The sequence below is a fragment of the Mytilus californianus genome, unplaced genomic scaffold (genome assembly GCF_021869535.1).
Source record: "Mytilus californianus isolate M0D057914Y unplaced genomic scaffold, xbMytCali1.0.p SCAF_4, whole genome shotgun sequence".
In the NCBI taxonomy this organism is placed as follows: Eukaryota; Metazoa; Mollusca; class Bivalvia; order Mytilida; family Mytilidae; genus Mytilus; species Mytilus californianus.
The window spans coordinates 118,125,708-118,197,796 of record NW_026262690.1 but is presented as its reverse complement, the minus strand read 5'-3'; the positions used below and the strand labels follow the sequence as shown (position 1 = coordinate 118,197,796).

At 31.9% G+C, this 72,089-nt stretch overlaps 1 protein-coding gene across 1 annotated transcript; it reads left to right on the top strand.

The window, feature by feature from the left end:
- Positions 1–31,351: 31,351 nt before the first annotated feature.
- LOC127739257 (homeobox protein six1-like) lies at positions 31,352–67,587 on the top strand. Its single transcript, XM_052250879.1, has 3 exons — positions 31,352–32,358; positions 62,134–62,809; positions 66,044–67,587. Exons 1-3 carry the CDS (start codon positions 32,319–32,321, stop codon positions 66,300–66,302), a joined length of 975 nt encoding a protein of 324 aa, XP_052106839.1. The 5' UTR covers positions 31,352–32,318; the 3' UTR covers positions 66,303–67,587.
- Positions 67,588–72,089: the final 4,502 nt, after the last annotated feature.

Here is a 72,089-nt window from a genome sequence, read left to right as displayed (position 1 = left end):
ACTGTTCCATAATCTGATGCATTCTGGTTAATGTTTTCAAAAGCATTCATCAAACGTCGTGATTGGTTAGCAACGTCATAAGCTATATATATCTAACCAATGACTATATGTTATTTCATTATGATGTACAAATAGTTACATTATCTAACAATCCTTCAGATTCTGAAAAAGCGAATAAAAAATAACATTCTTACATTACACCACAGGCGCTTAAATAAGAGTAAATATATTGATATTTTTAAGAAAACTAAAACACATTAAGAAAAAACAGGGGTCCATATCCCAAGCGGCAATGTATATATAAACTACAAGGAAGGAAACTGATCAAATTATATGGAGAAACATGGCAGATTTATCACCAAATCGACTTATGCAGTAGGAATTTTATAAGGATAAAATGAGACAATAATCAACACTGTAAAATACTACAAGGAAGATAAGAATGTTATTAGGGTCAAAGAGTGAAAGCACGGTATGTCGGGATTCCAAAGTGTTGATGGGTATGGAAATATGGCATCCCTATACTTCTCCTGTCCAACAGTAAAACCCGTAAGTTGCTAAATTAGGGCGTCCGTGTGGCTCTGCGGGAAGTATGAATACACAATCAGAGTAGGGCGTTCATGTGGCTGTGCGAGATGTATAAATATGCAATCGCGTCTAGTCAGAATACTGAGGGACATTACATTCCACATGAAGCGTGATGTTATGCTCTTTACACGTTGTAGATGGCAAAATTTCTGCCACTACCCAACATTTTTAGTTTACAATTTCTCCCTTTCAATTAAAGTTTCAAGATAATGAGCAAACATACTTGAATTTTTCAAAAATAGTCATTTACGGGTCATTAATTTTTAAGGAGTCGATCAAATGGTTTCGGTCATTTTGAAATTAAGGTTCCTGATCATGTTTGCCTGTAGCAGTTTCTACCTATTTTATATAGTTTTTGAGATAGTAGTCAAAAACATAAAAAAGCCAAAAATCATCATAAGGGAAAAGCTAATTAAGGAGTCATCTGATGATTTTATGTGAAATTTAGAAATAAGTGTAGATTTTGACTTTTTGAACATTTTTGCCCTGTCAGATTTTCTCTATCTATTATGGTTTTCAGGTTTCAAGATATAAGACATTAATGCATTTAAACCGAATGTTCTATTTTTAACAAAGGCGGCCATGTTTGTTGACCGACCGAGAAAACATATTTTTTTTACAAAATACCATAACTTAAAGGATTAATTTATTCACCAAAACTTTGAAACTGGTTCAGTAGTTTCAGAGGCGAAACAGTAATGACCAGATGAGCTAAAACGTCAATGAGGCAGCTTCCTGAAGACACAATAAAAATATAGACGTCTAAAAGTCAACATACGGAACAGACAGTTGTGGTGTTAATATACAATAATCTTAATCGCCCGAGTATATACTCATATGATTTATGGTGGTACCAAACACCCTGACTAAAACTAATTTGGCTCGTTTAATTTTCATAAAATTTTGACAAAATATTTACTTTGACCCTTTCACAAAAATATAAAAATTTCAAAAAACTTGAACCACACAGTTTATCGAAAAAAATTTCATTGGATATATAGCAGTTTGACAAATACTAATTTTGATCATTGAGAAGCTTAATATTTCCTTAACAATAGAACGTGATTAAAACGTTCAGCTGATTTTACAGAGTTATCTCCCTGTAGTGTTATGTACCACCTTATGAGACTATCAAAGATCTGTCATCAACATTAATTACACAAAATACACAAAATACAAAATCATTTAGACACACAATAAAACAAATCCAAGTTCCTATTGATGAAATGAGTAACACAAATCGGTGTTAGGGGTGGACTATTTGATATTATGGTTGCGGGGAGGGGGGAGGAAGATGTGTTGCGGATTGACTATTCACTTTCATCTGTTGCTATGCATGCTTATTTCACTTTTGTATACAATTTTTTCCTGCATTTTGTGTTGCAGAATATTCAGTTTCATCTTGTCTTATGCAAGGTTATTTATTTTCAGCTTTTACCAGGCCAGGATATTCATTTGGGAAAAAAACAAAATGACAAAATTGAACAATGGCCTCTTCCTGTGACGTAATTGGTAGAACCTTTCCGGGTTTTCCTTCTCTTTTCCGGATATTTGCAAGGTTACTGCACCGGATGCACATTTCGACAAAAAAATGTCTCTTCAGTGATGCTCGAGGTCGAAATTTTTGAATTTCGAGAAATTATTTAAAAATGAAGAGTTTATAAACAAAAAAGGACAAAATGTATAGCAAAAGACTTAAAATATCAATAAGTAGAATACGATATCCCGCAAATTGTATCTGAGGAGCATACGTTTTCTGCAAATATGTTTGTCTAATATCCAAAAAGTATCTATTTGGAGCTCACCAGCTAGCATCAGTCTCATTTTTCATATGATGAAGACATAATCTTTCAATCAGTTTAATTAAGCTCTGGAGCTGGCATGTCAGTAACTGCTAGTAGTCCTTTGTTAATTTATGTATTATTGTCATTTTGCTTAGTTTCTTTTGTTACCTATTCTGACATCGGACTCGGACTTCTTTTAAATTGAGTTTTACTGTGCGTATTGCTGTGTGTTTGTTTTTTCTACATTGGCTAGAGGTATAGGGGGAGGGTTGAGATCTCACAAAAAATGTTTAACCCCTCCGCATTTTTGCGCCTGTCCCAAGTCAGGAGATTCTGGCCTTTGTTAGTCTTGTATGATTTTTTAATTTTAGTTCATTTATATATTTTGGAGTTTAGTATGACGTCCATTATCACTGAACTAGTACACATTTTTGTTTAGGGGCCAGCTGAAGCACGCCTCCGGGTGCGGGATTTTCTCGCTGTATTGAAGACCCATTGTGGCCTTCGGCTGTTTTCTGCTCTTTGGTCGGGTTGTTGTTTCTTTGACATTCTCCATTTCCATTCTCAATTTTAACATTGGAAATATATGGAAGGTTGCACGAATGTGAAAGTCGTCTAATGATCACTTATTCCACTTTTGTCCATCTGATATGCTAACCGGTTTCATCATATTCCTGGCTTACACATTTACTTTACTGGATATGTTTTTGGAATCTTCTGTCAGATGTTTAATGACAAGAGGAGATGCCTACCCTGACGACGCTACTTGGGTCATGTTTGCCTGTTTTATTTCCTGGCTTATGTTGCAAATGATGTCATTTAATGTTTGTAGTTTATTTATCATGGACATATTAAATGTACATTTCCTGTACGGAATGGAATTTGTTTTGACTGGCAGTTGATTCTAATAAAGCGTGTCTTTTTTCAGATTGATTTTACTTGTTCAACTTGTTTATTGAATAGGTTCATTTTAATTAGCATTCTTCATGTTTTCCTTAAGAACATAAAATGTAAATTAGCAAGGCTTTAAACTTATCTATTTTGTGCTTAATTAGATCGATCAGGTTACTTAAAAAGTTGTTTAATTTTTGACACTTCTATTTAAACATTGTTTGAAGATTTTGGTATTATCTATTCCTTTTCTTTAATGCATATAGGGTTGGCCTTGCAAAGGAACAGAACGACTTTTACAGTGCTATCATTGTCTTCCATCTGAAATGAAATGTTTGTTTAATGAAGTTTGTCAGATTAAATCAGAATCTGTTCAGCGATAATAACAAACTAAGGAATTGGTTATTCTTTATAAACCTTTAGAAAGCGCATTGTTTTTTGTTCTAAACCAATTGACTTGTTAACATTTCGTTATTTGACCAGGAATGTATTTCTTTTATTGTATTGTTTTCCAAATTCATTTCCATCAAAGAGATCTTTTTTGTAAGATGAAAAAAACTCATATTATTGTTTGGACAATATACGTAGAAGCGATACCATCACTAAATTCGCGTCTCATTGCTTTATTACAAAGTAGGCCATTTCTCTATTGACATGACGTCATATAACAAACGATTAGTTCTGATAGCGGGTGACACAGGTGCCGGGCTTTCATTGCGCTCGTGGACGCCCAAACAATACATGAATAGAGTACTGTTAACACTAAGAGATTTATCTACGTAATCTATACCCCCAAATGAAACCCGAGTGGCATAATCTACAGTCACTCAATTGAATAAATATATCGACCTGTCGTACTGTTTGAATACTAAGTAGCCACCAGATGGCGTATTTATTTGAAAGTTTATAAAACTCGACTGTTTTGCCTTTGAAATGTATCTCCTACACAAATTTAAACCCGATATCCATCCATGATAGAGAGATGTGTAACTTAATCGGTAATGGCGGGCACATTCGTATGTCCTTGGTCCTTATTGGTGTATGTCGGCGGTTTCTTAATACTATAGTCAGAAACTGGATACCAACAATTTAACGTTAATTGCCTTACTTGTACTCAGTCATTTATTTTGTGTAATTGACAGTAACTATTTATGTCAAAAAGTTGTTTTTGTCTGTATATCATAACCAACATCGATCACGACTATTGATTCTTCGATCCATTCTGAAAAACTATCCAGCAATAATTCTTAAACTGACAACAAAACAAAGAGGTAATAATTTAAGATACATTCAATATCCTTGATCCAAGACTTCCATCATTAAAAATTTAAACTGTTTGAAACGGCAACAAAAATAAATTATTCTTATTCCAAACACGTCATCGTTTGTTTTTGGTAGTCGGCAAATGTTTTCTAAATATAGCATTCAGAAAACAAAAGAAGTTTTATTAACGCGATTGAATATCAAATTGTGGTTCATTATTTATTTATATTTATATGCATAGCAGTAAATGAATACGTATGGATATTTATTTTTTAGGAAAGACACGTTTTGGTTATTTATAACACTAAAGTAAAGAATTTGACGTTTTTTTCGGGAAAACGCGTGGCTCAAACTGAAAGAAAAATTGTTTTGATTGTACAGGTTGTCCTTGCATTTTATAGGCAAAAACTTTCTTCAAGTCCATGCATTTTGTGTATGCACTTTAGAATGCGAATTTCTTACTCTGGAAATTTGTGACTTGGTACTAAAGTTCAAAGTCGTACCCAGCTATGTATGAAATTGAGTGTATAAGTAAAAAATACTTTAATATTATAAAAAAACTGCTTTGTTCTGCTTTTATTAAATGTCATTTCGTCCCAATTCGCGCACGTACATGCATGGTTTAGTGTCAACATCCAAACTGGTACTTGCAGAATGTCAACTGAGAACTCATTGTCACAATGAAGATAGAGCGAGGATTGTTAAAGGAATTAGAATATTTTCATTTGCATTTGTTCCAAAACAGCCTCTTATTGAGTTGAGTAAAATGACTTGCTTTCGAACATCATGAATTGACCAACCTTGACTTTTAATTACAGTCCAAGCAACGGCAATATGTGGTAACATTCAAAATTTACCAATACCTATATCTGAATGCGCAGTTGTAGAATCTGAATCATTGTGAAGAATGATAACCCAATAATCTAAATAGACAACAAAGATAATTCAGTATAATTAAAGCTAGCTCAGATAAGAAACCGTTTCATAGGTATAATGATCTTTAGTTGTCATCTTGATATCTTCCTTTTCTTTTTCTTTTTTTTTCTTTTTTTTTTTGTATCTTACTGCCACTTTAGTCATTAATGTATATGGTCAACTTCAACTGAACTCAGTTATTTCAGGTACATTTCCTTGCAATGAAAAACAAATCATTTGCAAATATCAATGTCAAGGCTTTCACTACAACTATATTCTGTAAATTCAAAGTTCCTTTTATATGATTCTATCAAATCCGGGTAACTCTCTAGTTGTTACATGTATAACATTAATGGCCTCTCATGATTTACTATAAACGTATGGTACTGGTTTCTTAGTTTTAGAACAGCTGCATAGTTTATAAACTGAGAACTTAAAATAAAAAAAAGTACCGATTAAATAATTTCGGTTGCAGGGTCTTCTGGTGCTCTCGGTTTCTTGCATGTATTTACCGTAGAAATGTTTGCCTGAAGAAGTTCCATACAGAGCAATGCCTCACGCGCAGCATAATAATGCATGTTATTGTTTATCAATGTAATCTACAATTCGATTTATGATAAAATAAAATATATATTATATTATTGCTTCCTTTATCGCTCATCAGTTTCAGTTCTTAATTTAACAATAAATTTCAAAAGACAGTCCATTCTACATAATTTTCAAAAGCATCCAGGAAAAAAACCGAGAAAGTGGATAAGGGTTCTATTATTTAAAACCTTTTCTTCCAAAATCATTGTTACCATAACAAAATATTATTCGAACCATGAAAATGTACGGTGATGGCAATTTTTTAACCTATATGAGCCGTTTAAAAAATTTGGAAAACCATATAACCTAAATTCGGATTTGTTCCAATTAGAATCTAGAGAAGCATTTAAGATTTTCACCAATTGTCTACAAGGAAAGATTTCTCTAGTTATAAAAATTAAAAGATGTGGTATGATAACCAATGAGACGACTATCCACCAAAGACTAAATGACGAAGATGTAAGCAACAATATGTCATCGTACAGCGTTCAACAATGAGCGAAAACCGATACCATATAGTAAACTATAAAAGGTCCCAGTACGACAAAATGTATAAAATAGAGGTTAAAGATACCAAAGTGATATTCAAACTCATACGTAGAAAATAAACTGACAACGCCATGGCAAAAAAGAAAAAAACCAAAAGACATACAACAGCATAGAAAACACAACATAGAAAACCAAAGACTGAGCAACACAAAACCCACCAAAAACCGGGGGTGATATCATGTGCTCCGGGAGGGTAAGTAGATCTTGCTCCACATGTGGCACCCGTCATGTTTCTCATGAAAGTATAAACGCAGCGATAAGTCTAATTCGGTAAGTCATATTCGGAGAAAAATAGGAGAATGGGATATATCCGTCGTCATCTGTGAAACAGATATTCCAGAACGGTCAACACACTCGTGATGGTGTCCGTCAAATTTTCGAAGGGATGATTTCAACCTCACCACTTGGAACTCTTGGTTTAATAGCTTCCTTGTGAGCAGCAACACTCTATCAAGGAAATCATTATAGGAAACGCAAGCCCTGGAATATCGTATCAACTGGGATATATAATCGCCAATGGCAGTCAGCAGGGTTTAAGAACATTTGTTGTTCGACCTGTTAGTCAAATGCGTTTTTTTAAAATATACTTTTTCACTTTTTTGGTCTTTTGGAAAATGTTGTTTGTGCTGTATTTAGACCCCTCTAACAAGAAATTTGTTTTGCATGCACACGTACAAAAATTGCGGTTTTTATCCAATACAATCATAGGTTTGAACGTTGTTTTCAATTTAGACTTGTATATATATATATATATATATATATATATACTCCATATGCAGGCGCTGCTGGAATTGCTAGATATAAATGGAATGTTCACAATTGGGAGGCTTAAATCATCTCTTTTGCCGTATTACATGTTAAACGAAAAAACCAATGAACTGATTGTTTACAAAACAATAATTGAAAAACAAATAGGGTAAACAGCAACCAAAGACAACAACTGAATTGCATGAACCTGGCTTGGGACAGGCTTATATTGAATGTGGGGCGGGGTGAAATATGTTTCCGAGCGCTAAAGTTAGTTCAATTACTCTAACATTCGTGATGAAAATAGAAAAACAAATGAAATACTGATTCCCCATACAGCTGTTTGTGTAGTTTTCGAGTACACATCTGTATGTTACATCATCACAAAATAGAGCATAATCTAGCATATTGTATAATGTAAAAGTCATTAGCCGGTGAAGATAGTATCCTTCTATTCAACAATGTTGAGTGTTTTATTGGTAAAACCGCTATTTCATTCCCCTTTTCTTCCTATGCTTAATTCTGCATGCAATACCAAGCTGTCTTTTCATATTGAGTTCAACTCAAATCTAAGTTATATTCACTTTGAAAACTGCATCCTTGCTTAACTGTAACTTTAACTATTGAAATCCCTGTAAAAATGGTTCATATTTGAAGCCTTTGAAGCAGACAGGGTTTTTCCATGGGAATAATGTTTCCGTCATGACATATTTTCCTACTCTTCAGTGCAGTTTTCTCGATTTGTTTATGATTTAAATTTTTATTATTGGGGTCTCCATTAGTCCCACTCTTTTTAATATTTTCAAATATCTTCTGTTCTGAAGACTCCATGCCACTAAAACTAGTAGACTCGACCCTTGGAACACTATATTTTGCAGAAGATCTACTTTTGATATCAGAGAGTAAAGAAGGTCTACAGAACAGTATAAATAAATTCAGTAGTTTCTGTGAAAATTGGAAACTTTCTCTAAATATAAATAAAACTAAATCCATGATTTTACAGCCACAAAGTGCCAAAAGTGTAGTTTCATTTCTTAACGACAATGGTAATATGATAAAAAAATGTATTAGAATATAAATTCCCTGGAACTCTTATAAAGAGCAATGGTATCCTTATTTCAAGTTTAGAAGACCTAGCGAAAAAAGCCAGAAAAGTCATGTAAAGCCAAGGTATCTTCATTGGGAAATCTCCCAATAGTAATTTCTAGTCATCTTTTTGACAAATTAGTTCAACCAGTTTTAACTTATAACTCAGAGATATCCTCTATGGATATTATTTAACACGATACAGAGCTAAGATAAGAGCTGATGGAAATAATAAAAACTTTGATAAATTTCATTTATTGATAAAACACCATTCGATAAGGTTCACATTAACTTTTGTAAATTTTTGCTGGGCACCAGAAAAACCGCGTCAAATATAGCAGTCTGAGCAGAACAAGGAAGACCCCGCCCGCCCCTTGAACATTTTATTTTTTCACAGTCTCTATCTTATCTAGCAAGACTGAATTCCGAAAATATAAATCCTTTACTTAAAGAAACATTTATATTGTCAAAACTGCTGGACTCGCATGGTACTTATTCTTGGTATAGTTATTCAAAGAATATTTCACCCAACCCAGACCTTTTAGATAAAGTTAATAGTTGTAGGGACTTGAATGAAACAAAGTCTTTAAAGCCCTTGATTATAAAAATGAATTTAATGAAAAATATGAAAATATTTTGAAAATAAAACAAATATTTATGATGAAAATAGTAAACTGTTACTTTATAAAATTTTGAACTTATCTTGGATAGGGAATTTTATTTAGCTTCCAATGACTTTTCTGTATAAGAAAATGCTTCACTAAGTTGAGAATTAGTGACCATAATTTAGAAAAAGTAAAGGGTCGCTATTATAAAATTCCTAGAAAGGATAAAATATGTAAACCGTCGTGTGCCACTTGCTGGAGGATGAAAAACACTTTCTCCTTGAATGTAAAATTAACAAAAAACTAAGGGATTATCTATTTGAAAAATGCTTACCTTTTCATAATTTATGTCTCTTACCCAAGAACAAAAAGGAAAAGAAATGCTTAACCCCTCTATCATGGAACATGTTAAAAATATTGGCGTCTTTATAAAACAGTCATTAGAACTGAGGGCAGAAGTCTCATAATTTTTTTCCATGTGTTCATTTCTTTTAAAATTGTTGCTTCTTTGCTATATTATGTTTGTTTTTGTTTTTTGTCGCAAACTAATTATGTTTATATGACAATAAAGATATATATTTTTTTTGTTTACATGAAATCATGAATATGTTTGAAATATTTGCAACAGGGCATTAAACAAACAACAATCGATCGATTTAATCAAGCAATTCAAAATGTCCTTATAAAAAACTGTGAGTTTTTAAACTTAATTTAGTCATATATAGCAGCAAAACAACAGCAAAGATTCCCAAAGACTATTCTGATGATTTTTTTGCTACTGGTTAATTACATCTGCACAAGGATTCTAATGGCCCAGGGTTTAAATCACTATCACCACTAATCCTAAGAATGGTGGAGATTCTATGATGCTCCTTTTAAGATAAATAAGAATGGATAATGGAATTAATATAATTACATGTAGTACATATTTATTAACTATGAACATAATAAATATCAAACAAAAATCCACATGAACTAAAATGTTAAAATTACAAAAGAACAATATTAGTATGACTAAAACTAACACTTCCAGAAAAATAAACAAGTCAATTAGACCGTTGGTTTTCCCGTTTGAATGGTTTTACACTAGTAATTTTTGGGGCCCTTTATAGCTTGCTGTTCGATGTGAGCCAAGGCTCCGTGTTGAAGACCGTACTTAGACCTATAATGGTTTACTTTTATAAATTTTGACTTGGATGGAGAGTTGTCTCATTGGCACTCATACCACATCTTCTTATATCTAAGTCATGCTTCATTTTTACACCTGTCATTGTACCCACAGAAAAGTTATAAATAAACGAATGATGGACAGGGTGAAAAAAATACTGATTTTGAAAAATACTTTTTATTTTATTCCGTGCAGTTAATTCCTTCTTTATGAGTTGTAAAGACGAATATTGAAAATACACCGCGTTTAAAGTTACCCTCAAAATATCATAATCTGATTAAATACCAACATAATTATATTGTATTCGGTTTGACAAAAACTTAAAAAGAACACGCGTTGTCCGTAATCATACATAGAACTTTTTATTGTATTTTCAATCGCATAGTCAGCGGATTTTTTTTTAATTTAATCACTTGACCTAAAATTAGTAATAAATAAATTTAGACATTCAAAGAATTTTTCTAATCGAGGCAAACTGCATCTAAATGTTGTTGTTTTTTTAAATATCATAATATTTGTTCAGACGGTACAAAAAAATTAAGTATTACAATGTACGGACGTACGGGCGACCGACCGAATGGACATGTAGGTTCTTAAATACTCCTTCGGGATGGTGTATCAAAATAAGTTATTTTATTGACAAAATGACATTAAGTTTCCTTTTTAAAACGGAAACAAACTGTACGAGAAAACACACCCTGTCTGTCTGATGGTTTCCTAATAAATCAGATTTCTGACAACAGTTTATTATCTGTTATCAATTTATGACAAATTATGGCAGATCAGTATTATTTTTGTCCATGTGATGTAGAATCCTTCCGTAATTTGCGAGCGCAATAGATATCTGTATCTGATTCTCTTGCTTAATTTATTTTTATCGTGGAAATTAATGGGGTGTATTTGGTGAAAATAAATCATTCAATAGCTATAGTAAATTCTAAGAGGAAAAACAAAATCTGTTAATATTTTGACGATAAGTGAACTCGGGAGTTTTTATTTCCATATTTTAGTTCTATTTGTTAGAAGATACATGCCGATTTATACAAAGTCAATTTTGGTAGAACGAAAGATTTGCGATCCAATGTTTTTGTTGCCAAAATCATACTCTTTCATACGCTTATCAGACAGGTGCACGACTATATAGAAAGCAGATAAATCAAACGTCTGGTTGATTACAGGACACCACTTCCCTGGTCATATTTCTACTGGTTTCGTCTCGGTATCAATAATTTATTAAAATTTCTCTTTTTTCTTTGTGCTTTACATCGCATCTCCCCCGGCAGATTTGAATATGTTTAGATGCATGTTTCTTCAGTAGTTGACTCGGATAACAGACACGACAAGATTACTACAAAGCATCATATCATCAGAATATGCCTCTGTTATTGCTTGAAAAGAATATCTTATCTGTAAATTGTTACGATTTCAGTAGGTTTACTAAGTATATTACTACAATATCGTAACCTCCAATGAAATACCTAAGATAAATTAAAGTATTAAGATTTTTTTAGATAACAATTCCATTACCATCATATAAGCATACATATACTTATTACAAAATTTTATACAAATTATAAACAACAACAAAATTAAACGAAAAATATTAGGTTTCCTAAGAATTACTGCAACAGTGTACCTCTAATCAGATATCCAAGATAAGTTTCAGTATTAACATTTTTGAATAGAAAGAAGCTTCATCGTCATATAAGCAATACTTGTGACAAAATTTTATACAAATTATAAACAACAAAAAACCTCGGTGGTCTCTTGCTCGCCTTATGTGCGGGAGATCGTTGGTTCTAAGACTTGAACGTTGTTATTTAACATTGTTATTTGCTGCTATTGCGGTAAGCATGTGGCATTTAGGACTGATCGTAGGTTTTATATTCATATAACATTAGCATGTTCTAGTCCTGAATATGCATTTTATTTGCCACTGGACATTACATAATTCCGTTGTAATAATAAAAGTTGACGTTAATATTCCTGTTTTGCATCTGGAAACCCATTTGTAGCACAAATTTGTGACAAATGTTAAATTCACGAAAACTAATTGGTGTTTTCGTTGGAAATTGTGTGATATGCCAAGGCTTAAGGTGTTACAGTAATATTTATAATTTGACATCTATTTATGATTCTATGTAGAATACAACATCGATGTTAAATATTTCTGTTACACTTTATATAAGTATCCTAAATTTTGATTGGTTTATATAATTAATGATTGACCCGGCGATACGATGTGTCAGTGTCTCAACCCACTAGCGACATGTTTTCGCGGTCTTAGATCTTTAGACACAAGTATAGTCGTCCGGTCTGTAAATGATCGACCCGGCGATACGATGTGTCAGTGTCTCAACCCACTAGCGACATGTTTTCGCGGTCTTAGATCTTTAGACACCAGTAGAGTCGTCCGGTCTGTAGCAGATTGTGTCCTTTCCCCGATTGTGATATTTTGACTGATTGTGAATGCGCATGGCGGATGATACATGCATAGCAGGAGACGCTTACCCTTTCGAAGCACCCGGCCTCGCTCTTTTTGGAGTTCATGCGATTCCCTCATTTTTTGTTTGTTACACTGATTTGTCTCTTTCTAATCGATTTGCAAGATTTGAACATCAGTACACTACAACCGCCTTACTTTATGGACATAGCTATAGTGTTTTTACTTCATTTTCTCATATAAGAAGACAACTGTTTTTATTTAATCACCATATGGATAATTAAACAAAGATTTCTCTGGTAGTTGCCTTTTTACCCTTTACGGAGAACCGGTTTATTTGATCGCTTTATTGATTTGTCTGTGTTTTCATTTATCGTCACGGTTTGATAATCATGTACGTGTATGCTAGACAAGAGAATAAATGAATTCAATTTCAAATGCTATTGAAGTGCAAACCACACCTATTAATATTCAGTTTAATTAAACATATATATCATGCTCAGGAGAGAAGTATTTGCGAAAAATACCAGTCTTGTTAGGAAATTTATTTCGCATATAATTTACGGCTAACTATATTTTACTTTCCTCAACTGATGTTTTTTTTCCGCAAATATTCTTCCTGAACTGGTTGATATAGTTTACCTTGAACCAAGTCGTTCGATGTTATATATGTGTATATACTTTATCACTCAACAGAGTATGTATGACGACTGACTCTTCAAAATTATATGGCCATAAGCTAATCCTAACACAACCATCTCTTTTATACTCATTTATATATAAAGTAGGGTATAAATTGATTATTTTGAAGAGCGATTAGTTTTTACTGTGCCTCCTGCGACTTTTTGTACCCTTGTGAAGTAGTAACTTACGGAACTGTATCAAAGTAAGGCATGGCGTCTATAGGATTATAATTCACAACTAATGTCTCAACAGTTTACTTTATAAATGATATTTTCCTTTTAGAAAAAACCTTTTTTGTCACGTTCATTCACCTAGATCTTTAATCAGTCAGTGACATTATTTATTTTAAATAATTGGAGGTATTTTCTCACCTGTAGTGTCAATCAAAGGACTATAAAACACAGCAAATGTAATTGAAGTAGGGTGAACCACAATGCCATCGTATTTAAGGACATTTGTAATCATTGTGAGTCACTATTAAACTTCTATTAAATATTAAACAGTGGTCGTTTTGAATGCAAATTTCCTCCTGGAATGCAAATTTAGAGAATAGCGTCGTTTTCTAAAGAAAGGCTTAATTTCTGTCAGAAATGTGATTCAAAATTTATAGCATTGAGATAAAGTTAACATTAGACGATTTTTGATGTTCTGTTTAGTCCTTTTGGTTTTCAAACTTTAACAGATTAGCTTTCCAAATATTTGATATTGAGCATAATTCATTTATGTTTTCAAAAAAGACTTACGATACCAAAGAGGCAATCAAAATCATAAGTCGGAAGAAAACCGACAACACAATGGCAAAATAAGAAAAAGACAAAAGGTAAAAACCGTCTGCAAAACACTGTATTGAAAACTAAAGAAATAAATTAAAACTGAAATCATGCGTGATCTAAGGTCCTCCGGCAGGTAACGCACGTGTCGTGGTGCAAATAGAAATCAGTATTATTGGATTTCATGTCATTAGATGCATGACGAAAAAGGACAATAAATTAAAATCGGCTACTAAGGACGCTATTATATTAGTCAAATCCGTCTGAGGTCAACTGTATTTGAAAGAGTTGAAATTTTATTTTGTTATGCAAAAATGACGATATTAATGAAAATTATGTAAATCAATGATGATCAGTGCCGATGGGTTGATCGCTTTTTCCTCGACATCCAGCAGCAGATATTTCATGCATATTCAGGACGAAACAAAAGCCGAATGTATCATTTACTATTTTTGCAAACAATATCCCCAAGCACAATCGTCTGTGTTGACCATGTGGGAAAACAACTTGAAGAATGGCGGATTCGCTGCCGGAGGTGCATTTTCTGGATTAAACTTCATCATCGAAAAAGCACAGAGCCAAACATTTTGAAGGCAATATAAGAATGGTATAGACGCTTCCCTATACTGCTGAATATATGAATAAGATGTGGCATGAGTGCCAATGAGACAACTCTCCATCCAAGTCACAATGAATAAAAAGTTAACAATTATAGGTCAAAGTAAGGCCTTCAACACGCAGCCTTGGCTCACACCGAACAACAAGCTATAAAGGGCCCAAAAATGACTAGTGTAAAACAATTCAAACAGGAAAACCAACGGTCTAATCTATATAACTAGAGGCTCTAAAGAGCATGTGTCGCTCACCTTGGTCTATATGCATATCAAACAAAGGACACTCTCAAACATTGTAGACGAGAAAAGACTTCATGACAAAAATCTCTATTCTGTTGATCTTGTATTACTAATCTTTTAGTCTGTTTAGTTTCTCTCTATATTCTTTAGTTTTTGCTCAAAACACAAAAGAGGGTAAAAAAATCCTCATTTAAGGGCAATCACTCCTTTAAGAATTTGTCTAACAGTTTTGACGTAAATGGACAATTGGTTGAGCTCATTATTCTGAACATTTTTGCTCCTTTCAGATTTTTTCTATCTATAACGGTTCAAAATATAATAGACAAAACTTACATTTTACCCCTATGTTCTATTTTTAGCCATGTCGGCCATGTTGGTTGGCAGGCGGGGTCATCGGACACATTTTTAAAACTAGATACCCTAATGATGATTGTGGCCAAGTTTGGTTAAATTTGTCTCAGTAGTTTCAGAGGATAAGATTTTTGTAAAAGATTACAGAAATTTACAAAAAATTGGTAAAAAATTGCTATAAAGGGCAATAACTCCTTAAGGGATCAATTGACTATTTTGGTCATGTTGACTTATTTGTAGATCTTACTTTGCTGTACATTATTGCTATTTACAGTTTATCTCTATCTATAATAATATTGAAGATAATAACCAAAAACTGCAAAATTTTCTTAAAATTACCAATTCATGGGCAGCAACCCAACAATTGGTTGTCTGATTTGTCTGAAAATTTCAGGGCAGATATATCTTGACCTGATGAACAATTTTACCCGGTCAGATTTGCTCTAAATGCTTTGGTTTCAGAGATATAAGCCAAAATCTACATTTTACCCTATGTTCTATTTTAGCCATGGCGGCCATCTTGGTTAACGGGCCAGGTCATCGGACACATTTTTTAAACTAAGACGAGAAGATTTTTGTAAAACTTAACGACGACGACGGACGCCAAGTGATGAGAAAAGCTCACTTGGCCTTTTAGGCCAGGTGATCTAAAAAACTAGAAAAGAGAAACACTTATGAACCACACCAACAAACTAAAACTACTGAACAACAGGAAGACTGTTTTCTTGCCTCTATGTGTCTTTTATGTTTTCATGTCGTTGGTTTCCTTTCTTATTTGCGATCACCCCTCATTTATGCACGTGTAAATGCGTTGGATATCGATTAAGGAGATGTGGTATGATTGCCAATGAGACAACAATGTTTACTGCTGTACCCTAATTTTTGACGTTTTTACCTATTATGTCTGTTTGTTTTGCTCACACATTGTTGTCAATATAATGGAATTCTATGCGTCATAGTGAGAGGTTTAGCTAGCTATAAAACCAGGTTGAATCCACCATTTTCTATATGCCTGTACCAAGTCAGGAATATGACAGTTGTTTTCCATTCCTTGGATGTGTTTGAGCTTTTGATTTTGCCATTTTATAAAGGACTTTCCGTTTTGAATTTCCCTTGGAATTCAGTATTTTTGTTATTTTACTTTTTATCCAACAGAGTTTAAATGAAGCAGATTTATGCAACTATAAGCCACCATGTCTTTAATTTATAGCAAACTATAAAAAGCCCCGACATGACAAAATAGGAAACAATTCAAACAAGCAAACCAACAAATATGACAGACACCACCCAATGACAACCTACTGACTAGGGACTGGCACATAAAGAGTAAACCATTTGATCGTCTATATTGCATAAAAACACATTTTATTAGCGTAGTGTTGGATATTTCTTAATCAGAAACATATATAAATGTCCCTACATCTGTTACATCCAAAACATTATGTATTGTTTACTAAAGTTTCTGACACTGAAAATTGATGCCAATTTCTTTAGTCACGTGATGTGATAATTTGTGGTTTCGGTCACTTTAGACAGATGCTGTATATTTATTTCTCCATAAAAATGAATTTAGAACTTTTTGAATTTAGATTTAAACGATTTATTAAATTGTTTAGTGAAAAGACGTGTATAATTAAATGACAATACTAACTACTTTTATTGTGTGCAATATAAATATCTCTAGTTTAACTAGATCACCAAGTCAGGGATATTTATTTGTGAGTCAATTCTAAAACTGTTTTTTGTGAGAAAGTTTTCCTTTGACTAAAAGAAAAAGTAGCAGAATTTGCAAAGTATTTACGAATGGTATAACAATATATTTATTCAGGCACAATAAATACCAGACCCGATTTGTCGTGTTGTCATTAGCTTCACAAAATATTATATATAATCAAAAGATTTGAATAATTTGCAGATAACACACATTACGCACGGGTAAATTTCCTCTTTTTGCTTGCTCTTAATCAGCATTGCAAATTAGTCTCTTCAAAGGGAAATAACTCGTACTACACTGGCATGCGCACAAACTCGATTGGAATTATTTCCTTTTTGAAATGTTTCTAAATATTTATATCAATGTACTTATATCAATGACTTTATTTTTATGACAATTATAACATGATATGAAATTTTTGTTTTAAACCCAAGGAACAGGTTGCAATTATTAACATAAATAATGTCAAATCCTTTCATATATTATATATGTGTGTGTATTTTGCAACAAAGACTGAGATCATTCTTTAACAAAATAGAAAACACAACTATTCGGTGATTTGGAACATGAAATACGTATCAGTGATTTGTTTTAATCAAGTCGCATAAAAACTAATTATCAAAATAGAATGTATTTCTTCATTTAATTATTTTTTTACGTATCATTCCTGAGAAAAAGTACACGAATGCTTAATGTTATTTTGATCTGAAATTGATTTACGGAGGAAAATATCTTCATTACGAATCTGATCAACACACATGATAAATATTTGCTTCTCTTCAAAGCTTTCCCACTTAAAAACTAAAAAGTGATGATGTTAATTTAACTTTGATGGTCTTAGTTTGTGTCTAGTTTAATTAAATCCCTTAATCGACAAGTTAACAAGATCAGATGAGGCAGAAGACGTAAAGTTGTCACAAACCAGCATCTTGAAACACACCAGACAGGGCTCAAACAACAAACAAATCTATTCATCTCAAAGACTAGGGAATTGCTCACTTTTAATTGTATATAATTATTATAGATCCTCCCTCGATGAACCTGGGCGTGTATCTACTGATCGATGAAACACGCATAATTTACTGCATTTATCGAATTCCATACTTTTTTCGTGATGTTATCAGTAACCCCTTTGGTGTCTTCTGCTTTTTGAAGATATCAGACAATGCAAGCTTTACTTTGCTATTATATGTTTTCATAATCAAATCTTTGGTGTTTCTGTACACATGTAAATATGAATGCAAAAAAACAAATAAACGTCAACAAGACCATTAAAAAATGGAGACGGGAATGTTCCTGCTCCTGTAATCCTGAACTTTATTTTATGAAAATCCCCAAATCCCGAGGTTAAAAGATGTTGAATCCCGTACTCTGATACTTTATATAAACAACAGGAGTCCATTTTAAGCGTACATATAAATGCTGAAATACAAAACATCGAAACCCTATATATAAGCTTTCTGGTCTTGCTATGTCGGATAAACTAGCAGAGCAGTCGTAACACAAAGAAAAAGAAAGAGAACAATAATTTTACCTCCAATTAAAAAGTTTCTCGAAATATAAAATTCCCAGTCGCACCGTAATATAATCCCTGAATTCCAGCGTATATTTTGGTGAAGTACCGGATTTCTGAACTTAAAAATGACCGATCCGGTTGTCCGAAAAAAATCCTTAGTGTATGTTATGTAAAGATCACGTCTTGTTGAAATGCCAACCTTATGACACGGGTTATGTTCTTCTCATATATGTTATGATGGTATGATACTAAACCCCTAACGGGAAGGATTGTGCCTGATATTCATATGATGAAGACATAATCTTTCAATCAGTTTAATTGAAGTCTGGAGCTGGCATGTCAGTTAACTGCTAGTAGTCTGTTGTTATTTATGTATTATTGTCATTTTGTTTATTTTCTTTGGTTACATCTCCTGACATCAGACTCGGATTTCTCTTGAACTGAATTTTAACGTGCGTATTGTTATGCGTTTACTTTTCTACATTGGCTAGATGTATAGGGGGAGGGTTGAGATCTCATAAACATGTTTAACCCCGCCGCATTTTTGCGCCTGTCCCAAGTCAGGAGCCTCTAGCCTTTGTTAGTCTTGTATTATTTTTAATTTTAGTTTCTTGTGTACAGTTTGGAGTTTGGTGTGGCGTTCATTATCACTGAACTAGTATATATATTTGTTTAGGGGCCGGCTGAGGGACGCCTCCGGGTGCGGGAATTTCTCGCTGCATTGAAGACCTGTTGGTGACCTTCTGCTGTTGTCTGTTCTATGGTCGGGTTGTTGTCTCTTTGACACATTCCCCATTTCCGTTCTCAATTTTATTTAATCCAATGCATCGTGTAGGGATAATGTCACGTTCAATAGATATAAGAAGACGTGGTATGAGTGCCATTGAGACAACTCTCCATCCAAGTCAAAATTTATAAAAGTAAACCAATATAGGTCAAAGTACTGTCTTCAATACGGAGCCTTGGCTCACATCGAACAGCAAGATATAAAGGGCCCCAAAAATTACTAGTGTAAAACCATTCAAAAGGGAAAACCAACGGTCTAATCATATAAAAAACGAGAAACGAGAAACACTTATGAACCACATCAACAAACGACAACTACTGAACATCCGATTCCTGACTTAGGACAGGTGCAAACAATTGCAGCGGGTTTAAATGCATGTTAAAACTTGTAACAACTCTTTGAGGGGTCCTTTTGTGACATTTACAAGGCAAACGCTAACCCTTTTACAGCATACTTTTTTTCCTGTAGCAGTCTTAATTCTCTATCTTTCATTCTGATTGACCCGGTTTGCGGTATATACCTGGATCTATTGTTTGTTTGTTCCGCCGACTAGAATATGCATGAAATATTTGCACCTGGACATTTAGCAAACAACAATTAAGCTTGACTTTTATTGTTGTTGATTTTTTTATGAAGAAGGATCAAATGACAGCAATACAAGTTATAAAAGTTTAGTGACAAATAAATTGTTTTCTTACTTATATTTTGTACTTATACACCCTTGGTTTTCAATTTTTGGGGTTTGAGCGTTTCCTGAGAAGGTAAATCCAGAAAAGCGATTTGGACACATCTACTGTAAAAGGTGTTATTTTCGTTTGTTGTTCTTAAATTTGCCTCTCATTTAAATAAATGTATAAATAAAGGCAACAGTAGTATACCGCTGTTCAATAGTCATAATTCGGTTAAGCAAAAACAAATCCGGGTAGCAAACTAAAACCGAGGGAAACACTTCAACTATAAGAGGTAAACAACGGAACAACAGGAACACTGAACTACAACTAAAGCAAACACCAACATACATAGAAACGGACTGTCTGATAACAACTGCCATATTCCTGACTTGGTACAGGACATTTTAAGAAAAAAATAATTGTGGGTTGAACCTGGTTTTACGTCTAGCCAAACCTCAAATATCAGTAATATTTTATTTCCTTATATTAAAGTACTGTTTCAATATCAGTTGGGTATCTGTATACAGATAAAACTTTATTATACAATATATTTGTTGTCTTTAAGATTTTGCCTGATGCATGTAATTGTCCTTGGGTTGGAGTTATGCATAATACATGATGGCGTGTTGACCAGTAGTTTGGCGATTTTGATTTTCAGATTCAGACATTGATATCTCTCCGATTTATTTCATCATACAAATTATTTCTTATGTGTTAAGACGTCAGATTAATCAGACTTTGATTTTAAATATTAACCACTCTCGTCTTGATGTGAAATAGAATCGGCATTCCCTCCTAAAATCATTATTTATTAGCAACCAAAAGCGTTTATTCGTCTGTAGGGAGAATTTCATGATTCTTGGGTACCTCTTTGTTTAGACTTTTATCACGGCTTTGCTATAAATCCGTACAAGTCTTTAGAAATGTATGAGAAAACGTAATCAAAATTGATCAAAACTGGAATCGTTCACAATTAATTGAAGGAAATGATCGCAATGCTTATTAGACAATATTTTTCGAGAAAAAAACCCTAAACCAACATTGGAATTTGCAATTAATGCTAACATTTATATGTGTATTCCTTTAAAACCCACAACATTTTTAACAAATAGTCCAACCATAATCTCTACAAGTTTGCAGTAATATCAAAACTTTTCTTAACTTTTCCGCACTTTTTCTACACGAATATACTTTCAGTATTCTTGCTCAATTGAAAATTCGACTAAATCGTCTCATAAAACAGAGCTTTTCATAAATAAACAAAATGGAATCATAGATATCAATTCCTTGTTTTATGTCATGAAAAACCCTACTTTGTGCAGAACCACACTGATTCAAACAACAATACACCGATGGTGAGTGATGGCTTTTCATTTATCCCAGTGAACTTGGCATTAAAGATATTAGCGAAATTAAAAGGTCTGCTTCATATGTTGGTATCTTCCTCGATATTGACACAGATCAACGACTTCAAATTGGTATTCATGACAAACCTGATGATTTAAACTTTCCAATAGTAAAGTTCCCATTTCTCAGCAGTACTATATCTTCTACCTCGTGGAATGGCATATTCATATCTCAGGCAATTAACGCGTTTCTCTTGTGCATGGGCACACTGTACGGACTTCATTAGCAAGGGCGTGCTCCTGACACAAAAACTGTTCCAACAGAGTTATGATGAAAAGGGATTAAATAAAGGCAACAGTAGTATACCGGTGTTCAAAAGTCATAAATCAATTGAGAGAAAACAAATCCGGGTTACAAACTAAAACCGGGAAACACATCAACTATAAGAGGAAAACAAAGGAACAACAGGAACACTGAAGTGCAACAAAAACAAACGCCAACATACATAGAAACGAACTATTTGATAACAACTGCCATATTCTTTGGTACAGGACATTTTAAGAAAAAATGGTGGGTTGAACCTGGTTTTATGGCTAGCCAAACCTCCCGCTTATATGACAATGTTAAAAAATATCACTAAAATGATAACACTACGTGTCCGAAATACAGCCTAAACACACACAAGAACTCTCATCACAGAGAAACGCACAAACAAATAATATACTGTGAAAGTACTTTTATTCGTGGGGTACCAATTTTCGTGGTTTTCGTGGTTGGCTGTATCCACGAATTTAAGTGTCCAACGAAATATAACATGGGGTTGACTACATGGATACGGACATATAATCTAGAGAATACATCGAATATCAGTCAACGCAATATGAACTAAATATACATCTTCAGACTAGATTCTACCCATTTAATCTTTTAAAAACATAAGCTGTACGACTATTAACTTTTTAATTCTCATGAAAAATAAGTTTTGATTGATAAAAATCAGATGTCCGGTTTTGATATGCGGTGATGAAGTGTTCATTTAATTAGTCCCCTACCGACGAAGTCGAAGGGGACTTTAGGTCTGTCTGTCTGTCTGTCTGTCTGTCCATCCGTCAGTCTGGCAAATCAGTTTTCCACACTTTTTTTCTTCGTGCTTGAAGATATTGATTTGATATTTGGTTGTATTGTTTTATCATGACAAGTTACAGATCAAGTTAAAATTTTGTTCTGGTCTGATGATTTTGTACAGAGTTATGGTCCTTGGACTTAGAAAATTCACTCAAATCATCAGTTTTCCTCTTTTTTTTTGTCATGCTTGAAGATATTGATTTGATAATTGGTATATAGTTTTATCTTGACAAGTAACAGATCAAGTTCGAATTTTGTTCTGGTCTGATGATTTGTGCAGAGTAATGGTCCTTGGACTTAGAAAATTTACTCAAATAATCAATGTTTCACTATTTTTTTTCGTCATGCTTGAAGATATTGACTTGATGTTTGTTATATAGTTTACACCATGATAGATCAAGTTAGCATTTTGTTCCAGTACAATGAATGTTTAACCGGTAGTGGACTATGTATGTTTTTTTCATAATTCTCATCCGAAAAAAAAAAATTCATTTTGGGCTTGCTTTTTTAATTCATAAGAATTTATTCTACAATTCAAAGTACATTTGTTGCATTTTCTTATGTAACCGTTTTCGTTAAGTGACAATAATTATGGCCCAATTAACACCTTTGATGATCATTAATCTGTTGATCATTCGATTTTGTGTTAATTAGTGTAATCACTTTTGATTACACGTGTGCAACAATTAAAATGTTTACTTTGCAATTTCCTTCAATTGAGATAATTTGTAAGCATAGATGAATCAGCTAAATTCCGAAAGCAATTTTTTTATTAAAATGTTGTTAGTAATGATAGACGAACAAGTGAGTGAAAATGAACACTTTATTTTGCCATGTCCAACAAATCGTTATAAAACATATGACTAATTTCACGAATATTCGTTTCTGAAGTCTTCAAATTCTTGACTCGATTTTTTTTCTCAGAAAACTCAAATCCACGAATTTAAAAACCCACGAACACGTTACTTTTGCTCAAACCACGAAAATTGATACCCACGAATAAAAGTGCTTTCATAGTATTACAACATGCAAACCGCAGAACACCAACGAACATCTTCCATCAACGACAGACACCACAGGACATCACAAACAGTGACGCACTTACGTAACGAACATGCAATCTCGAACTTTATACAATTATTTTCACAATATCAGTCCAAACAATTTTCATGACAATGATGGTATTGAAAGGCAATTTTATAATTATTTGGACTACAAACGATAAGACATAACGCATCATCCAACCGAAACCATAACAGAAACATCCAAAATAAATATATGAATGTTGGATGTACAAAATACCGAGACACTTCTTATAGCAATGCAAATTCACACTCGGTATAACAGTCATATTTGGGAATAGGTCACGTTCGGTACTTAGCAGACAGACGACATAGATGTTAAACCACAATCTAAGACGTGGTAAAAATGTCATTAGTTAGTTTAGACACAGACAAATCGTATAGATCTACCAATTCGTGATGTTGTCCATAAAATTTACGGAGTGTCATTTTTAATCTTTCCTCCTCACAACTCTGTTGGAGCAGTTTCTGCGTAAGGAGCACACACCTTTATATGAATGTCAGTATAGTGTGAACATGCACGAGCATAACGTACCAATTGAGATATGTAAACACCATACGACGGAGCAGAGGGTATGTTACTGCTGAGAAATGGCAAAGTTGAAATCGACACAACATATATTGGAGCAGTCACCATCACGATGTGTTCATGTCTCAACTCACTAATGGCATATGTGTTCGCAGTCTTAGATCTTTAGATACCGGAAAAGTCGTTTGATCTGTAAATTTGTGGATGGCGGACAAGGCATGCATAGCAGGCAATGCTTTCCTTATTTATGCACCCGATATCCCTCATTTTGGGGTTTATGCGATTCCAGTTTTTGTTTTTTTACTTCATCTGATTGGATTTGAAAGATTATGGACATTGGTTCACTTCTGTTGCCTCTTATTTACACTCTGTTTTTTGGTGATGTTGATTTTTTAATTTCATGATTACCTTAACTATAACAAATTATGATCACATCCAAAATATAAATGATTATTCAGCAACCAATACAAAATTATGATACTCTATAAAGTAAATTGATGAATCATATATATGCACAATTCGAATATTTAGTTTTTGAGTGTCAAAATTGCCCAAAACCAAAATATTGGAATTACGAAATTGATCACACATTGTAATAAATATGTCAGAAGAAAATTTTAAAGGATCAAGATATTTTTGGCAAAGCACCAATTTTGGCCATTTTTATTACAAAAATAGAGCAAAAATGACATCTTTCATAGATATCTCTTTCTTTTAGGTTTTTTGTTTTCTTGCACACTTTATGGAAAACGTATCTTCCTATGTACCTTGCTGAGTCTTTAGTTTTCTATGTTGTGTTTTGTGTTCTATTGTTTATCTGTTTGTCTGTTTGGGTTTTTTTTTCCTTTTTTAGCCATGGCGTTGTCAATTTGTTTTCAGCTTATGAGCTTGAATGTCCGTTTGGTATCTTTCGCTTCTCTTCCGAGACTTGAAACACCTTCCGTGTGTAACCAAAAGTGATTGACACATGAAAAAGAAAGGCGGAGGGATACAAGTGTTCAAACTAACAAGTCGAAGACAAACTGACAACGCCATGTCAAAAAGCGAAAAACGACGAAAAGACATACAATAGGCTACAAAACACAACAGAGAAAATTCAAGACTGACCGACAGGAATTCCGGGGCACTGCAGAAGGGTAGGCTGATCCTGTCGAATAGCTGTCTGAATTGCTTTGCCATGAAGTCACTTTCAAAAATGAAAACAAAGACTTGCATATTATATTCTGATCAATTTAGTTTGTATTTTAAAATGGCTTTAGATAATGGTTTGGATGGGAGTAAGTATTTTTTAGAGATTAGTTTTTAAATTTTTACTGTTCACATACTCCTTACAACGCCAGAGGATCGGTATATATGTGAATTGGCTTTGCCTTAATCTTCAGTTTTGATGTACGTCTTGACATGAGCAATTACTTTGTGGTTAAATTTGTGCTGATATTTTAGATTTTTGCGGTTGACAGAAGGGGGTTTGGCTAATCTTCTAGATTTTGACATTTTTTCTTTTTTGTAGGACTGGTGTTTCGCTATCTTTTTGTAATGTTCATTGAAGGAATATGGTGGTCAAATTAGCAATTGAATTGTACCCTCAAACCTCGATCATTGAAATCAACAATTGTAATTAGATACTACGTCTATACATTGGGATTTTCTAATAGTATTGTCATAACTCACCAAAGATACCAGTCATGTGAGAAAAAATACGACCGAACAAGAAAAATTATGTAATTTAGTTAACATTTCATATTTTTCGAAACTAGATATCTACATTCCAACTTTAGAAAGTTTCAGATGTTAGTTTCTATGTTATATTTTCTTTAAGATAAAGAAGTGAGGAAATTTTATTGTTCGTATAACAAATGAAAATATGGTTTTGCTATTGGTTTCATATTCATTGTTTAGTTTAGTAACATTAGTTTATCGATGTTCATATCTCATAAATCTATTAAGAAGATACAAATCAAGGTAACAAACAAACAATGAACTCCAAAAGGTGCAAGACTGAGTGCGTCTACAGGGTAAGCGTCAGCTGTACATACTTCGCTCATCGTGCGAATACATACTCAATACAAAAGTAAAACTTGGGGATTGGACATAATCACTCAATATTACAGATCAGACGACTATTCTAGTATCTTAAGATCTAAGACCACAAAACTATACCGTTGGTGATTCGAGACACAGACACATCGTATCGGTCAACCAATTCGTTATGGTGACTGTCAAATTTATATAGTGTCCATTTATGTCGCTTTCCATTATAATGTTTAGTACATTGCTGGCCAACCTTTGTGATAAGACCTACTCTTTCAATTATATAGCTTTAAATGCATTAGATTACGATACATGCATATATCTATGGCAGTCAAAGTATTCATCACACATGCATGAAATATATATATTATGAGTACAACTTAATCATGTTGTTAAAACAAATGCCCCCCCCCCCCCCCCCCCGACATATTGCCCATAGTACTTATTTTTACCTATTTTCACCTCTATGCCGAATTCGATTTATTAAGCATACATAAATAAGATTAAAAAGTGCGGGTGAAAAACCATAAGTCGAAAAAAAAAACAGACAACATCATAGTCAAAAGGCAACCAACAGTTTACAGAACAATTAAGACTTAGCAACGCGAAACGAACCAAACACCGTGGGTGAACTCTGGTGCTCCAAAAAGATACACAAGTCTTGCTTCACCACTGACCGTTTCATTGAAAGTACGATATGCTAACCTTTAGAATTTGAATCAAAAACAGTTTAGTTTTAGTATTTATTTTTGTATATTCGTTTTTCTGTTTTTTTCTTCCTTTTTACATATTTATCTTGACTTTTGATTATTCTCGATTGCATAAGTTTCAATTGGGTTAAAATGTAATTTTTTTTCTATTTTTGAAATAGTAAATTTATATATAACATTTTAGAATATATTACCTGTTACGGTTTCCTGTAATTTTTTCTGACTTAAAAAACTGGTTTCATCACATATCAGATAATTATTCATTCATTTATTTATTTATTATCATAAAAAAAAATTAAATCAAATTATTCTATTTTGTGAGTTAATATTGAAGTTGAGTAGCTAGGTATTCTTTTTTGATAAAATGTTCGTATATGACGTTTCATATCAGCATCTTCTCAATATTCTATAAACTAACGGAAAGGGTACCTATAATATAGCAATACAGTATCGTTCCTGTGGTTTTTTTTTCTATTCCCAAAGTGTTGTTTTCTTTCCAATTTCCACTGAAGCATCCTTTGCCTAATATGTTTAAGCCACATCTCTTCCCTTTAATTTCTAATAATGACACCACATAATCAACTATAGATTTGCTTCATATCTAACTGGAAACATCGACCGCTAGGGTTGATTTAGGCACCGAATATTCATCTTTAATGGAGGCATGATTTTTTTTCTCTGGACAAACATTTTTTTTTTAAATTCAGATTCAAATATTGTTTTTTTTTAAATCATACCACTCCACGCACTAACACACATATACTAAACGGGTAAATGGTCGTAGCCTTAGAACTAATTTTCGACATAAGAGATTTCAATTTTTTATTGAAATTTTTCCAGCATCACGTTTCTACATGTTATATCTCCTAGTTTATGTGATATTCAAGAGTTTATTGCCCAATCAGTATGTCATTACGATAGAAGGTTACTGCCTACTAGAATGCTTTTTAATATAGGGCTCTTAATACCATATCTGAAGTCATTCCTTCGAAAGTTTTACGGACGCCATCAAGACATGTTTGCCATTACTGAATATATGTTTGACCTATAGTTCATTTGGTCTCTTGTGGAGAGTTGTCTCATTGGCAATCATACCACATCTTCTTTTTATATTCGTAAATGACACAACAGAATTGCCGTATTTGCAGTCACAATTCTTTTACTCCTTTCCTTTTTGGTGATTCATCATTGAATGCGACATATAAACGCATCTTTACTTGTCATCTCAAACAGAGAGGTGCCACTGAAAAAGCAAGAAGTGTCTATCCTTCCACTTGAGTTGATCACTGGGACTTATTTACATTCTGCTCCTCAATCTTTGGTATTCTGTGCATCTTTTGCATGTGTGTCCTTTTATCGTAGTTTTCTTCTTTAAAAAGTAAAATAACAAAAAAAACCAACTCCAAGGAAGGAAAATTCAAAACGGAAAGTCCTTTAGCAAATAGCTAAATCAAACACATCAAACGAATGGAAAACAATTGTCATATTCCAGACTTGGTACATGCATTTCCTTATGTAGAAAATGGTGGATTAAACTTGGTTTTATAGCTAGCTAAACCTTTCACTATGATATTTGAGATGCTTTATTGGAGCAAGAACTGTTTGACCTTCTGGACACTTGTCCTTATGGAGCACTTGAGTCCAACCCTGGTTTTTGCTAATTTTAGTATTGATTAGTATTGGTCAATCTGTAGTTTTCTATGTAATGTTTTATTATTCTTGTCTGTCCTTTCGTTGTTTTTATTTTTGGCCATGGTGTTTTCGGTTTGGATTGGCCTTATGATTTTCGATTGGCCCCTTCATATCTTTTCATTCTCTTCTTTGATATATTCTCCTTTAAAAAAAACATCCTTCCGGTGCTTTCAAAAGTACATTTAACTGCAGACGAACAAATATCTGACACTAAAATCTCTACAGACATGAAAAATGACATGACATCAGCATACACTGACGAGAATTTTGACATGCGGTAGACAAATGGCAGGGTTAAGATAATTTCTTTAGTTGTGAAAAGCAGATCTTCTTACAATTATCTCCAAAATGAAAAAAGTTCCTTTCTATTTTGTTATTCAAACTACAAAGAAAAATAACTACTAGTAATCAATTTGTTGTTGGAAGAAACAAAATAGCCGTTTTAAGTAAGAATCATGCACATTGCAATGTGTTTATGCTCAAGACGGATAGTCATATATTTGTATGTTTGGGAATTGCTTCTTTTTTGTTTCATGTGCATTTGCTTAACAAACTTTTGAAATCAATGCATATGATAAAGACTAACACAAAGAAGGCACATATGATCCATACGCTAAAAGGAGGAAGGATCATTTTACACATGTACACACAAGTTCAAAATCCAACATTTTGGCGAAATCTAATGAACTTGAATACACTGTATTAAAAGAAAATATAAATGATATGCTTAAATGGACCTTGTTGAGGGTTTGATTATTATTGTCCCCTTCGGTCAGTAGCCCTTCAAGATTTTCGGTACATGTACATCTTTGGCTTTCAAATATTTATCTTTGAGCGTTATTGAAGAAGGTAAATTAACAGTTTACCTATGTTCAAATTTTATATCTCGATCATAACTCGATTAAGAAGACAAATCATTTGTTACCAAGGTAACAAACAAAAAATGAGGTAATCCAGAAAAGCGCTTCGAACGCATAAAATTTAAAAAGTGATTTTTTGAAAAATAAAATAAAAGAAAAATAATTCCCTAAAATCAAAACGTTTTTCAGTTCTTGTATTGCTTTTCATGGGTTTTTTTATTGCTGTTGAAGACAAGTTTTACCAAATATTACAAATTTTACATGTTTTGTAATATTTTACAGCAAATTAATATATAATGTAATTCATTTGTATCTGGAAAAAATTCGGAGCATTAATTTCGGTAGAATTTTAGTTTTTTGGTGAAGAATATTTTTATTTGTTTCTGGGGTAAGCCTTTTGATAAAATGGTCCTTGTGTGATATAAATTCAATGAAAATTTTCATTCAGAGTTAATGAATGAAAATTTAACTTGATAAATTTCGTGAGTTCGAAGCTCTAATTGTTGTGGACTTTACTCGTTTTTTTTTCTCTCGCGTTCGATGGTAATATTGGTCATAACAGTCATTGGCATTGAAAGGGAAGTAATCTCTGGTGTCATGATGTGGTCAGACAGACAACAAGTCTTCAGAAAGTTAATGTAAAAAAGTTATATTATCCAAGATGAATCAGATGTTACTACTACAACAGACAGGGATAATCATGTAAATACTTTCTCCCAATCATTCAGTCTATGAAATTATTTAAACTTAGCTTTGAAATTCTATATCCCACTTGTCAAAGACATGATAGAGACGAAGTTAAATATTTCGTGTATTCCTATAATTCTGAAACTTGATGCGATAATTTGTAGGCCTCATTAGTTCTCTCGCATTCAAATCTTTCAAATGTTCTATTTTCCGCTTTATGAATATAGATGATATCGTAACATAACATGACATATGAATATCCCTTAAAAAAGAAAGTTATTATGTATTTGGATAAGATGGCAATAAAATTAAAATTACTGATAAATCTAATAAATTTTGATGATGAAAACGTCTTAATCATTTTTGTATTTGATCGGATGCTAACAGTTATTATTTGTTACTGTTTGGTGATGTTTTACGACTGGAAAAAATCGGTGTTTTTTCTTACTATTTTGGCAAATTATGCTGTGGATGCTTCTCTTCAATATGTAAATAATAGTGAGACGTTTTTATTCAACGTTCTTAATATACATACTACTTCTTACACTGTATAGAAATTGACCATAACTGATGTATAATTTATTTGAAGAAAATGCCACAGCTATTGCAATGAAGCTTCATTTCTTTTTTCTAAAGACACTACCTTTAAGAAAAGTACTACATATTTTTTTCTTATATAAATATATATATATATATATTATAAACTGCATACGGATAAATTGTTTCGCTCCTTTTTGTTATTCCAATTGTGTTCCACTTCTTTGTTTCTCTGTTTTTCACTTTGACTGGTGAGATATGAACAATGGTATACTACGTTTATATTTATCTTTAATTTTGTTATAAATTGTATAAGTGGTGTAAATATATTTTATGAATATGCGTATGTTCTAAACTAAGGTTTTGACTGTTTAGTTTTGGCTTTTTTTTTTATTCTGCTCTGAACGCCATTTATATTTTTATGTTTCCGAACTTTCGGATTCGAGAGTATCTGATGACAGTTATTCCAGAAATATGTCACGTGTCGGACGCAAAACTCACGAACAGTGATCTCTCTCTCTCTCTCTCTCTCTCTCTCTCTCTCTCTCTCTCAAAATTACAATTTGGTATAAATTATTGCCACTAATTTATTATTATTATTATTATTATTATTATCATTAATATTATATGTTGTTAACAACGCTTCACTTATTAAATCTATTGTAAAATTAAGTTGAAATAGATCAGGTTAACTTTAAATTTGACTTGTCAAATGGCTTCCACTACACAACAAACAAACCACATCGATGGGTTTAATCGTTGGTTCATTTAAAGGTAAAGTTTTTATAGTGATTGCCATTGTTATGGGTCTAGTGTTTTAATTTGAACTCCGTGAGGTTTCACCTGACCTTAAAATACTGGTCCACTTTTAAATCGTTTGATAGTGGAAACCTAACACTATCTTGTACAATCAAGAAAAACTATCAGATGGTCATCATTTTAAACTGTTAAATAATAATAATGCATTACCTTCTTAAAATAGCCTTATCAGATGAGAGAGAAGTTTTGACAGGAACTATTCATAATTTTTAAGGTAAGAACAACACGTTATCCGGATTTGTCTCGATTTTTTTTTTTCTTCTTTTTATTTCAAAAAGTGATAATCGAAGTTTATTAGTATCTTGTAGAAGTTCCATTACACTAAATTATTTATTTCGTTTGTATAATCATCATGTTTCTTGTTCTGTGGCATCTCATAATTTGATGTTCATTCTGTATAATATATATGCTTCTTAAATTTCCAATATGAAGTGAATCCGGGTCCATAGAGGGATCTGTTCCAGTTAATAAACTACTTGGAATGACTCGGAAACCAAAGGAAATTAGAGGTGTCATATGATATGTCTTTCTAACGTTACAGCATCACAAACAAATTATCCAAGAACCAACCGACGTCTGCATCCCTCTAGGAGTATCGCTGTCAATCATTTAATTCAGGACTATCGGAATCTGTCCGGAGTTAGATCCCTCATCAGTGACCGGCCATTTAATTGTCACCGGGTCCGTTGTTTATATCGTTGCTGCCAATGGTTAAACACCTCTCGATCAGCAGTTCTTTTTATGGCTCAATAACTTCTGTAACACTTGTGTATGAAAACAAAGCGGTAAACTTTGGGGGTGGGGCTTGTTAATAGATAAGAAATACAGAACTGTAACTAAACATAAATATTTTTAAGCATAGAACATAAAAGCGTTTACCTGAGTGACTACTCTACTACTATCGGATTGCAGTAGTACAGACAGGATGCATCCTCAGGCAGTCATGGACCCTTATCATTACTCAGGTGAGTACTATCTATTATTTGTATAGTAATTGCTACCAACTTTGTTTACACTTTTTGACATATGTTTGTGAAATGTTAGCTTTTACATTGACTTTTAGTGTGGAAATCGTGTGCGTGCTAAACGTTTTAAAATGTAAGGTGTCTTCATAAAAAATTAAGCTTGCTGGTGAATAATTTAAGAGAAGTCTACAAAAAAGAAAGATGAAGAAAAAAAGAACTGGAAAAACAATTTAATTTAAAACGTCTTTGTTCGGGTGATGTTGAGTGGATGCAACATAAATGAAGCAAACGGAGTCATAAATGTCTACAAACTGAGCACTGCCAGTTGTAATTAATATGTCGCTATAATAACAGTGATCATTTCCGATCTGCGAATTTTGTATAATTGTCAACCATTTAGTTTAAATATTGTTATTTTTCATTGTGGAACTACAGCATGTCGGTCAGAAAATAATTCATTTTTATAATGCCCTTTATTTATTAAATTTGTAATGAAATTAATATTTGGTTTTTCTCTTTTCATTTTCTGTTTTTTTAACTGTATAATAGATTGATACACTATAATTAGACAAGTTCGTAAATATCTAAAAAGAAAATGCAGAAGATTTTTATATGTATAAATAATAAAAGTTTTAATCGGAAATCCAAATAATGTCATGTACTACCCAACCACTAAAAAACCTTGTACAAGATTAAAAAAGTATACACATAATAAAACTATGAGAATTAACAAATGGCTATTAGAATGAATTTTGACATCATAAAATCATTATTTGTGCATTTTGGGGAAAACATTTTGGTTTTTTTTCATATAAATAAGTATTAATGTGATTTAACCACGTATATTTTACTATATTTATTCTGTTTTAATATTTGCATATGAAATAATCAAAACTAAACCGTGAAAATATGAAATGATAAAACAATCAACAAGAATGTAGGGTAAATATTTTGAAAACGAATAAAAATAAGATACGGTTTTGTATATTTTAATATCTACATGAAGTCTCTTTGATGCACATATAGACTTGATTTATTAACAGCAAAAACTGTTATTTGTCTTGAATATTTATCAATGAATAATATTTGTTTAGAATAGTAATTTATAATGAAAGAAAATTATTCTTCTGTTAAAAACAGTCTGCTCATTGTGTTGAAAATAAATTCTCACGAAACCGTAACTGTTAATCGAATTATAAAAATGTTTACAAGAAATTAACAACCCTTAAACGAAAAGACACAGCAATGGACGCCTTAACCCCAATTACTCAACATATTTGATTCTAACCAAACCGACAAACCTCTTTTAAAACACAATTATTTTTTTCTTCTTTATCTCTGATCAGTTTTATTGACTCAGTGCAATTGTATATTTTTCTTTGTCGTTTATCAATTGGCATTTAGCTTTATTTATTTTGATATCAATCTCAATTTAACGAGACAAATAAATACATGATATCTAACTGATTATTATCTACTAACCCTACATATTTGGGGAGGATTAATTATTTTTCGAGTATTCAAATGTACAGATTGTTTATCAGTTTTGTAAAATTATAGCAAAATTTATGTATGTTTCATTTAAAGATAAATACCAGATACGATATAGATTTTGTGTATTGCCATTAAAACACACTATCAAATTATTTTACTGGACAAATTTTATACAAGATTGGCGAAATTATACCGTAGGCCAGTTTAACAGGGTATGATCGTTGTGTTATAATGTAATAAAACTCTCCATAATTCATACGGTAATGGCCACAAATTATACATTATGTTCGTTGCAATTTTTCAAATCAAACCAAATAAAAGTCTCAATTTTCATAAATTGAGGCAATGTTTCATATCTATAGCTGTATATCGTAATCAGTAGAAATGGACCAGTAAGTTACACAGAAGTTGATTGTAGTTTTATTGTTTTATTTCCTTGTACATTGTCAATTATTTCGGAAACAAGAAATATTTGTATCAAGTTGTTGCATTCTTTACCTCACAATTTTTCAATGGTTTAAGGTTGAACTTTTAAAAAATCTCGTCGCCTTAAACATTTCTAAAATTATATAAACTCCGATTCTTATGATATTTTTTTTTTAAGAAATGAAATTTAAAAAAAAAGAGATTGTTTGACATGTTTGTTTTTTTTCTAATTTGAAAAAAAAATATTTGTACTGAATATATCCTGTTCGTTCAAATATAAATAAACATTTGATAAATTCATTGTGTCCGAAGCGCTCTTTTTGGATTTAGCGTCACCAGGAAAGCTCAAACCTAAACATCTGAAAGCTAGAGATGTGTAAATACGCTGTAACGTTGAAAGCTAGAGATGTGTAAATACGAGCTGTAACGTTGAAAGCTAGAGATGTGTAAATACGCTGTGACGTTGTGATTAACAAGGCTTTCCTGTTTAAGTCATTTGGAATATTTTGCCCATTTCGTATTTAGAAGCCTATCAATAAAATAATACTAAATCTTTTCAGAAAAATAAACTCCTAGTTTAAAATAAATAGCTAGTTTTAATTCATGATTTTCTACTAAATTAGCTTTTGGTAAATAAATAACAAAAACTATTTCAGTTATTTGTTAAGTTACTGAAACAGATAGAATAAAAGCATTTTGTTTTCATTATAACTGGACTTTGATATGATCTTTTATATTAACTTCAATGTAAAATTATAACTATTATACACATTTGAAAGATTATTCTATAATCCTTTAATCCATTTAAAGAAAAATGGTGTTTACTTAAATATTAAAAAGATGTTAATCCTATCAATCGTCTGCTCATTCGCTGTTCAAAACTGCTTCATTGATTTAAGTGGAACATTAAATTTAGTATGAAAATTACAAAATCATTAAAAAAAATTATGTATAAATCTTTAATAATGGGAATTGATTTACTGTAAATTTGTTAAAGAATTGTGATGATCTTGTGTATAATGTTACTGAAAAAAATGTTTTCGCTGAACCAAGTTAGCTTTGCATGATAGTCATGCATTTTTAACATCATGCTTAATACTTGAGCAAATATCTATTGGTTACAAAGTATTTATATGAAGAGAGTCGTCAGAGACATACACGGGTTAAAATGATACTTTTATAAATTAATTGAACTTATGGACCATAAAGTATGTAGAAAAGGAGGTGTCTAATATACGTCAATAAGACAGCAACTAAATGACACAAATTACTAAATTTATAGTTCATTATAGTTCATTATTGCTAGCTCCTCAGGCATTTAGTATTCCTTGCTTCTTACTGTAAACTAAAAAAAATCATTCGTGTATTGTCTTCTGTGTTCCCATTTCTAGTTCCTTGTTTGGTAGAGTTGGTTTATTAATTTCTACAAGCTACACGAATATGTTGGCCTCAAGAAACAAGATTTGTACATACGAAAAGTAACTGCCTGAGCTTTTTAGTACATACTGTTTATAGTGCATAAGGTCTAAGTTTTTTTAAACGCAAGAAGGAACTGTTGACAATTTTTTTCAAAACATGTCTTCGATAGCATTGTCTTCTTGCGTCGCGAACGTATTAATTTGTGAGTCAAAGTTTTTCTGGTATGGTCATTGACTAAAGCCTTTTTTATTGAACGATATCTACTCTCCTGTATCGCGTCGGAATAAAACTAGATTTGGGGTATATATTCAACAAGTCAGCTACAAAACAACACAAAAGACGCTAGGGGTCTTTCTTTTCCGCGTCTGCTGTACGAAATTATATGCCTGGTATCTCTGATGAGTTTTTTCGAAGATTTTCTTCTTATGATATTGTGGACCAAATAATTATGGGATAAAATGGTACAAGCAGGTACAATACTTCGACAAATTTTATATGTTGAGGCGATTCACAAATTTTGTTTTTTTCTATACATTTGAAGAAGAAATAGCAATTGCGTTTTCTTATTGACTTGATGGATATAGTTGCTGATTTTTATCAACATTCAGGTTTATTACAATAAGGACATTACGCATTGTTAAAAAAAAATAATGATAAAGCAACAAAGTGCAGGCTTACAAATTTGTGATTTGTTGTTTTTATTGTTTTTATTGTTTTTGTTTCTTCTTTTTTTTTATTTATCTCCTTTAGATATTCTGTTTTGCAGTAACCGTTTTAATGTGTTGCATATTTTTTCAAACTATTCTGTAAAGATTTTCTTTCATTGGAGGAAATGTTTAATTTATGATTTAAACATCTGAAAGAATATATCTTAAGACCTATTCATTTTCATTTTATTTTTTTGGTATCAAGTATGTGTTATCAAAATCATTTGTATTGGAACCTTTTTGTATCTTTCGTTTTATACTAGTCTGGGATGATAAGTGTGTCATAAAAGCTATTTCCATTTAATTGTCACCTTTCACCGAGATTGGTGAAATGCATTATAATATTAACTTTGATTATTTGCAAATGTAAACGAAAAAGAACCCGTGGGCGATACATCGTGTGATTTTCTGAGTTTGTGATGTTCAGAGTCTTTTTTATGTTTAAATTCAAAATTATATTTCATTTTTATTTCCAACTTACTTAATTTCTAAAACAGTTTCAAATGTACACTTAAAAAACAACAAACTGCAAGAATCTTGAATTATAAATTCATTAAAAGTTTTTTTGAAATGTGATTTAGCTGGTTTTCCATACTCTAAAAAACCAATGGTGTAAATATGACATGGTTTCTGGTTCTATATTATGTTCACCGGGTAAATAATTTAACAGCTGAGAAATACTTATTTATCTTAATAAGACGTAAAGATATCTATAATTTCATTTTCTTAAATAGAAAAATTAAACTGTAACGTATGATGAATGACTGTGGTCTTTAGATCAAAGCCCAAACGATCCGGTCGCGTCTTTGATTGACAGCAAAAGGGATTAGGTTCCAAAAACTAACCATACATTGCTTTTTCAATGTTTCTTTTTTTGATGTTAGGAAAATTGAGGACAAAATAATTATGGGATAAAATGCTGTAGATAATACAATACTTTGACAGATTTTCTATGATAAGGCGATTCACTCGCTTTTTTTCTAGTCCTGGTTTTGTTGATTTTTTAAGCTATTGACGGACCTAATAGCTTTAGTCATTTATCAAATCAGGTTGTTGACAAAATAATAATTATCGATAAGGTTAGTATCAAAGGGTTTCTGTCACTAATTCATACCGTATATTGTTACTATCAATTCATGTTTTACAAACAGTCACAAGTACACCTTTACGACAGGAGCCGTTTGTTGACAATGAAAATACACAAAATAAACATCAGATATTTAAGTGCCTTATTGAAACCTTATAGTCTTATAATATTTCTCTTTTTTCTATTTCTGTTTAATCCCGACTGATTATTTATTCTATATTTACCGCAATAGGTAGGTGATTTAAAACAGTTAAATTTATACAAGAAACGACCTTTTTATGATCATTCAGCAGACTGTCAATATATAGGTAAATCTATGGTAAAACCTTTTAAATGGTAGACGTTTATCTACTAAATCATAATTGAATTTCGTCCCATCCATCCGCGATTTTTCTACCAATATTGATATCGCTGTACGTATCGAATGCAGGACTCGGCGCGTGCTGTTTAACTTCAAAGATCAGTCAGTCTTTTTATCGGTAAAATCAAGGTAATTATCCCTGAATATTCATTATTAAGGAAGGTTTAGGAAATGTTTAATTTTTTATCATTCTATAACGTTATTATGACCCTTTCACTAAAGCCATATAGTTTTGATAAGTCAGCCCACCCATGTTGGTAATGTATCTAAGAGAAGAACTCGGCGTCTCAGGGACTTCAGTTACATATTTAACTGGAATACATTTGGAATCGCAGCGTGAACAGCAAACATTGATGAAGCGTACGATACAGTAACTAAATTTCAGTAATTCTCTACTTATGTTTTAATGTTTTTTCTCATTAAGTAGTCGTAATCATCGTCGTTGGAGGTGGGAATGTGTCGAGTACATCGTTTTCTTATGATTTATTTATTTTTTATTTAAATATTTCATATAAATTCATATCGTAAATCTAGATGGTTTTAACAATAGACTTTCAATTGATTTTTACACACGTTTTATATAGATGTGTTATGTTTATGTTCGGACACGATATATTGATACTTAGAAAGCCATATATTTTATTGAATATGTCTATTTGTACAGAATAAGGATGTTGATGAGTGTATATATGATAAAGCTTTACGTTTTAATGAGAAAAATATCATAAACAATTGCTTTAATTTATCTTCTCTTTTAATGTTTGTAAGTAGGAGATAAAAGAAATAATTAAACATTTAATTATGCATTAAACTAGTTCTTAAGATTGTTATTTTTGAAGAACAGAATGTTAGAAAATATGGAACCAAATAATATTGTTTTTATGAAAGCTGAATAAGAATTACATTTCTTAAAGTTCGCCATTGAATGCAGACCTTCCACCAATTGACAAGACGAAGGACAGCAATAAATTCATGGCTCCTTTGACATTATTTTTTTTCCCATTTTATCAAAATATAATGAATACCTGAGCATTCAGAACACCGAGGGTGGAAAACAGCAATCATGGCACTTTTCGTTTGCTTTGAATTTCGTTCAGTGCGCATAGGAATTGTGTATCATGAATATCAATGCACCACATCCCTTCTCTTCTAATACAGACTTCACAATATTAATCTACATACCCATTTTACTTTGTTCATTCATGAAAGGGGAAGGTCCTTGAAAATATTTCACGCCAGGGCCATTTTTAAGAAGCTCTTCATTCTTTACTAAAATGACCTCTCGGTCTCGGGTGTACCAGATGAAGACAACAAGAACATAATGTGTCCTCCGAAATTGGTTTCAAACGTTTATTAAATAGAGGGAGAGATACCAAGGGGACATCTAAAACCCAAACGTCGAAGAGAAACTGAATGCACAATAGTAAAAACACAACGACGAATAGAATCACAAGTTCACAAATCACTACATAGAACACTGAAGACTGAGCATTACGAACCCCCTCAAACCAATACATAGAACACTGAAAACTAAGCATTACGAACCTCCCAAAACAAATACATAGAACACCGAAGACTGAGCATTACGAACCCCCTCAAACCAATACATAGAACACTGAAGACTGAGCATTACGAAAATCCTCAAAAATAATAATTCACACGTTTAGTTTAATTTTACTGTGGTTATAAATTTCTGTTTCTGTTGATCAGACTTTTGATTCTTTTTAATCCTATATCGTTAACTATGGTAAAATCTGCAATTGTGTCAGATGTATAAGAAACCAGTAAAACTAAATTATCCATGGATAAAGTAAGCATGCATATATATATTTTAAATCTTGACAATCACATTTTGTATCGTTACGTAGACAAAAAAAAATGTGCCTGCATGGGGAGTCATCAAAAACCTTTTCCCATTTTTTAAAACTGTAATAACGTATTGGACATCCAAAACAAACAACCAAAGCCTCCTCACTCGGCCTTGTCTGACGGAGAATTATAATGTTACAATTAGAATAGGGAAATGAAACGGGGAATTTGTCAAAGAGCAGAAAACAACCAATCACATCTTTCAAACGCTAAAATTCACCACAACCAATTTAATCGTACCAATACCGAAGCAACGGCCATGAACCTAATGGGTGAATGTATCAACAGGAACAACGACACCAAACGTGTGGTATAGTTATATAAATTTTAATGCTCATGCATTACACGTGTTTTGGGGTCAAGTGTAAGGGTTAATAAAAATACATAGCTAACTGCATAGTTCAGTTTTATTTGTAAGGACCGGCAATGTGATATATGTAGTCCATGGGATGGTGTAGTCTTATTATCAAATGAATATAAAGATGACGTTATTGAAATAACAGTGCAGAGCCGCATTATATTATTACTGTGTCTGCAATGTACAAAAGCAGGAACTTTAAATTATAATAGTTATAATGTTAAAACTGATTATAACCGTTTTAAGCGTCTTTTTTAGAACAAAAACTCGTTTTAGATATGTTTTAATCATTTGAAGAACATTGCAGTAAATGTACATATAAGGAACACGAAAACTTTTATATCATTTCATGGTTTTTTGGGGTCAAAACATATGACAACGATTGGATAAGATTCGTGAAATCAGAAATTTTCAAAAAACTGCATAAAAACTGTTTGGGTCCGTGGTACATAATGAATTCGAATATTGTGTAAAAGCATTTGCCGAGAAGCAATGTTTGAAGATTTTCTACCGGCTGCTTATTCCAATGCAATATTTTATTTTATTAATTTTTATTTACAAAATTGCAATTTAGCGCATGTATCTTTATGTACGAAGGTCATATCAACACCAACACTCGTTTGTTGCAGTAGGTTTTTATTGTTATATAATCGTATATGAATGATGACATTGTGAAGTTATATAACTAATATTCTTTGAAAATATGCACATATAAACAGCTTGGTTTTTTCTTTTTATTAATAATACCTTTTTCCCGTGATGCACGAAACAATTTATTGTCTACAGATATGTTTCAGCATCAGTGCGTATCTAATAGGAAGGATTAAATGCCATAAAATAAAATTTGTCATATTTCTCCGTTCGATGAGAAATTTGATACATTTCATATCTGCAATATACGCTGATTTGTTTCATTAAAGGAAACAAATAAAATAAATTTTAACAATGCAAAAAGCAGCAGATGCACATTTAACTAGTCGTCATTAACGTCTAAACAGATGTCTGTGGAAAACGATATGTTCGATTGTCATATGATCGTCGATAAAGGAAGAGAGCTTTCGAAAAGGTATAATCTGCAAACTATACAGGCGCCAACAAAAAAAGCACTGAAGAGGCTAGATTTATAGCAAACAGAATGATAATATATAACAGACACCCCAAAAGGACGAAGCGGACAAATGGTCTCCTAATCTTTTGATACATATTAAAAATATTTAAGATTGTTGAAAAATAAAACGAAATAAATTAATTTTTTGAAGTCCGAAAAACTTGTTTGTAAAGTTTGTGAGCGAATATTGGTTAATAACTCCCGGGAAATGCGTTTAATTCCTCTGTTAAATGTTTTCTTTGTTTCTACTCCGGTGAACCTCTTTGGTGTCATCTTATTTTTTAGATTTAGATAAACGCCACTATTGTTTTCCATTCTATATTTCATGGATGGAACAATGTTGCATGCTTTCAGCGTCCAGTGTTTGATAGTTAATCTTATAATGATACACATGCCCATCTCAAATTTATCCCCATCAAACAAGTATTCGAATAAAATATATATTCAACATTCAAACTAAAAGTTAAATAATTGAATTGTAGGTTACCTCAAGAAACTTGCTGCTTTTAACAATATATGGAAACACAGTCCAAACATCATTGAAAAAACCTTATTATCTTTTTCTTTTGATGACTAAAGCATCATTGATGTTTTTGGACAATATATTTCTCTCTCCGTCTTTTTTCTTCTATCTATGGTATTATTTTTCCTTAAGTGCATGATCACTTGGTATATTTTACTTGATTTTGTATCAAGGTTTGACTAGTGCAGACCAAACCTCAAGTATTCATATCAAGCGTGAACAATACAACTATAAAGATATAAATAGATGAAAAAAAGTAATCAATTCAAACCTTACATATATATCATTTCAATAATGAATACATAGCTTTGTTTCTTAAAACAGAAAACCAAAAAAAAAATCTTTGATTTTTAGAGATACATATAATTGCGAGGTTTTCGTGATATTGATGAATGTTTTTCATTTGTGTAAATTTCTCTTAGGAATTTCATTATAGAATTTGTGAAAAAGTATCAGTCGTCCATCTTTATTTCATTTCAAAAGTGACCACTTTCAAGTTGGGAATGGCAGTGTAAGAGTACACCTAATAAATTATTCTGTATTGTGTACCAAACTTTAAAATAGCATTAACAATTCATTAGCTCATTAAAGATCAATATATCTTGATCTTAAGTCTCGTAACTTTTCAATTTAACAGTAAGATTTTATTTAAAATAATAAGGAAATTCCAATTTATAATAAACATAAGTCTAAAAAAACAACAAAGCCATGATTAAAATTCCAATGGTATTTTTAAACGCTGTGTATTTAACAAACGAAACGTTTACAGTGGAACACGTATAAGATATAATTATAGTTTGTATTATTTTCTGCATGTTATCGACATTAATAAATTTCAAAAGTATTTATCAAAATATAACGAAAACTAGACAAAAAGAATATTTGATTAAGTAGGATTACAAAAGTAAAGGCATTCAGTGTAAAAGGGTCCATTAATTTTTCCTTTGATACGCGGTGCATGGGGAACAGGATATATACCCTATAACACTTCTGATCAGTATATTGGCAATACCTTAGCATAGTTGCTATTTATTTAAATAACATGATTTTGTTGTATGTATATATATTTTTCTTACCTGGTTTTGGAAATTTTGGTTCTATCGGGTGATTTTCTTTTCCGGTTTTTGTTGTTCTGGCACTATTTTGGTCGTATAAAAAATAAATTGTCTATAATTGAGAAATTGATTGGTTAGAAATATCTCAAACAAATATAGCAAAAAAAACAACTGAACACCCGACACGGTTTTATTCTATAGCTAAAGTATCCTGCCACTGTACAGAGTGCTGAAGAATATCCCCCTAAAAGTCGATTGCAAAAAAATAAAGAATATATGAACAATGTCGAAGAAAAGGGTTAGAAGATATCAAACGGATATCAAACTCATATGTCCAAGACCACGCAATGGCAAAAGACGAAAAACGATCAAAAGACAAACAACAGTCCACAAAATACAACATAGAAAAAGGATTGCATTAGCATCACAAACCCAATAAAATCCGGCGGTGATTTCAGGTGCTCAGGAATTAAGCAGATCCTTCTCTACATGTGGCACCCGTCATGTGGTGAATATTTGAATCTAGTGACATCACATGATGTGTATATAAATACATAAAGACCTCATTGCATTCTTTATAAAAAAAAAACTTAGATCTCAGATTATAAATGGTGAGGATAAGAAACCAAAACTTTTAAAGCTATCAATTTATTTTTTTTATTTAAGTAAAATCTATTTTATTTATTTGTTTCGTATATATTATCGGGGTTTTTGTTTTGAATACATAACCGTTTGAATTTAACAAAAAATCATAATAAAACAGTAAGATTTTATTCTGTATATTTTGTTTTCAAAAAATTGTATTGGAAAGATTCTATTTATATGCACCAACCTTCAGATGCCTTACCATGGAACGAGGGAAAGGAGCAGTTTTTCTTTTCTTTTATTCATTATAACAATTGATATTTTGTAAACAGGTAATACATGTATGATATTTATTTATTTTTTCATTCAAATGTGTTTTTCCTTGGTCTGAGGTAAGATATATATTGCAAGCTAATTTCATTTGTATACGGTACCACTTTTGTCATATCTAATATGATGTTTTAATGAGTTGAAGAATTTAGTGCAAGTTGATTGCAGCTTAATTCGCGACCTTTTTAGACTTGGAAAATTAAGAACTTGACATATGGTTTAGACGTCTATCTTCCTATTCTTGAAGACCGTATATTGACCTCTAGCTATCATTTGTTTTTTGTTTTTTTTTATATACCTTTTGGTTGCTGTCTGCGATCCTGTCTCATATATATACCCTACAACTAATTTAATTCACTTAGTTGCGTAAATAATGCAAAGGTCATTTTCATTCTGGAATAAAATATGCATTAAAAGAAAAGAAAAGAAAAGACAGTGTACATGCATATTATTAATGCAGGTTCAAATGTTCAACAATTTTATTTCTATATTTTCACACCTTTACTATGCAGCAATGACGGACTCCCCACGTTTTATTGCAAAGATGGTGTGTAGTTTGTCAAAAATGATAACCAGCAATTAAATTTATAATACCCGGTTTATGAGTCATTATTCAAATCAAGCTTTTCACCAAATTACAGCTAAATGACAGGTTAGGGAATAAAATAGAAATATGTAAATGACTGTCAATTATGGCCGCAGTGATAGTACGTACCAATGACGTCCACCTATCAATCAATATATCTTCATAAACAATTGTATTAATTTTCGTATCTCTTTTCCGCCTGGTATATCTGCGTAACTCGATAATGGAAAAAAAAATGTCAGAATACCTTATACTGCAAATATTGATCTGTAAATAAATGCACGCAAGATTTGGGTTTAAAGTTTATTAAGTTTTTTACCAGGCTTAGAAATCATTATTGACTTATCAGAGTTTCAATCGATATGATGTTTGACTTTCTTCGATTAGGACCACACAACTCGATATTTACTTATGTATAGTTCCATGTACATTTGAATTGCTTTGTCCAGCAAACTGAGGAAAATTTTGCTACACCTGCACAATATAATTACAGTGTAATGTTTCAAACTCGTGGCTGCCCTGACGGGTAATATAACCTAGTATTATATAGCTTTAGTCACACAACTTCAGATGTTTTAATTATTGTTTCAATAAAAATGTTACTTCATTAGTGTTCGTCTGTGGGGTATAGAATTTCATAAATACACATTAATTCATTTTCCCAAAAGCCTAAAGGAATCAAATTTCTTCTCCGGAATAATATGATTTCCATCTTTCAATTGGAAGCCAATGTGAAAATACATAATGTGTTTCTTTCTCACAACAGAGTGTCAATTATCAACTTGAACAAAGTAGAAAAAGCGTGACTAACTATTTTTCAGTGCGCCCTAGCTTCACGCAGCTCTTGTTTCAGATGGTATATACTAATCTAAAGACTATATTACCAGAAAGAAACCAATACCATAAACTCAGAAATCATGCGTGATAAATTAGTCGGCATAAAAACGCATTACGTAAGATGAAAATCCTTACAAAAACATTCTGGAGCTTATTTTGAATATCAATTTCTTTTCATAAAGTGAAAATGATGCAGAAATGTAAAACACGAACACAAAAAAACCAAACTGTATCAAACAACATATTCATTGTTATCCACTTTGTTCATGTGTGATATTCTAGACATTCTTTGTATACAAGTTTAAATTCCTCCTGTTTTATCTCAAACTTTTTTTTATTACATTCAATTGATTTAATATCTGATGAATATCAGAAAAATGTTTGGAAGCCCTTACAAAGGCTTTTGTTACTGAGCAAGATTTTTTGGTAAAATTGTCTTTATGATTAAACATTTTCTTGTTTTAAGCTTTTTTTTAATATAGTAAGGTCGAAAATATTGAAAATAAAATTATCGAAAATGTGCTCGCCTCAAGTGTACGTCTTGAGACAAGTTCTTAATAAGTCTTACAGAATCAGATTTTGTTCAAATTAACTATGAAAACAGCGTTGTACAACAATCACACATTTGAATAACAATATCATAATTATATGGACAATGAACATTTTTTTTCTAAATGGCATATTAAGTAAGGATATTGTTCTTGTATCTATTATATTTAAAATCAATTGGATGCCCATTTGCATGCAAGTTTGCGCGTACATGTTCACATTATACTGACTTAATGAACAGGGTTATCTTTCAGTAGGGTTGTGAGAAAAAACGACATATAAAACGATACGTTAGTTGTACGGCCACTGTCATGAATAAGTTGACAGATCTGATGTGTCTTGATTCTTGTGCGAGCGATTTGTTTTCGCGATCTTCGATCGTAAGACACCAGAACAGCCAGCTGATTAGTAAATTTACCGATTGCCTCAAATTCCATATTGTTATACTTTTGACAGATATACTCATGCGTATATGTGGTAGAACTTACTCTGTCGATGCAACACGTCTCGCTCCGAATTTTTAGTTTATTTATTCCCTCAGGTTTTGTTCTCTTGCTTTATATATTCAAAATGGATTTACGAGTTTCGAGCAACACTAAACTGTTGTCATATCTGACACCTTTTACTTTAAAATTCTTTTGTTTGTTCATTTCACAGAAACTGTGAGGAAATATTAAAAGCTCAATTTTACTCCAAAATAACATCCTACAACTTTTATAATTTCCATTCTATGTGACCAAAGCATTCTAGCATTTCAAAGAAGAATAACTGAGTCTTTTTTTTTCATTTTCGGGTAGGTTACTAATAAACTCTTCATACCACATCTTCTTTTTTTTATATCTTCAATATCATGAAACTCAATATACCATGATATATTTTGGATAAAGTAACTCAAATCTTAGAACAATAACAATTTTAATGTTATCATAAATTCTATGTGCTTATTTTCTTACTTACTTTAGGTGATTAATCATAAACCTTTGAGAGGCTGTGTGTGTTTCGGGCAACAATATTTCACAGGAACAAAAATGTCATGCGCAATTTGAAGTTACTTAGGGGTTTACTGAGAAGTTGAAATGAAGTATTAGTACGAAACTTGAACTGGTTGTTCTCTTCGGGAAAGTGCACGTGTTTTCTTTATCTTTATCGTCCGTGTACGAGACCATTGATAAAGAAGAATATAAAATATTTATATCAATTGATGAAAATGTCTGGTTAGATCGAGATTAATTGTCAATCATCTGAATATTTGATATTCTAAGGAAACGCGTCTTTTCTTTATATTACTACTATAGCCAGGTTATATGGCTCCGTTCGGCACTGTCAGTTTTTCAATGTGGCACAGTTTGGAACTGTCAATTTTTAAAACAGTTCTGGTGTAACTCACATATTTCTTCTATATGACGTAAAAATATATAATAATAATACTATGAATGTCTGATACCAATTTCTTTACAAGTGCTCAACACATGTATTTTTGATAACTTGCTCGAGACTTACAAAGCATCGAAACAAAATATGTCCTTTACAGGAAAACCTTAATTGTCTGATGTCAGATTTATAAAGTAAACTTTAACCTTTGCTGAAGCCAAAATAATATAAAATTTGTAAGCTACAAAATTTTTAATAAAAAAATCAGTATTAAGTATTATACACAAGCACTGGTTATAATGTATGTTCGGGTTGATACCTCCGTTATTCGGAGCTCCCCTCGAATGCTGCGAGGGTACAGTGGTATCCATGAACACTTAATTAAACCATGATTAATGGAGATGTGTCACTAACATATGATAAACCCACCACCAAGGACAAATCCCCAACCGAACACCACGGGAGTGCTAGGACACCGGGAAGTCTGTTATTATGGTGGAGGAAGCCGAAGTACTCGGAGAGAACCACCGGGCAATTGGCGGGAACAGATAAACCGAAGAGATCTCCTGGTCAAAGTCGGGAGCCACTTCGACCAACCGAGGCCCCCAAAGTACCCATTCTAGTTTTTTTTAACTCCGGTATGGGTACCAGAGATGTGTATGGGAGGGTGAAAATCACCCATTTATTGTACTGAAATACTGAATCGATGATTCTCCCTAACTGCTTAGAAATAATCCACCAGAAATTGCGCTGACCTTGTTGTAGTAGTTCTTATATATTTTTTTTTGTAGTTTTAATATAATGGTACTGTCGATATTCAGTTTACTAGTATCTTATAAATCCTGATATAGAACAGACAAATTTTGGGAATGAAAATCCTCGGAATCGGATGAGATTGGGTGCGTCAATGATAAAGTTTTGGGTGGTATTTGTTTGGTTTTGTTGTTGGATTGACCGAGTCTATCAGTTTGTTGTTTTCACAAAATTTTATTCCTAGTTATTATATAAGTCGTGATCCATTGATTACAACAATCCTTTTGAGATTTGAGAGGTACTAAATATTGATGCTCCTAGATTTATTTTCATTCTTTAAAATACTTAAAGGTCATCATGTGTTGTTAATTTACTTATAAACTTATAAACAAAAAGCAAAACACAGCACGACATAAAAATAAACTATATTAAACTTGAACTTTCCTGAACAACTTCTTTTGAGATTCAAAAGCTAAAACGTGTCATTCTTAAAATAAATTATGTATAATAGTTATCTTTAAGTTAAATATCATTAACCTTTTTCTCAGAAAAAAAATAAAATTTTATGTTTAGAAAATTTCCTTTTGATAATCAGTTAATAATCTATTTTCCTGTTTTTTGTATATATAATTCATAAGCATATATTGCAATAAATATTATACATTTGATAGAGTTGAATTATTAACATGATGTATCAAAGTTTTCAGAAAAAAAAAATCCGCAGTGTAGCCATGTTTTTTTTTTTTTTTTTAATTTTTGGTAAATACATCCTCGACTATCACGTTATTTATCATATATTGTACAGATCCTTCCATTCCATTTCTTTGTATATAAATAAAAAACATAGAATGACAGTAAACTATTGAGTGGAGGCATATCTCAGTCATTGTCATTTAGGTCCTTAGTTTTCTCGTTTGAATTGTTTTACATTTGTCATTTCGGGGCCTTTTATAGCTGACTATGCGGTATGGGTTTTGCTCATTGTCGATGGCTGTACGGTGGCCTATACTTGTTAACTTTTATGTCATTTGGTCTTTGGTGTAGAGTTGTCTCATTGGCAATCGTACCACATCTTCTTATTTTTATATTGTTACCAAATTGTTGATAGTTAAATTTATTCGAAAACTGTCCAGATAATAAAGTCCAGTGCTAAAACCTGTTTTTGAACGCTTATGAATAAATAGCACAGCAACCTACCAATATAACAAAAAAATAACATTGAGAGGTCAACATAAATCAGCTTTTTGGTTGTTTTTTATAAGAACTTCAAATATATTTGAATATTTGATTATACATTAAAGTACCAGATTCTTCTAGTGAACTTCTATTTTTATTTTCTGTTGTCATTATGTAATTATGTACTTTTAATTGGAATTGCGGGGTGGTCTTTTGATACCATCAAAATTAGTACCTATATATTGTCTAGCGAAGGTAAAAAAATTATCTTCCAATCAAAAAATGTATGCAATCGAAATATTTAGCTGGTGATATCACGAAAATTGACACTAATCATGTTTATTTCCATTTTGTCTTTTAGAAATTATATCGTTAACTTTTGACTGTCACGCGACAGACATAATCTCGTCAATATATAGTTCAACTGTATGATGTGTCTTAGGAAAGGACGATACAGTATACCAAATTTTCGATAGGAGGGTTACTTTGTTTTCTTCTATCAGATTAGTTCATTGTGCTGCAATTTTTAAATGACTGTTGCACGTTCGCCCATTTTTAACATAATTTGCGTGATAGATTAAATTGGATTACTGCATTCAAACAGTAACATGAAATGTTCGGATATGGTTTTCAGATCATATCCTTGTTTTTTGTGATGAAATAAGTATATTACGAGATTACATTTTTTTTTTAAATCTGGCATGTGACGTTCACATCTAAATCTTTAAAAACTTATAACCATGGAAGTTTATTGTTCGTGCATGTAGCTTTACTGTTCAGATCATGTCGAATTATGATCGTTATCATTTACTTACAAATATATAAAAATCTGAGGGAGTATAGGTTCTCATAGATGACATTAAAATATCCATGAAAAAGTGTAACAGGCGTTTACTTTTATAAATTTTGACTTGGATGGAGAGTTGTCTCATTGGCACTCATACCACATCTTCTTATATCTATTTGTAGAAATAAGTTGTAATTCTATAGATAGGATTCAATCATCATGCTATGAATAAAGTCTCTAAATCTGACGACTACTTAGTTAACAATTTAGGGCTATTAACAAAATAATTTACTTCATCCTCAGCTTGAAAATCATAGTTAATGTAGTTATGTATATCAACTCCGTTCCCTTTCAAAAAAGATTAAAAATAAGCTCAAAGCGAATTTATATAGTAGAAATTCATAAATATTCCCAAATTTTGAGACAAACTGTTGTAAATAAAATAAATTTAAGAATTTTGAATAGTAGAAATTCCTAATTATTCCCAAATTTTGAGACAAACTTGTAAATGAATTAAATTTCAGTATTTGAAAGGTCTCCTAAATATATCTATATACATAAAAAATACTGCTCGGTATATGCGCCTATAGATTGTGTTTAAGGACCAAATAAGAGGTATCCTTGGAATTCATCTCACTCTAATGCATGATAATCTCAATCAAAGAGAATATCACGGATTGCAATTATTGGTTATAAATTGAATAATTTGAAAGTTTACTTTTGGATAATTGAAAATGATTAGAGAATATCTGTTTAATGCACCTTTACTTGCAGAGGATCTTAGACTAATGAAACAGTTTTTATACTAGAATTCAGTCCAAGATTTGAAAGATTTCAATTATGCATATTTTTTTAATTTTAATTTACATTATATATGGTAGTTTTATTTGTTCGAAACTTTATTGATATTGATTTGAATTAATGATAAATTGGTTTTCTGTTATGAATTAAAAGCATCTGTGTAATATATGTTTGAAACACAATCGGCAAACATCGGTTGAACTCGGTGGATGTATGTAGGATATTAATCGGTGTTTGATTTTTAATCGTCTGCAATAAACAAAATACGTCAATTTCTGGGACTTGTTTGTACGTATTTAAAAAATAGTAGACTAGAGCCTAAACTCCTGTTAGCATCTAAAAGTGGAAGTAGGTTTAAAGGGAACACCCTATACAACCCCTCTCCCTAATTGCTAAAAATTGGTAAACATACACGTATATTTTTGAGTGAAAAGTCGGTGTAAATAAAAAAAAAAATAAATCAATCAAAATTTTCGAGAATACATTTCGCTATTTGATATGACCCTCTTTTTTATGTTTAGTCCGGGCTATCTTAAGTTTTCATATATGCCTGTCATTTACATGTATGCAATATAAAAATGTCAAGTTCATTCTGATCTAATGGGTTATTGCGGATATTGAGTGGAAATAGTCCCAAGTAAAATATCATATTGAACGAACATGGGTCTTGTAATTAATATATTAAGACCCATATTATTATTCCTTAATTTTAGTATCTGTTTTCCTAATTATAACGTCTCGATAACACGCATTGTTTCGAAATCGGTCCGGACGGATATGACAAACGTTTGCAGTCTTTTTTTATCAATTAAGTAAAATGCCTAAGTACAAAATAGACTATATGTAATTATTTTTTCAAGTATCCAATATAAACTCTCCGATTTCGTAACATTTTTCGCGAAATTACCGTCTGTTGTAATATATTTGGTTTTCCAAATTCATGAATGCATTCTTAAAAGTATGAGTTTTTAAAGAATCCCTCAAATGATAAAAATATAATTGGTTCCAAATTCTATCTTTCTTCAAATTATGCTTACGTTACATATAAAAGTGCATAGTATTGAATGTGTCGAAATGAAAAGCCATGCCAGTATATGACGAGAATAACTTATCCCCTGTGGTTTTTCACGCCTGTCATTGCAAGGGTATTTTAATGCAGTTTTTTTGTGATGGTTAAAACATATAATACACCCAGATAAGCCTACTTACATGTACTATACAGAATACAAATGTAACCTTATTCAACCCTATATTATTTGATAAAAATCTAAACAGACACGGCAATCATCCCATTAAATATTTCAATTCAATATATGTTAAAGAGATAATGTTATTGATATAAGTCATAATCGCCATGATTGTTATAAAATATGTCATTCAAGATTGCGTATTTTAAGTTTCTCATTTCATTTTTCGGTCAATTCGGTGTTTGATTCCGAAACCATATGATTTCAAAAGTTCTAATTATTGCATAAGTCCATCTTTACTCTGCCCAGAATAATTTTTAAAGTACGTGTTTGGGGAGTTTTATCTACTGAGCAATTTCCTGTTGACCTTTGACGTCTAGAAGTATTGATCGACGATAAAACAGGTCTATGAGGCAGATAGCTGACAGTAATTAAAGTGGACTTTTTTTGTTTGTTTTTTATAATTCATATCATTATTTTCATATTTGCAAATATTGATAATAATTAAAATGACAGTAATTAAGCATTTACATGACTAATGGTAATCGTTCGTATTACAATACCGACTTCTCAATGGCGGGAATTTATTAGTTTTCTCAAACATAAACCCTCTCTTCACCATTACATTATATTTCACACTTAACATTGATTTCCCAATGATTTGTAATATGAGAAAGGTTATTTTACATATACATCTCAAGTTTGATAATAACGTTTTTTTTTTTCCAATATGGTAACATCTGCAATATTAACGATCAGGATATGTTTTCATGTGCATTTCCGTGTGTTTAAAAGAGGGTAAAGTGATATGTGTTTTTTAACGTAAGTGGCGGGAGACCAAGCTTAAAGAACATAGTTTGTCTCAACATAGCTATTGGTGGCCTTCTGCTGTTATCTGGTCTTTGGTCGGGTTGTTGTCTCTTTGACATATTCCCAATTTCCATTCTCAATTTTATTATTGTGCCAATGCGACTTGAAGCAACCAACAATCAACCAATCAACCAACAATCAACCAATCAACCAAACTAAACATATGTAGTACATTTCGGCATTCGAAATTCTCAGTTTCATTTAATTGGGCTATTGCAACCGTTTTACATTTCTTGCAATCGTCAACTAGTTTTGAACAAGATTTTATTAAGTTGAAACCCCTATTTAAAAAAAAATCAACACGGAGGCCATCGAAATACTGAATTTCATTTAATTGGCTATTTCTTTTACATTTCATCAAAGTTTCAACTAGTTTCGAACATTTTTTTTTTGGCTGAAACACCTATTTTAAAAATAAACCTACACGGAGGCATTCAAAACTATATATGTTATTTCTATTTAATATTTTGTTTATGCACTCAATTACCTTAAAAAATGTCCTATCAATTATCGATATTAAGATTTTAAAAACAACTTATCTCTTAACACGTGTATGCAGATAAGTATCTGTGCATGAGACAACATATTGATGAAGGGGATAGTCTGAGGACAGTCTGGATTTTCATAAAAATTAATTGGTCTTTTGACAATTAAACCCCAATAGTGCAACTGAGTTTGATTTTGAAATAATATTTTATCTAAATATCAAAAATCTGGGGTCTGATCCTAAAACATGTTCATTGATATGTTACCTTATGGCAGTCTTAAGGACTATCAGAGGAACATCATAGAACCACGTCTTAGAGTGCATGTTAGCGAAAATTGTACTAAATTGAAAGCTTATCGGGATTGTTTTTGGACTGTCGGTAATTTCTTACAGATAAATATATTATAATTTATTTCTTTTTCTACAGTAATAATACATTTTCATTATTGTAAGAATAATAATAGTATACATGATGAAATCGACGATACTATAATGCAAAATAAAAACAAAAACACAGTTATTTGTCTTATATCTATTTAATTAATATTAAACTTGAGTGGTAGGATATTTATTATATAAAACGATTTCTGAAGTTTTCTTTTTGGTGTATTTATTAAACAAGGAAAAGTTATGTATAAAAAGATTTCGAGGCTTTTCGGATTAAAAATGAGGATTCATTAATGAAACTGTATATATATATATAATTGAGGTAAATTGTATGGCTTTCCAAATACCGTTTCGATTCCTAACATCACTGAAGAGACATTAATTGTCGAAATCCGGATATGGTGTACAAAAACCTTTGCACCTTTTGTTTGCGGTATATCATCTTTTCCGCAAGTGTATTGTTTTCTGTTTAATATTAAATTCTTAATTAAGATCCATTTATTACATCGGTGATCCGTTTATTTGGCAATCGCCAATGGCAGTCAGCAGGGTTTAAGAACATTTGTTGTTCGACCTGTTAGTCAAATGCGTTTTGTTAAAATATACTTTTTCACTTTTTTGGTCTTTTGGAAAATGTTGTTTGTGCTGTATTTAGACCCCTCTACCAAGAAATTTGTTTGCATGCACACGTATAAAAATTGCGGTTTTTATCCAACGCAATCATAGGTTTGAACGTTGTTTTCAACTTAGACTTGTTTATATATATATATATATATTCATGTAGCAATTGTAAAAAAGGAACACGACGGGTGCCACATGTGGTGCAGAATCTGCTTACCCTCCCCGAATTTCATCATCCGGTTTTTGGTGGATGTATTTTGTGTAATGTTGTTTGTCTTTTCGTCATTTTTCGTTTTTTTTCCATAGCATTGTCAGTTTGTTTTCGGCTTATGATCTTGACTATCACTTTGGTATCTTTCGCCCCACTTTTGAAACATATCTTAAAATAATTGAAAATTCCTTTTTCTTTCGCTAAAACAGGCAGGTGGATAGATGTCTCAACGGCAATCGTACCACATCTCTTTATTTTTATTTTTATTAAATTTTAGTTTATAATAAGAATGGTTAAAATCTTGCGCTAAATGTGGCTATAAGTTGGCGCTAACATTTCCGATTTTGTTCGCTAAAATATCCTCCGTCGATGTTGTACAGTTAGATGAATTCAGTTACAGACAGGTATGCCTTGCAAAATAATTTCCTCGGAATAAATTTAACGGCGAATGCACTGATATATCAGAAAGTGTCGCAGTTAACTGGAATAATGTCATATTTTCAATGCAATATCCAATCTAATAATACGGTAAAAGCATGAACAGGCTGAAAAAAACACTTGATAAAAAATGAAGCGCAATATAATGTTTTACACATATTATCAAGAAAATGATTTAAAATTAATTAAGATATGTATTTTTATGTCCTAGCCTCAGGATTAATTTTTTTAAATATCCTAATTTGAGACACTTTTAACACACCACTTGAGACTCAAATATGACTTAGGGAAATCTTAGGACATGCTTTCGTTGAAAACTAAACTGATAAACCCCGGACAAAGTTTGAAATAGTTTGTCTCTTTGTTTATATTATACTACTACGTACAAAGTTTACAATACAGATGATACAAGAAGATACACATTTGTTTTATTGTTATTTTAAAAAGAAAACACTTTGAAAACAAGAGGTATCGAAGTGCTTACTTGTTTTCGTTTTTTTCAACGAATGCACTTTTATGAAGATACGAAATAAATGAAATACGGCAATAACTCAATAATCACTAGTAGACCTTTGAAGGCCATTATAACGATTATTCCTTTCAACAACCACAGCATATGACTAGCTCGCTCATCCCAAATATAGACAAATTTAGAAAAAAAAGATCTACGGAAACAACAAAATATTTGAAACCATGCATCGTCCTCTTCTTGCTTCTGATTATCAAGTATAGTACTACACTGCAGGGAAATATGTATAAATCATATTTTTTTTAAAGTATTTATTTTTTTGTTTGTTATGGTGTGGTTGTAACTTGCCAAATTCGCCGTTTACTCATTTTGACAGCAACTATAATTAGATATATATATATATTAACGACTTATCCAATTTGTATATGAGCAAATCAAATATTGTTAAACTAAGTGACTAAGTGACCATTGAAAAGAATCAACTTAACCCTTTTTTTCGTAAATTCTGATAGTTTTATATAATATATATTTTTGTATCTGAAAATGGAAAATAACGTCTGTTCAAATTATTTAAGCTAACCACAAATTTGGGGTTCAATCCTTTAATTTCAAAGGGGGAATATGTATCCTGTAATTGGTTAGTGGAAATTAAATTATAAGGTGCAACAAGGAAAGACGATTTGTCCCTTTATTATATTTATGTCAAGTTTTCCTTGATCCTTACAGTTTTAAATTCATGCAAACTTGAAGACTGATTTTAAGCGTTGCAATTGAAAAACTTATCTGTATAAGGGTGAGAAAATATCCGGCATGGTGAGAAAAATATCTGGCATGGTGAGAAAATATCCGGCATGGTTGAGAAAATATCTGGCATGGTGAGAAAATATCCGGCATGGTGAGAAAATATCCGGCATGGTGAGAAAAAGCGCATGACCTTAAACAGTTAAATTGTTGAATGGAGGGTCCTTGTAAATTTCATTATAGATTTTTAGAAACATATTTTTTTTCTATTTCTGACCTATCAATAGAACCCCTTATTTCAGAATGATAGTTTAGTTCTATACATATTTGTATATTAAAAAAGGAAAACGTGGGGAAACAAAATCAAAGCCGGATTATTATAAATATATTTAATTCTAATTGACTTCCATTTACGAAAACAATCATGGTTTGTATACAATAACTATAAGAATTTTAAGGTAAAACCATCCAAAACAACTCGTATATGAGTTATAGTTTGTTTTGGTTGCAAACTTTTGTCGCTCTTAGGAGAACGTTTGTAAATTTTGAAATGCTTTGAAACTCATTTTATTTATACTAAAGTAAAACTTGGTTCTTGGGGGTAGTTGTTTTATAGAATCAAATGAAATTAAAAAGGGGCCATGTAGTCTTTTATGCAAATGTCACAAAAGTAAACGTTCCTGGCAAACAGCAGTATTAATTATTTTAATCATGTACGAAGAGTTAATAATTACAGAGTGTACTGAATATCTTTAATGGTTTGAATGGGTTTTTGGATTGCTGTCTGATTGATGTTTTACACATATATTTCCTGCTATTCGTTAACTTTATAGAAATAGGTTGATGTTGTATGATTACCAATAATACCACAATCCATCAAAATCCAAATAACGTGGATTGCCTATTTTGGTAATCGTTTTCTACTGTTTCCAATCTTTTTCTTCGTCTAACTATATTTTTTTTGTTTTTTTTTTTTTTTGAAAAGGGGGGGGGGTAAACAATGTGCTTTGCTATTTTTGATAGGCATGAAAGAGGGGCAAACTTATGTATCAAAAGGATGACCTGACTTCTTTTATACTGAGACCCCACAACAACATCTGGTAGTGTATCTTACGGTCCAATCTGGTGGATAGTTGTCTCCCTTACTTATAGTTACGAAAATGCACTAAGATAGGATTTAATACTTTTCTTCTTGTTGGTTCTTTTCATTTTCTCTTTTCTTTCTCAGTGACAGTAGCTGTGTTTTTTATTTTTTTATAATAATTTTTGACATTTATAGTTGCAACGGATTTTATAGTTTAACCAGGAAAAAACTTTGGCGAAGAAATTAAAACAAGCTGCCGTTGTACAAAATTTGAAGACATATACGAAACAAACAGAATTTTTTTTTTCTAAATGTCATGAAATGCGGACATAATTTACAAGTGCGTTTAAATTAAATGCTAGAACGATAAAAATTAACATTAACCTCATTTCAAGGTGCGTTTATATGATTTAGAAAATATTAGCATTCAATATTTCTATGTTGGTCATCACATATTGACCTTCCTATACAGTTAGGGATGAAATAGATGGAAGAAAGAAATCTTATGCGTTTCCACTGAACCAACAGAGGCGTTAATCAGATTGATTTTACAGATGTAAGAGCGTCATTAGCGGAAAAAGTTCGACTAGTACATTTATTACGGGGAATTGTTGAGGAGATATGCAAAAATAATATACGTATTTACAAAACAGATTTTGATTACTTCTCGGTATTATTCAGGCCACACAGACTTCTCAATGTATACCGAACCCCCTCTTTTTATCTATCAGAAAAAGATTCGGAGGTATGAACACAGATCTGATTTGTTTATATTTCTCTTCAATTTCTATGTAAAATGATGAACTGTGAGAAAAATTATCCATTCATTAAAAGATGAAAGTAAACGTTCGGTACATTCTATCCTTATGATCTGTTTGAAAGAAAACACTCATTCTCATCAACACTATAGAAGTGTGAAAACCTGGAAAGATGAATTGTAAACAGTGCTAGCACCGGTTCTGATGACGGCTTCCGTCGTCTGATATTACTTTAATTATACATCTCCACACAAGACTTCATTTAAATGGAACCGTATAATTTTCGCCGTCTTTCTCCTTGTATCAATTTCTACAATATTTAGACTATTCCCTTCACTAGTCATATTTAAAGACTTAAGAAATAGCGTCAATTTTCTATGTAAATAAAATCAAATGCTTCTGTAAAATTTTCCCTATAATTGAAGTGGTTTAAATTAAACAGTATTTAAGTTAAAACGCTATCGAATTTCATTAATTTATTCTTTCGATTTTGTGTTCCATATTAGTTGAAATAAAGTGTCATATATTACAGCGATAATTGAGGTTTCTCAAATCACACTGGTTTGACTTTGACAGATTATCGTGAGGTCACATGATCATGGATAGGACTGTCAGTTCCTCTTGTAATACATTCTGTCGCTAATGTGTTATTTAGAATTTTATTTTACCATTCAGTCTTTATTTGCCTGAGGGTTCTGTCAGTTGTAACAACCCCCTGTGCTGTCATTCGTCCTCATGTATTTGATTATTTTGAATACTTTGTTTGAACATACTTTTAAAGTATTTTATTTTTTATTTGATATCTAATTATTTTCTTATATAAAAGTTGATATGTCGTAAATACGAATATGTTCCAGTAAACCCATTTTTTTTTTGTTTACTCCCAACTAATTAGATCAAAATCCAAACTGGCAATATTTAAGTATAGCAAGGGAGGTAAGCAGTGCTAGCTTAATTGTTTGCTTCAAATCTTTTGAACGTTTCGTTTTCGTTATTTGACGTATTCTATCCTTTAAATAAGACAGTTGGTGAGAAGAGCTCCTTTCTTTAATCATGATAGGAACTTTTTTCTGTAAAAACATATTTGATTTATCCCTTGTGGAAGTTGATTACTCTTTTTCAACTTTCCTCAGTAGCAAGGAAGAACGAATAATGATATTTCACTGAAATTAACCCGCATCGATGTCTTAGACCAGATTCAATATAGATAAGAACCAAAAAATATTCGAAGCATTATTTACCTCGAGACTTTTAAGTTAGTTTTTGGCATGACAGATAACTCAGAATAATGGCCGAATGCTGCAATAGACACTATTTTATCAAGACTATCTGATTACAGTCAAGAGATTTTATTAAATTTATATCTGTCTAGATAATACTTAATTCTACAGCTTCTTATCAGTCCGAGTGTAATAATTTACAAGAGAAATTGAGTCTAAAATTGAAGTATCTAAGAGCTTGGTCATAATTACAAATCAGTCAGATAGTAGGATGAAATATAATCTATCAGATGACCCAAACAAGATTGTTCTCTTTTCTATCAGGCTATTTCGTCGACATTTTGTATAAAATTTTTCAGTAGTATTAAAATTTGATGATGTTTTGCTGCTTGAATATTGATGATTGTATCATTATCTTTAATTCGGAAATAAGCTACTATTGATTTCTATAGATATCATATTACATATTAATACTTTAGTCTTTTAAAAGGCAATAATACCTAGGTCCTAAGTCAATATGTTGTTTAACCAGCCCGTATCGGTTTTCTGGAAACAATAGCTTCAATGTAATGCACTTTACACAATAAACGACGATCAGCTTACCACTGAGAAACCTATCCTCCCTAATAACAATATAATTTACTCTGTGGTGCTTTTAGAAATATTTAATGACTTTTTGTCATCAACACCAAAAACACAAATCATCTTTTCATTCTAAATCGGTTAATTTCTTTTATTGCTTTGGATCAAATTTGACTTAATGTCCTTTTATAGATGTTTTCAAGTTACAGAGATAAAATAATACTTGTAGGATTTGAATACTACATGAAAATAATTACTTTGAAAATAAAATATGAGAAAATTTAAAATATGTTAAATTTTTTATTTCCATCGAAAAAAAATGTTTTATTATTTTTTTAATATATATCGAGTGTCTTGTTTGTTTATGTCATAAGAGTACTGTAGGAACACATAAAATTTGTGATTTGACTGAAAGAGTCGTAAAAGAAACAGAAAAAATACAGCATATCAAATTAAACTATTGTTAGAGCAAGGATATTATTTAAATTTAAACATTCGTGCCTTTTCATGCCATTTAATTTATTTGAGGATAAACTGCTATAAATTTGTTGATATTTGTGTGCGCGCAGTGATCCATGAAGACTTCCTGTTGGTTTTGTTAAGGTAACCATTTTGTCGGACAAAAGTTTCAAGTTAATCATAACCTGATCATACTCATCCAGAAAATTATAATTACACTTTCATTTTACCTAGGGGTGCTGAATAAAATTATATATAAATTGGATTGACATTTTTTCTAAATTTTGTTTTATTTCAAGGATAACAATTTTTTAATTAAATATTTTTTTTTATCAACAAACGGAAAAAAAATATTCGTAAATACATTCAAGAAAAAAATGAACCTGATTTATAAATTATGCCATGGACCTTTATCAGAAAAACAAATGTGTATTGAATGATAAATAATTTGTGCGGGATTGTTTATCTAAATTAATATTGCAGTGGACATGGTATTGCCAGCTGAGTGTAGATCAGGTTACATTGGTGTCGTGTTTCTCTTTATTAGCTGAAACATATGCTCCTAACATCTGATACTAATTGCACATTTCTTGTGAACAGTAACGCGTTTATTTCACACCGAGGTGTTGTGTACTTACCACTTATATCAAACTCGGGGCGTTTGTAAAATTATAATTTTATAATTTCAAAACATTTTAGTTTTAATCAAGGATTTATAATACAACCGTCTAAAAAATATTTATCATTCTTTTAAATGATAAAAACATGGAAGTGTTATTTTTCTAGACCGAAATTAAATTTATGTAGTCTCTTTTTAATGACAAAAAATTTTTAAAGAGTTATATTTATATATATTTCAATAAAAAGAAGGTTTTTCGTTTTTATATATTTTTAAATAAATGAGTTCAGGATTATAAAATATATATAAAATTTGAAACAATCTATTATTTGCTACAAGCATGAACGATTTTGTTTTATCAAACATTATATACCTAAATGGTAAAGTTTATTTAAAATCTTATTTTTTAACTTAAACTCAGTAAGAAAAAGTAAATAAAACATGTACACCCCTCTGTGTTAAAGAATTGTTGAATGTCAGTACAAATAACGTGTCACTGATGTTGACACTGAGACTCCTGCTGGTATCAATCTGGAGATGTGTCTTTATACCCGGGGGTCAAAGCTTCCTGCATCCGTTAGTAAACATTATCTACATATATGATATGATGTAAAACATCATTTGTCAGTTGATGGAATAAATATGGATTTGGATATGTTTGATTTCGGCCTCACGGCCTCGGAGGATTGTGATTTAGGAGATACGGATTCTTTATATAGTGACTCTTCTTTAGATATTTTTGATTCAGGTATTTATTTATAACAAAAAGTAATTAAAAATACTCAAAATCAAAAATTTAAAGATTTAAAAAGCCTAGTTCGCCAAAATATATTTATTTAACAATTGAAAATATGATAGAAAGTTTTGAATGTAAACAATTTCACCCTTTTCATGTTTCTTCACTTCCGTAAGTAAACAGAATTTGCCAATATTGACAGTCTGATTATGAATTTAAGGACAACTTCTTCATTTATTTAACAATACGTATTCAAACATTTATTCATTTACAAAACTACGTGATGGTGAATATACCTGACCTCGTCTAATCTTGATTATAGGTTTAATTTCACGGTTAAGGGTACACTATAAACAGGGACAGTGTTCTATTGAACATTTCCAGTAGAACAATTCAAAGTAAACATAAATCGTTCACTTATTTTAACTGAGGTTATTCGTCTTATTTATATTTGTGCAAAAACCTGTAGCCAAATTTCTATGCTGTAGTTCTGTTTGGAATACGCCTACCCTGATATCAGGTTTCCTGATTGACGTTGTTGCTATAGTGACTAATTTAATCGGGCCACCGTATGAATAACGATATATTCACGAGGTCGACACTAGCAACCAATGAGAGATAGGCAATGAACCATTAACGCACTCTTTAAAAATAATACTGTAATGAAGTGTATTAGACTGAAGTATACAATATCAAAACACCTTTATAATTTGTGTCTTTTTAGTGCACTACCGTTCACCTGGGAATAGTTCCGGAGTTCCTGCGTTTCATCCAGATCTTTCAATGTTACACGACCAACCACCAACGTCATCGGTCGGATCCCCTACCCCCGGGGCAATGATTCCGTCCTTTGGATTTACACAGGAACAAGTTGCGTGTGTGTGCGAAGTTTTGCAACAAGGTGGAAACATTGACAGATTAGCTAGGTTTTTATGGTCACTCCCTGCTTGTGAACATTTACATAAAAATGAAAGTGTGCTGAAAGCCAAGGCAGTGGTGGCCTTCCACAGAGGAAACTTCAAAGAACTTTATAAAATTATGGAAAGTAACAATTTTTCACCTCACAATCATCCAAAGTTGCAGGCATTATGGCTCAAAGCACATTATATTGAAGCGGAAAAGTTAAGAGGTAGACCTTTAGGCGCTGTTGGAAAATACCGTGTGAGAAGGAAATTCCCACTTCCTAGAACAATATGGGACGGGGAAGAAACCAGTTATTGTTTCAAAGAAAAATCTAGAACTGTTCTTAGGGAGTGGTATGCTCATAATCCATACCCATCACCTCGAGAAAAGAGAGAGTTGGCCGAAGGGACGGGATTAACAACAACACAAGTTAGTAATTGGTTCAAAAACCGACGACAAAGGGATAGGGCATCAGAAACTAAAGACAGAGGTGATCGGTAAGTTTAAAACTTTCATATATTTACAGTGTAATGTTACTAAGATATAGTTTCATATTCTTTGTCTCAAGTTCCAAGATGGAGTCTAGTTTATCGCCTGTTTTGTTGATGTAAATTGATACGAGAGGGAGGCGGTGTCAGATTACATTAACGTTCTAGCGATACCGGCTTGTTTTTGTTGGCAGAAACACAGAATTCTTTATTTACGCTATAATGAGATGATACACGCCAATTAAATTTTACATAATCATGTGTTAGTTGTATTTGAGAACACTTCATTGAAATAAAATATTTTTCAAGTTTTGTATCGACTTCTACGGATTTTCTGTATAATGACTGGTTTGAAATAATATATAGTGTCAACCCATTGTCAAGTTAAAATTAAACAAACATTTAATTTTGTAAGTGAAATTTGAGACAGTCCTTCGAACAATTGTCTGGCGGTCACCTGCCTCCGAGATCACCTTTAATTATAGTTTAGTTCAGTGTATTGTACTACAAATATCCGTGAAAAATGGCACTTTTTAGAAACGCAATTGTTTACGGGGAAAATATTTTTCAAATATTAGATAATAACACCCAAGAAATATGGATGTCTTCTATGCTTTTCAATTATTTTTTGTATTTGACACATATACATGCACATGTTTCTTTACTAACGAAAAATTTGAGTACAAACGGTTAAACGATTTAAATTCAACTTGTTGCAATATTTTTTTTAATAAATGTATATTTTTTTTCAGTTCAAAAAGTGCACATGGTGATCTACAATTATATACGTGATCACTTCATTTTAATATTTATATATATATATATATACAGATTGGGAAAGTTCAAAGGTCGTCTTAAAATTATTTTAAAAAAGTTTTAAACTCTTTATTATAATTTTTGCTTTTGATAACAACAATTTTTCAATAAATACCAATTATATATAAAAAAAAAATGGTAAAGAAAAAATAAAAGTTTGAATAAAAATGTAAAATCATTTTAGATAGGTGACAAAAATTATATGAATAAATACAGAGACATATAATATAATTTAGTATATATGTCTCTGATAAATATAAGAGAAACAAATAAACATTTATTCATTTTAATAAGGGTCACTACACCTAATTATTTAATTTTACTTAATTATTGAAATAGAATAATTAGAATTGAAAATAATTATTTTGAAATTGAATACATATATAATGAAGGTATAAATGTGAAGTTAGATAGCTAAAATGTCATCGGTTTTAGATAAATAAATAAGATAAATATGTGTATAATCTTGTTGAATGTTTGTGTAACATGTAAATACCATTACATAAGATTCACTCTCATTCCGCTGCACTTTTAAGTTACAGCACTTTAAGACTATCCTAATCACATTATGTAATGCTGTTTATCATCAAGTTGGGTGTGAGTATAATTCTAATACTGTTTTCGTCTCACATTCAAAGCATCAATCAAAATATTTAACCCATTTTTTTTCTTTACTTTTGATACAATTTTCATTTTCTCATTATCTATTTTTGTCTCAAAATAGTACTAATCAATATGAACTGTTTCCTTAGTGAAACAAAATGTGCATGTACATGTATCAACCAATTATTCATAAATTTTGTTAATCTTTAACTGTCACGTGAAAACTATATACAAATAATTTAAGAAAGACTTCCGGTCCCATGTGGATTTGCCTTTATTACATCATTCCTAATCCGCGACTAAATTCGTATCACTCCCCTGCGTCTTGAAGAATCCGTTTTTTAGTACCCAACCCTCCCCCTTTATTTCAATTACTGCAATAACAAAAGGGTTCATAGAAAACCAACAAAATAAGTCCAGGAGACGGAGGTACAAGAAATACAATTCATGAAATGCTTACAGTTGTTGAAATCCAGCTCAAAGATGAAGTCTGCTGATATCACAACTCATGAACTCATATATTTCATACAAAAATATCGTGAACAGGTCAAAAACACGCGGCTGAGTAAAAAACAGGTTTACATTTAAATGATTTGATTGCTTTATAAATGATACTACCAAAAAGCACTGTGAAATACCACTTTTTATGTAACCAGGTATTCCTGTGATAAATCTTATTACATGTTTTCAATCTGATTAAAATACAGGTCATGTGTCAACGCTTTGTTTACAAGGATCTGACATCACTCCGTTCAACTTTCTGTTCTGTTAATTTCACACCAGCCAATGAAAATCCAGCCTACAAATTTTGAATGTGTATCATTACGACAAAACCAGAAGATCCCGAAAGATTTTTAAAACCGAAAGTAGAAAGAAGCATTACCAGATCCTTGTAAGCGTGGACCAAGGATCTTGATTTTAATCAGATTGTGTTTATTTGTGATTGATATGGTAAAGTTTTGACATATTAATGATACATGACGCTGTATCCCTTTTGTCCAGTAAGGTTGTTTATGGCATAGTATTTCATCATAAAGTTAATGCTACTATCATAAAGCTCGACACTAACAAGACAATTGAAAAGCATAACAAATTACAAGGATTGCTGTCTCGCCGATATATATCCGATAACTTTCTAGATTCAGACAGTCGGAATGTTGAAATTTTTACATTTAACCACGTTAACTGGACATTCCTGCAATAGCACTGCTGGAGCACCTTAGATCACCCCCAGTTTTTGGTGGGGTTCGTGTTGCTTAGTCTTTGGTTTTCTATGTTGTGTCATCTGTACTATTATTTGTGTGTTTGTCTTTTTATTTTTGGCCATGGCGTTGTCAGTTTGCTTTCGATCTATGAGTTTGACTGTCCCTCTGGTATCTTTCGTCCCTCTTTTGTAAGTCAAGGTTGTTCTAGTAGTTGTATTGACTGTAGATTAGCGTCACTGATGATACATATTTTGTAAGATTGTCATTAAAAGAGTAAGAAGATACCAAGAGGGTGAACAAAATCATAAGTTTTAAGATGGACTAACATTTGCAAAAAGAAAAATAATTCATTAATCACACCATACAGAATCTTAAAGGTTGAGCAACTAGACTAAAACAATGGGTTGAACTCGGTTGTTCCGGAAGAGGTAGTAGTTTCTTATATCTCATTTCGTAATGATGCTACGATTAAACTGAAAAATTAGTAGCAATGCATTCAATAAGTGAAAGGAAAAATGTTCTAAATTGAACCCAACTGTTGTTTGAATTTTCGCTTTGATTCTATTGTCAATAGTACATTCATGGTAGAAATTAGGTTAACTTTGTTTTCTTTTTTCAGTGATCCGCATTGTTCGCAAAGCAGTCAGGAATCAAATCAAGGATCTCCACAGAGTGATAATAAAGACGGTGATATTAGCAGTGATGACACATTTACAGCACACACAAAAATAGAACCACCAGACGAACACACCCAAGGCTCTATATATACCAATCTACAAAAGTCTTTGCCTGACAATCCTATGTTAATGGCGGGAAATCAAAATCGACTTTCGAACGATCATGTTAGCAATATGTTTCAAAATTTTCAAACTTTGTGACCTTAACGATGTAGTGTTTTGTTGTAAAGCTACTGACCAAAGACAAAAACATCCTGGAGTTCGGTGCAAGTGACAAATATATTCAGGCAACACGGTGCCGACTGCTTGCCATACATGACGTTTATATAAAAACTGCAATGATATTCCATATTTTGGTGCATTTTATGATTTGTCTTATTTTGCATAATATTAGAACTTCAGGTCAATTACACTGCATCTAACTTTACCATTGAAAGTTATTTTTTTGATAAAGGATCAACGCGTTTTTAGATGCATCTTTCCTGACTTTTCTTAGAGTTAAGCTAGAACGAATTCCTATTACCCTTGTATTGCTCTATCAAGTTACATTTCAAATGGAACATATTCTTATCAGCTATGCCTTAAAGAAAAAGAAAAACTCGTCTAATAACACTATTATTACGAGCGTCAAATTGAAAAATCTGCTTCCTTGTTAATCATAAATCATATAACGAACTCTCAATGGTATTTTTAAACGCCTTGTAATTATCAACCATTCTGTCGTATGTGTATCTGCTATGACTGTTGTGAATGTTTTGCACAAATGTGTACTTTTCCTGTTTCTCTCCTACATTCTTCATAACATACACATATCCTGTTTGTTAGTATGACAAGAATACCATTCATCACACCTATATTGTAAGACCCCATCAATCATCACAATAATCTTTAAAATTCGCATATTTTTAACCAAAATTCCGATCGTCCATGATAAGACACTAAGAAATTGTTCCTTATTTATACTGTTCTGCTTTGTTTACAATTACAATTTGACTTTTAAGTGAATGAAAAGCTGATGAAATCTAAACAAAAATGTCATAATTGTGAAAAGTAATAATCGAGAAAACGGTTGTCTGGTGTCTCATCTCATAGTCTTGGAGAGTGTAATAAGTACGATGTAAATATAGCAGGATATATATCGGCAACACGGTAAATAAATGATTTAGTGTAGAACATACTATATTTACTAATTAATGCTACATTGCAACTTAATTTTTGACACCAGTTAATCTTTTTCTCCATTACCACTTTCAATATAGTGCTATACTGAATACATATCCTTGTTTGTCTGTGGGTTCTGTACTAAGACGATGATATAAGGTCTCTTCCGAAATGTTCCGAAGTATTCTTTTTTTATAAGTAATAACTTAAAAAACCTACTTAACTATTTTAGGTGACTATGCAAAACATTTGTCCAGCTTCATTTATTTACTAGATATAAATATTATTTATATGTTGACCGATAATAAATAAAAATTAAACATTGTTTATGAATTTGATGTTAGTAAACATAAGTGCACATAGTACTATATTTGTCGTCGTGAATTTTTATGTACAATTGGTGCATTGATTGATTGTTGATTGCTCAACATCTAGTCGCAAATAGTTCATGCATATTCAGATTGAGAACAATTTTATCATTATTAAGTATGGTGGATAGAAACAGAAATTTAAAAGGTAGGGTCTGAAAAATAAGTCGACCGGGATGAAGGACGGGTAATTTCTAGGCCGCTAATAGGAAAACTGGTTGAGGGAAAAATTTAGCCTTGCAACAGGTAACCTACGAGTTGTTGGGGGATTTTGTAAAGTGAAAGAGTTTGTCACTCCGATGCACTGGTTTTTATGTCCCAATTATACCAGACGTGACTACATAATTATACTTCCGGACGCCTCTTGTGGGTGTTTACTGTTGGAGAAGTCCAGATTACCTTATTTCTAAGTCCAAGTCAACCTTAGGGTAGCAATGACAAGTGGACACCAAAGAAACAACTATTGATTGACAAGTCTTAGCTCTAGTGATCATGTCGGAGACAAATGCAGACACGGCTCTGGACATTTTTTATATCGTGCTGAAACATAACAAACCATACGCATGAAATATTGTTTATATCCTACCACATTTTGTCCCTGTACAAAGCCCGGCTATCTTGACCGTGCGTTGTTGTTTTTTGTATCATTCTGGAGAAGTCGGGGTGTTGGTAGTTTGTGTGATCTGTTGTACTATGTAATTTTTGTTTGCTAATTTTTGGTACAATCATGTATTATTCTCTAAGCTTACAAAGGAAGCTATCAAACCAATGGTTCCAAGTAGAAGAGTTGAAATCATTCCTTCTAAAATTTTACAGACGCCATCACGAGTTGGTTGACCATTATCCATTTCACAGATGAAAACGGATAGGTTTGTCTAATTGTCGTAACAAAAATTCCGTCCTCTTATCCTCGAATGTGACAGCCACATAGAGATTTACCACCGAATTTATGACAACCCCAAAGAGATTTACCACCGAATTTGTGACAACCCCAAAGAGATTTACCACCGAATTTGTGACAAACCCAAAGAGATTTACCACCGAATTTGTGACAACCCCAAATAGATTTACCACCGAATTTGTGACAACCCCCAAAGAGATTTACCACCGAATTTGTACTTACATAAGCAACACGACGGTTGACAAATGAGGAGCTGTATCTGCGTTGGTTTCCGGATCACACGATATCGCCTTCGATTTTTGGCGGTGCTTTTCGTGATGCTCAGTCTTTAGTTTTCAGTGTGTTTTTGCAGACTGTCGTTTTTGTTTTTTGTCATGGTTTTGTCAGTTTTTATCCCATTGGTATCTTCCGCCTCTCTTTTAGCCCAATAGGTCTGAGGAAGTTTTTACTTTCAAAAAGTATTCAATTTCAATCTTTAGAATTAATTCCCATAATTTGATCTTTGGTTGGTTTTATATTTAGCCGTCATTTTGTTATTGGGGGTATGAAATTTCTCCTAATCTTTTACTATACTGATGAAGTGATTTTATTTATAGTACAATTAACATGTCATATGCTTTTAGAGAGTGAAGATTGAATCTGAGATAAAATTCTAATTTCAGAATAAATTATATCCCGTTTTATAGTATATAGATTTCTTCGTTGGTGGCGCCTCAGACGTATTTTATAGCATTTTACAATTTGAAATTAAAAGTGCTGAAAATGGAATTGTAACACAATCTAAAATAATTATCTTTTATGGACGTTAATGTTAAATTTTCATTTCCAATGATCGATATATTCGCCAAAAGAGTTACAATTTTATATGGTTTTAATGTTTAAAATTATTTAAGATTTAAAGTTTTTTTCCACTTAGCAGAGGCTCTTTCTATTTGATACCATTCTATCTTGTTAATGATTCGCACATTTTACTAATCCAATGTAAACAATAAAAATAGATGAATAAACCGGATATTCTCGTTCAAAGCCGCTCGACAAGCTGTTAAACGTTTACATAGGTTTACTATTTCAAAATATTCTACTGTACACACGTGAATGTTTGACAAGGGAAACACGATATCGTTGAAGAACAAGATGGTGGTCGGCGTAAAATCTTGATTTAATCAAAGATAGACGAATTATGACACGTATATATGCGATAAAGTTTGTCAGACAAATAATAATTCAAACTAGTAAACTATAGACCTTTTTATAAAAAAACTCAGAATTGCCAGAAACTGATTGCAATTTTCCCATCTATTATGAACACTTGGTTTATTTATTGTAACAAACAAGAAAATAGTTGGCCACCATCATAATTACAGCTAGGCGTCAGGTTTCACCAGCGAAGATCGCTTATCTTAATTGCAATACAAGTATGTTATGGTATGTAAAATCTGACAGTTTGTTACAACGCAAGGAAACATGATATAATTACATCCCATCTGTCTTCACTGCCAAATCATACAAGCTACTGTAATATTGTAAATTCTCTACGTCCGCTACGATCATGTCTGTGTCCAGTGCAATGTTATAGTCTGTTTCTTATTTCATCTAGGGTGATGGTGATCATTTTAATTTATTTGTAACGCATGTTACTACTCTTCCGTAACGATGCGTTTTATACTAAAACAACAAAACACAGAAATAGACAATAATTGAGACAAATTTCACTGGGTTATAGTCAAATATCATGCTGACAAACCTGATGTCATATCCACCATGCTCCATTTTCAATTCCGACGGCGATTTGTTATTCTGTCTGTGCTTCGTTGTTTTCAAGTAATTCTTTGGAATTATAAGGCAACGAAGAGACCAAAGCGAGTCCGCGAAATTCATATTTTCTAACAGGTCTTTAAAGGAACGATCGATTAAATATGAATTTCTATTAACAAGATTGATAGCAGAAAAAAAAACTGATATTCGGCAATAAAATTTTATATAAACAAGTGGTGATGTTTTACTTTTGACTCTTTTTTCAATACAAATTTGGTGCAAAATTAATTGAGTTGTGTAGGCTAACGTTTGACGTGGGTGAGTTCAAAGAACTTAACATCAGTTTGGTATGGCACTATCATGCTGTTTTGTGACCAGTATTTTACTCATCATTTCTTCGAACTTGCCTGATAGTATCTCTTCTGAAAGACGGGCGGGAATATCTGCTATTACGAACAGACGACATCAACGATGAAAACTTGGTACTGTCAGTTCTAATATTTGTAATTGACATTTGAGTTTCCCAGTGCACGTGTAATTCCATTGATTAATTGTACATATAATTATAGATGTTCCATGTGGAATTCTCAAATCAATTTCCAACGCTACAATTAAATTCGCAGGTATTTGCTAACATTTACACATAAAATGGCAGATCGACCATTAGCAGACGTCTTCTAATTCCTTAATTTAATTCTTTGTCACAGCTTATCTGATGAAATTGGTTAAAGATTTGCCAGTTAAGCGTGGTTAACTAAGTTTAATAGAAAATTGAGAATGATCGACCATTGCTTGTATCTTCAGTTGTTATAGTGTTTGACTTCACTGCTATTAGACAGTTTATTGAAAAATTGTTTATCTTTTTAAAAACGAAATGAAATGGGGTGGACGTGCAGGAGACAAACATCTCATTGTAAGTTTCTAAACATTAAAAAGAAAATATTGTAGTTGCATCAAAAAGCTATTGTCGTCTTCGTATTTTTTTAGCACTATTACTTATTTATGTGCAATAACCTAGATAAGCTATTTTGAGCGGTTACAAAAATATTTATGACAATTGTTACTTTTCCTTATGTGTATCATATTTTCGGTTGTTGCAATTTTTTCGACTGGTATATTTAGGTTTGTGTAGAGGAAATACTCTCAAATTTGAGGGCTAATCATAGTAATTTTCTGAATACCTTGCGTTTCAGTGATGAATTATTCACATATCCTCCCTTGCTCTGTTATGGCATCATTTCGCTTCCGTAGAAAAGATGAACAATTGAAAGCTCTCCACACAAGGTCAAATAAAATTTGAAAATATTTGAACAGGCACCAAAAGTAAGAATTTTCATAAATGACAAACACTAATCTAAGTACAACAGTTTATACAGTTATCTTAATTTCAAGTGGTAAATAGAGTCATCTTATGGACGAGAACAACTTAAGAATATAAACCAATTCATTGGTTCTGAAAAGCGAATGCGTACGGAAAGGGCAGATAATTTTGACAAAAAAAGTAAGGGTATTTTGGGTTATCTTGCGGGGTCGAAAAATTTGAACTTACTCAAATGGACTTTTCACAAAGAGATTTCGTAAATATTTGTAACTCAAATGCGAACAAATGTTTGAAATTAACATAAAAGTAAGTTTATACTCGCAATTTCGTATCCGAAAATAAATGGGTAAAAGTATGTGGAGAATATGTAAGATACTATTTTTAACTGCCGTATTTTACCTAGAAGTTGTTTCATTTGTCAGTTCAGGTTGCAGTCAACATCCAAACCACGTGGTTAAATGAGAAGTGCTTTTTCGAACTGA

What these genes read in the sequence shown, in the direction of transcription:
- LOC127739257 (XM_052250879.1), top strand. Translation starts at nt 32,319, where the DNA reads ATGCATCCTCAGGCAGTCATGGACCCTTATCATTACTCAG. An exon ending in GGACCCTTATCATTACTCAG is followed by an intron (nt 32,359 to 62,133) that starts GTGAGTACTATC and finishes GTGTCTTTTTAG; the next exon opens with TGCACTACCGTTCACCTGGG. An exon ending in ACTAAAGACAGAGGTGATCG is followed by an intron (nt 62,810 to 66,043) that starts GTAAGTTTAAAA and finishes TTCTTTTTTCAG; the next exon opens with TGATCCGCATTGTTCGCAAA.